A 72,089-nucleotide genomic window follows, 5' to 3' on the forward strand; every position below is an offset into this window, starting at 1 on the left:
GATGTTATTGATTACCATCTAACATTCTGACTCTATTAAACTCTGTCTTATCTCCATACAGGTATCTTGGCTCATTTATCTTATTTCCTCCCTGAGACTTCTCTAAAAAAGCACAATTTTCCTAGAATGTCTTCCTCTGCTCAACAGATTCAACAGTCTCTAATTAAAGACTCTACCTGGTCTGTAAGATCTTCCCAGTTTCACTAAAGTTCAATATGCTATTTTCTTTTATCTCTTCCAGTTCTTGATGTGACTTTTGAATGGCCTAATCCTAATGTTTATCTTAGCTAAATACTTACATTCATCCAATCCTCTTTGTAAACAAACATTAAATGTACAATGCTGTAATAAGAATATATTATAAATAATTCACTATCAATTTGCATCTTAAATCAGGTTGTTTATCTTCTATCTCCATGCTCTATAAATTTGCCCGGTAGTTTTTTTTTTTCTGAGACTTGTATGTTTTATGGGTGTGGAATTAAGTTCCTCATCAAATAGGTTTTAATTAAGCATCTATACATTCAGTTTAATATAAAGTTTTCAGTAAATTCATGCCATGGGCCTAATATAGGGCCCTGTGAGTACAGGAAGAGGTAAATTTCAGGTATGCTTTGCCCTGAAATGCCCATAATATGACACAGGAGTCAGAAAAGAATACAAATAACTCTAATGGAGCTGCACACAAGTAGTTGTAGATAGAATAAGTCATTATTCTAACTGTGAGTGAAGTCAGAAAAGGGTTTCTCTGTGTAAAAAGCATTCCTCTACGTTTAAGGAGGTCCCATCACTGCTCAAAATCCCCCTTTCTATAATTACCAATAAAAATCCTATAGACTATTTGAAAACTGTGTACATGTACGTAACAATATTGTTCCTAATCCATTAGCAAGAGTTAATCACTAAAATAGTATTTATCTTTTTATTTTTGTTTTCCTCCATATGTATTTATAGCTGAGGGTTTTTTTCCCCACATATATTTAAACACACAGATTAGACAGAAGAATAGAAGTACAGATATGGACATATATCTGCTTTGAAGTCGGATTTTTTCCACACTATTATATATGTGTGTGTGAGGATATTTAACATAACATTTTCTGGCTTTCTATTATTATATCACAGGACTGTGTCATAATTTATTTAGTCAATCCTTTATTTCTGAAAATTTGCATTTTTCTTATTTTTGTTGCTATAAGTAATATTACAAAACTGTTTTTGTTGCTATAAGTAATATTACAAAAATATTTTTGTCACAGGCATATATATATATATTCCTCTATTTTCATAGAATATATCCCTAAAACATGAGCTTTGCTGAATTAAAATGTATAAGCACTTAACAATTAGAGTCCTGGCAGAAAACAAATGGTATACTCCAAGGAGTAATTGAAGAAAAATTAATGAAGGGTTACTTACAAAGATTAGGCAAGGTTAAAGTCTACCAATTATAGGATGGTTTAGTACAACAGGTCTAGCAGTTATCAACTGAACTAGTTACCTATATCCGTTGTACAAATTACAATGAACTCAGTGACTTAGAACAACACAAATTCATTATCATAATTAGTTTCAGAAGGTCAGAAATTTCAGTGGCTAAAGTCAAGATGTGAGCAAGGCTGCATTCCTTCTGAAGGATCTAGGGGAGAATTCATTTCTTGATTTTTCCATGTTTTAGAGGCCTCTTGAATTCCTTGGCTTGTGGCTCATGTTCACCTTTAAAGCAAGCAACTGCATCACTCAGTCCTTTTCCTTCATCTTTCCTCTGGCTCTGACCTCAAGCCTCCTACTTACAAAGACCCTTGAGATTACATTGGACCCACCCAGATAATCCAAGATAATCTTGTCTCCAGATCCTTAACCATGCCTACAAACTCCCTTTTACCACATAAGATATCATATGTACAGTTTGCAGGGAATCGAACAAGGACATTTTTGGGGGACCTATTATTTTGCCTACCACACTACCCTAGTCATTAAAGCACAAAAGGAAGGGACAGTTACAGGACCTAGAAAGAGCTGTAGAACAGGAGCTGTGACTCTAAACTAATACAGCCACTGCCCAACAGTGGCCAGTCAAGGAGGGAGAGCAGGAATAAGTAATCAGAATTCTCTCTTCTCCTATCTAAAGTATATCTAATTGGTCAAAGCAAATGGAAACTAGTGGACCGGGAAATGCAGATAGGGTGGGACAGAGGTCAGCCTCTTGGGGCACACCATGTGGTGAAGAACTTTGAAGAATGGATCCAGAGAAATGACTGGAAATGATCCAGAAAAAATTAGCCTAAGTGGTACAAAAGAAAGCTTCTTTACTTGTACCCTACTTATCATAACTTTCTGAAATAAAGAAGAAATTTAGGGTTTTCAAATAGATTTCTATGCCATGGAAAAAGTAGTCTTTAAAAGTTATTACACTGGAATATTACAGATCCATATATTTTATATTGGGTAATCTGTCCACCCTGAACAATTTTTCAATAGGCTTTAAAACTATAAAGCAAATGCCTTTATACAACACTTTCTGGGAGTTAATGTGGGTTAATAGACATGCCCTTCTGGTGAGTCCTGTGGCAAGGGTGCCAATTCAGTCAGTGATTTGCAGGCCACAGCACCCTGGAGCTATTTTCACAAAGGGTGGAACTTCTGAGCCAATATTTCTCATCTGTTATTGCAGAACTTAAAAAGGGACAGGGCTTCTGAGTCATTGAGAGCCCAAGGGTACAATTCTATACTGGGTTCAAGGCTGAAAATAGCAAAACCACAGATCTATTTCTGTAAACACAATGACTGTAAGGACAATTAAAACTTAATTTGGACAACTTAAACTAAAGTGACTAAAGCAAACCATTTGGAAAACAGACTAGCTTAGTACTGACACTCTGAACATAGCCTCTTATAGTGTACAAGACTATGACTTTCTCATTGACAGCCTTCTCATCCTCTTAAAGTCATGGGAGAAACTGAGTTCTTATTAGGGCTAGATTGTGAACCCTGTTGAACAAAAAAGAAGGACAATTTTACATGGCACTTAAATTTAGCTATTCTCTTCTAAACCTCCATTGATTCTGTATCTCCCCTTTCATTCTTTCAATCTCTTCTTTTTTCTTCAAAAAGACTTGAGTCATTGTGAGGCAATGAAGATGTGATTCAATTCAATAAGTATGTTGAGTGCCTACCATATGCCAAGAACTGCCCTATGCATTGGAGATATCTTGGCAAAAATGATTGGCTCAGGCCCTATCCCTACAGAATTTACAATATAATGCAAAAAGAGGTGAGAAATGTGAAATTCAGTGGGTGGTTAGTATTACTAATGCAGAGGTAAACATCTGATCACAAAAGCCTCACCCCTACCCAAATTCTATATATATATATGTATGGGGTAGGCTTAAGCTGATATTCTTCAATTAATATTAATAGATTTATTTCTTAGATATAGAAAATAAACCTATAAAGTAGTGGATCATGGGGTTTCCTTAGGATAATACTTTTTTCGTTTTTAAAAATTGCTAGTATCTGCTAGAGGATTGAATCAGGTTTTTTTTTCATTATAAATGTCTTTTCAGGTATGTATATGAAATTACACAGGCAACATGTATTTCTTTTGAAAACACATTGGTTTTCAGGCATAGTGATCTTTTACCAAGGGACTAAACGATAGAGAATCTTAAAGTGCTCTCAATGGTGTTTTACATTAAATAGTTGACTTCCCTAGTTTGGCATTGTGGAATTAGTACCAATTATTAAAGTAATAAATTCCTGCTGCTACCATGAAAGTTGGGGCTTTCAAACTTGTATTGGTCTATGATAAGCAATAATTGTACATTTTAAGCTAATATACATGCACCATGCATATCCATGCATTTGCAATATATATACTTGATGCAACATTTCTTGTAAAGCTATAGCTTCTCAAAGTGAGGGCCAAAGTTTACACTTCTAAATCTTTATTGCCTAACACAGTGCCTGACCCATAACAGCCACTTGAGAGATGAAGTTTTTAAAATACAGTTTGTCAAACGGATGCTACTGGACTATTATTTGTGAAGTTTTTATTTAAAATACCCATTCTATTTATTTTATTTTTAAGGAAGAATATATATAAATATATATACATATATGTGTGTATATATATATGTGTATGTATGTGTGTGTGTAATCACCACAACATTCTAAAGCATCCTTTCACAAATCTTCCCCCAGAAGAGTACCATTATTCTACTTTATGAACATAATCAAAAGTAATCCTCAGATGTTAATGTGAGAGTATCATCAAAGACAGTATCTACTGAAAATCCCCATGAAATTTAAGACAACTTACTGAGATTTGTTATTTAGCAATTAACTATCAATGGCAACCAATCGACTCAATTAGTTTTGGGGAGAAACAAGAAACACATTTCCTTAAATGAGATTTTGCCAGGTAAATTCTAACAAGGATCAAGACTAAAATTACTTTCTTTCTTGATAAATAATATGGTTTGGATGTTTGTTCTCTACAAATCTCATGTGCAAATGTGAACCCAAATGTTGGAGATGGGGCCTGGTGGGACATTATTGGATCATAAGGCAAATGTCTTATGAATGCTTTAGCACCATCCTCCTAATGATAAGTGAGTTCTTGCTCAGCTACTTCACAAAATATCTGGTTGTTGTAAAGATTCTGGGAGTTCCTCCTTCTGTATCTTGCTCCTTTTCTCACCATGTGGCGTGCTGCTCCTGCTTCACCTTCTTCTATGAGTGAAAGCTCCCTGAGGCCTCACCAGAAGCCAAGCAGACATCAGCACCATGCTTCCTGTATAGCCTGCAGAACCATGAGCCAATTAAACTTTTTTTCTTCATATATTACCCAGCCTCAGGTATTCCTTTATAGCAACACAAAATGGACTAATACAACAAGTTAGCAATTATTTATAATTGTCTTAATTTCTTTAAGCCCTCACTGAAACCAATTTGGAAAGTTTATTGTAATTTTTTGCGTAATGTCTTAATACTTAATCCAAGGTAGAAAAATAAAAGGATGATAATTTTCTGGTTACTCTGTTTAATGTCTATATCCTTCAAAAACTGATTTTGATGGTTTTATACACATTATATAAAATGTAAGAAATAGGTCATCTTTACATGTTTAGAGTGGGTGAGAGTAAGAGCAAGACCCAGGCCAAGAGCAAGATGAGATATTGAGGAAAAAATAACACAGTGGGGAAAGGATATAGGAACTTACACTTCTCTGACCATTAATTCATTACTATTACAAATAATTTAACTAGAATTCCAAATGTAATAATTTCTTCATACTGGGATATGATATTCTTATTTGCAAAAGTTACATTAGTCTTCATATTATCACTAGTAACACTTTGAACACATATTTATATTTGTATATTGAGGAGAAAATACTATTTATAATTTTCCAAATGATCTGTTTATGACAAAGTTTAATCACAACATGCTGCTCATCACTGGTACTCAATAAATGTCTGCTTTAATTACAACAATGGTAAAATTATATGCTAAGAAAGATGTGGCAGGGGGACCAAGATGACTGATTAGAAGCAGCTACAGTGCATGGCACTCATGGAGGGGAATGAAAGGGCCAAGAAAATATAGCACCTTCAACTGAAATATCCAGGTACTCTTATTGGGACTGATAGGGTAAACAACTCGACCCATGGAGAATGATGAAAAGCAGGGCAGGATAATGGCCTACCTGGGAGCAACATGGAGTCAAGTGAACCCGTATCTCCTGCCAAGGGAAGCGGTGAGTGAATGTGCAACCCTGGAAAACCACACTTGTGTCATGGATCTTTGCAACCCTCAGATCAGGAGATCACCTCATGTGCCATTCCACAAGGGCCTTGGGTCCGACACACAAAGCTGGGAGGAGTCTCAGCAGAGCAGCTGCTCAGGCACGCACATACTCTGGCCCTAGGGTTCCAACAAAGGTGACTGCAACTCAAGCAAGGCAGGAGGTGTGTGAAGCGGAGTCATTTGTTTGGGGTAATACTCGAGGTTCCTTCCCTCACACCAAGGAAATGAAGGATGTGGAAAAACACAAGGAGTGAGTATAAGAGCAGAAGTTTCAAGGTGAAAGAAAGAGAAAAGCTCTCGCTCCTGCAGAGAGGAGTTTTCGAGTGGGTCTTCTGGTTCTGTGGTGAAATACACAGGGTTTTATAGTTGAGCTTGAGGAGGCAGTATCTGATTTACATAGGGCACAAGAAATTGGTCAGACCAGGTGTACCATTTGCATCGGAAGTGAAGAAGCTCTCCATCTCACCCCAATCTTTTATTATGCAGAGGTGGTCTCTACCTGGCTGGTGCCATGTTGCCTGCTTTTTTACTGCACACATAGCAACAAAGAAAAGGGAAGAGAAAACCTCCATATTGAATATACCTGGCTTCCGGGTATTCCTTTTCTATTGGCACAGCTGCTAGCATTTACCTGTGCAAGATTTTGGCTTGCTTATCCATGCTTGCAGCCTGATTTTTCAGGTGGCTTCTTGTTAGAAAAGAAATGATTTCAGGGCTGCTTTTTATTAAAAAGAAACCTTGCTGAGGACTCTCTTACCCTTGCTGTCTGCCTAAATCATTTCTAGGTCTTGTATCATCTGTACATACTCCTAGGAAGGGGGCTGAATCCAGGGCCTGGGCAGGATTGGCCTGCAGGCCCCATTTCCATGGCATCACACAAGATAAGACCCATTATCTTGAAATTCCAGCCAGCCACTGGCAACAGGGTAGAACCTGCCTGAGACCTGAGATGGGAGAGAGCCCCCAAGGGGAGGGGTGGGCCACCGTCTTTGCTGTTTGCACGACTCAGCCATTCCAGTCTGCAGGCTTTGGAGAGTCCAAAAGATCCTGACAAGAAAGGAACTCCCCAGGGTAGCACAGCCTCTTTACCAAAATGTTGACAGACTGCTCCTTTAAGCAGGACCCTGATCCATTCCTCACTGTGATGCGCCTCCTAGACAGGGCCTCCAGCCAACGCTGCCTGCCTGTATTCTACAGACAGAGCTCTGAACTCTCCCTGGGATGGAGAGCCAGGGGAGGGGCAGACCACCAGCTTTGTTGTTTGGATGACTCAATCGTTCCAGTCTCTGGGCTTTGGTGAGTCCAAACAGTTTAGACAAGGAAGGGACCCCCTCCCACCACCTCTGCACAGCACAGCTGCTTTACCAAAACATGGCTAGACTGCTACTTTAAGTGGGATCCCTATTCATCCCTCCTCTTGGTGGGACCTCCCTGATGGGGCCTCCAGCCACCCCCTCCTCCCCTCCTGTCTTCTATGGACAGAGCTCTGATCTCTTCTTGGGATAGAGTACCTTGGGGAAGGGGCAGGCTGTGACTTTGCTGTTTGGACGACTCCACCATTCCAGCCTGCAGGCTTTGGAGAGTCCAAACTGACTTGGTCAGAGGCAGTTCCCCAGCATGGCATGGCTGTTTCGCTGAGGCATGGCCAGACTACTTTTTTAAATGAGACCCTGATCCATTCCTCCTCACTGGGCAGGTCCTCCTAGCTAGGGCCTCTGGCAACCCCTGCCTGTGTTCTATGGCAAACAGAGTTCTAATTTCTCTCTGGGACAGAGGTCCTAAAGTGGGCCAACACTTTTGCTGTTTGGGCATATCAGTCAGTCCAACCTTTGGGCCTTGGAGAGCCCAGTCTGATCAGGGGCTGAAGAGATTCCCTACACAGCACAGCTGCTCTACCAAAATGTAGCCAGACTACTTCTTTAAGAAGATCCCTGATCCCGTTCCTCCTGACTGGGGAGACCTCCAACCTGGGGTCTCCAGCCACCTCCTATAGGTGTGTTCAAGCCAACAAAAGGTCAGTCCCTTCCTGGGGTGAAGTTCCAAGATGAAGGGGCAGACTACCATCTTTGCTGTTTCACAGCCTTCACTGGTGATACCTCCAGATACTGGAAGAACCAAGACAACTCAGGTCTGGAGCAAACCCCCAGCAAACCATAGCAGCCTTACAGAAGAGTGGCCAGACTCTTAAAAGAAAAACAATCAAAACAACAACGATGACAACAACAACAACAAAAAAACACGCACACACAAAAACCCCATCTAAAGGTCAGCAACCTCAAAGATAGAAGGTAGATGAGCCCACAAAGATGAGAAAGAATTATTACAAAAATTCTATAAACTCAAAGAGCCAGAGTGCCCCCTTTCCTTCAAATGAACAGAACACATCTCCAGCAAAGGTTCGTAACTGAGCTGTGGCTGAGATGGCTGAAATGACAGGAGTGGGCTTTAGAATGTGTCTAAAAGCAAACATCATTGAGCTCAAGGAGCACTTTGTAACCAAATGCAAGGAAGCTAAGAATCATGATAAAACAATGCAGGAGCTGACAGCCAAAATATCCAGTGTAGAGAGGAACATAACTGATTTGACGGAGCTAAAAACACACTACAAGAACTTCACAATGCATTCATAAATATTAATAGCAGAATGGACAAAGTGGAGGGAAGAATTTCTGAGCTTGAAGACTGTCTTTCTGAAATAAGACAGGCGGGGAAGAATGGAAAAAAAAAGAATGAAAAGGAATGAACCAAACCACCAAAAAATATGGGATTATGTAAAGAGACTGAATCTATGACTGGGGTACCTGAAAGAGACAGGGAGAATGGAACCAATTTGGAAAACATTTCAGGATATCAGCCAGGAGAACTTCCCCAGCCTAGCTAGAGAAGCCAATATTCAAACTCAAGAAATGCAGAAAACCCCAGTAAGATACTGCATAAGAAGATCATCTTCAAGGCACATAATCATCAGATTCTCTAAGTTTGAAATGAAAGAAAAAATATTAATGGGAGCCAGAGAGAAAGGCCAGGTCACCTACAAAGGGAAGCCCATCAGACAAACAGTGAACCTCTCAGCAGAAACCCTACCAGCCAGAAAAGATTGCTTGCCAATATTCAATATTCTCAAATAAAACAAATTCCAACCCAGAATTTCATATCCAGCCAAATTAACCTTCATAAGCAAAAGAGAAATAAGTTCCTTTTCAGACAAGCATATGCTAAGGGAATTTGTTACCACCATCAGTCTTGCCTTACAAGAGCTTCTGAAAGAAGCACTGTTTATCTTCTGGAAAGCAAAAATCATTACCAGCCACTACAAAATCCCACAGAAGTACACAGACCAGTGACACTATGAAGCAAGCACATGAACATGGCTGCAAAATAACCAATTAGCATTATGATGACAGGATCAAATCCACACATAACAATAGTAACCTTAATTGTAAATGGGCTAAATGCCCCAATTAACAGGCATAAAGTGGCAAGCTGGATAAAGAACCAAGACCCATTGGTATGCTGTCTTCAAGAGACCCATCTCACATGTGAAGACATACATAGGCTCAAAATAAAGGGATGGAGAAAATTTGCCAAACAAATGGAAAGCAGGCAAAAGCAGGGGTTGCAATCCGAGTTTCTGACAAAATGAGCTTTAAACCAACAAAGATCAATAAAGACAAAGAAGGGTATTACATAATGGTAAAGTGTTCAATTCAAGAAGAGGGCATAATTATCCTAAATATATATGCACCCAATACAGGACCATCCACATTCAGAAAGCAAGTTCTTAAAGACCTTCAAAGAGACTTAGACTCCCACACAGTAATAGAGGGAGACTTTAACACCCCACTGACAATATTAGACAGATCATCAAGACAGAAAATTAACAAAAATATTCAGAATCTGAACTCAGCTCTGAATCAAACAGAGCAGATAGATATCTATAGAACTCTCTCTCCTAAAAACAACAGAATATACATTCTTCTCATCATCACATCACTTACTCTAAAATTTATCACATAATTGAAAGTAAAACACTCTGCAGCAAATGCAAAATAACTGAAATCATAACAAACAGTCTCTCAGACCACAGAAAAATCAAATTAAATTCAAGATTAAGAAATTCACTCAAAACCATACAACTACATAGAAATTGAACAACCTGCTCCTGAATGACTTTTAGGTAAATGATAAAATTAAGGAAAATATCAAGAAGTTCTTTGAAACTAATGAGAACAAAAAGATAATGTACCAGAAACTCTGGGATGCAGCTAAAGCAGTGTTAAGAGAGAAATTTAGGCCAGGAGCAGTGGCTCATGCCTGTAATCCCAGCACTTTGGGAGGCTGAGGTGGGCATCTTATGAGGTCAAGAGATTGAGACCATCCTTGCCAACATGGTGAAACCCGTCTCTACTAAAAATACAAAAATTAGCTGGGTGTGCTGGCACATGCCTGTAGTCCCAGCTACTCAGGAGGCTGAGACAGGAGAACCGCTTGAACCCAGGAGGTGGAGGTTGCAGTGAGTGGAGATCACGCCGCTGCACTGCAACCTGGCAACAAAGTGGGACTCTGTCTCAAAAAAAAAAAAGAGGGACACATTTATAATACTAAATTCCCATATTGAAAAGCTAAAAAATTCTCAAGTTAACAACCTAATATCACAACTAAAAGAACTAGAGAAACAAGAGCAAACAATGCCCAAAGTTAGCAGAAGACCAGAAATAACCAAGATCATGGTTGAACTGAAGGAGATACAGACACAAAACAACCCTTCAAAAGATCAATAACTCATGGAGCTGATTTTTTGAAAAAAATTAATAAAATAGATAGACTGCTAACTAGGCTAATAAAGAAGAGAGAAGATTCAAATAAACATAATCAGAAATTATAAGGGCAATATTACTACTGACCTCACAGAAATAGAAACAATCATCAAAGAATATCATAAACACATCTATGCACATAAACTAGAAAAAAATCTAGAATAAATAGAAAAATTCCTGGACACAAACACCCTACTAAGACTGAACCAGAAAAATATTGAATCCCTGAATAGACCAACAACAAGTTTGGAATTTGAGGCAGGAATAAACAGCCTTCAAACTGAAAAAAAAAAAAAAAAAGCACAGGACCAGATAAATTCACTGGTGAATTCTACCAGAGTTACAAAGAAGAGCTGGTACTACTCCTACTGAAACTATTCCAAACAATGGAAAAGGAGGGACTCCTCCCTACCTCATTCTGTGAGGGAAGCATCATCCTGACACCAAAACCTGGCAGAGATACAACAATAAAAGAAATCTTCAGGTCAATATTCTTGATGAACATCAATGCAAAAACCCTCAACAAAATATTGGCAAATCAAATCCAGCAAAACATCAAAAAGCTCATCCACCACAATCAAGTAGGCATCATCCCCAGAATGAAAGGTTTGTTCAATATATGCAAATCAATAAATGTGATTCATTACATAAAGAAAACAAATGACAAAAAGCACATTATTATCTCAGTAGATTCAAAAAAGGCCTTTGATAAAATTCAACATCACTTTATGTTAAAAGCTCTCAATAAACTAGATATTGAAGGAACGTAACTCAAAATAAGAACCATATATGACAAACCCACAGCCAGGATCATACTGAATGGGCAAAAGTTGGAAGCATTTCCCTTGAAAAGCAGCACAAGACAAGGATGCCCTCTCTCATCACTCTTATTCAGTATAGTATTGGAAGTTCTGGCAAAGGCAATCAGGCAAGATAAAAAAAATGAAGCGTATTCAAATAGGAAGAGAGGAAGTCAAACTATCTTTGAAGATGACATAATCCTGTATCTAGAAAACCCTATTAACTCAACCTAAAAGCTTCTTAAGCTGATAAGCAACTCCAACAAAGTCTCAGGATACAAAATCCATATGCAAAAATCACTAGCATATCCACCAAAAGGCAAGCTAAGAACCAAATCAGGAATGAACTCCCATTTACAGTTGTCACAAAAAGTATAAAACACCTAGAAAGACAGCTAAGAAAGGAAGTTAAAGACCTTTTCAAGAACTACAAACCATGGCTCAAAGAAATTTAGAGATGACACAAACAAATGGGAAAACATTCCATGCTCACAGATAGGAAGAATCAATATCATGAAAAATGGCCATACTACCCAAATCAACTTAAAGATTCAATGCTATTCCCATTAAACTATCATTGACATTCTTCACAGAATTAGAAAAAAGTTAAAATTCATATGGAATCAAAAAAGAGCCCAAATAGCCAATACAATCCTAAGCAAAAAGAACAAAGCTGGAGACATCGTGCTACCTGACTTTAAACTGTACTATAGGGCTACAGTAACCCAATCACCACCGTACTGGTACAAGAATCAATAAACAGCCAGCTAGCCAAGACAATCCTAAGCAAAAAGAATAAAGCTAGAGGCATCACGCTACCTGACTTCAAACTGTACTACAAGGCTATAGTAACCAAAACACCACTGTACTGGTACAAAAACAGACACATAGACCAATGGAACAGAATAAAGAGCCCAGAAATAAAGCTGCACAACTACAACCATCTGATTTTCAATAAAGGTAACAAAAACAAGCAATAGGGAAAGGATTTCCTATTTGATAAATGGTTCTGGGAGAACCAGCTAGCCATATGCCAAAAAATTAAAACTGGACCCCTTCCTTACGTGATATACAAAAATCAACTCAAGATGGATTAAAGACATAAATGTAAAACCCCAAACTATAAAAACCATAGGAGAAAACTTAGGCAATACCATTCAGGACACAGGCAAGGGCAAAGATTTCATGATGAAGATGCCAAAAGCAATTGCAACAAAAGCAAAAATTGACAAATCAGATCTAATTAAACTAAAGAGCTTTTCACAGCAAAAGAAACTATCAACAGAGTACACAGACAACCTACAGAATGGAAGAAAATTTTTGCAAACTATGCATCTGACAAAGGTCTAACATCCAGCATCTATAAGGAACTTAAGCAAATTTACAAAAAAAAACAACATTATTAAAAAGTGAGCAAAGTACATGAACAGTCACTTCTCAAAAGAAGACATACATGAGGTCAACAAACATGTAAAAAAGCTCAACATCACTGATCATAAGAGAAACGCAAAACCACGATTAGATACCATCTCACACCAGTTAGAATGGCTATTATTAAAAAGTGAAAAAATAACAGATGCTGGTGAGGTTGTGCAGAAAAAGGAACACTTTTACACTGTTGGTTGAAGTGTAAATTAGTTCAACCATTGTGTAAGACAGTGTGGTGATTCCTCAAAGACCTAGAGGCAAACTTATGTGACCCAGCAATCTCATTACTGGATATATACCCAAAGGAATAGAAATCATTCTATGACAAAAATGCACATGTTCACACGTATGTTCATTGCAGCACTTTTCACAATAGCCAAAACATGGAATCAACCTAAATGCTGATCAATGATGGGCTGGATAAAGAAAATATGGTACATACACACCATGGAATACTACGTAGCCATAAAAAGGAACGAGATCGTGTTCTTTGCAGGGGCATGGATGGAGCTGGAGGCCATTATCCTTACTTAGCAAACTAGCTCAGAAACAGAAAACCAAACACCATATGTTCTTGCTCATAAGTGGGAGCTGAACAATGAGAACACATGGACTCAGGGAATGTAACAACACATACTGAGGCCTATCAAAGGGTGGGGTTGGGAGGAGGGAGAGGATAAAGAAGAACAGCTAGTGGATTCTGGGCTTAATACCTGCGTGTTGGGATGACCTGTGCAGCAAACAACCATAGCACATGTTTACCTATGTAACAAACCTGCACATCCTGCACATGTACTCCTAAACTTAAAAGTTGAAAATAAAAAAGAAAAGATGTTTCTCTATATGTTTATACACATTTTTCCAATAAATTTTATTTCGTGGACATTGATATTTTAGATATTTGCCATATTTCAAGATTATTCAATTTTTCTCCTAACACATTTTTTTCTTTCAAAGCTATGTTGTTATATAACTTATAAAAACTTAAAAAATGTAAGAAGTACTTGAAGGAGAAAAGAGTTCTTACTCAAGATATATCAAAAAAATGCTAAACATAATGTTAACAAGTGATAAATTGGCTTATTTATTTTCTTCAAAAGACATTAAAGAAAGCAACACACAGAAGATCTAGGAGTTATTTTTGATACATATGTAGGAAAAGGTCTCACTAAAATTGTATGATGAACTCCTACAAATCAATAATAATAAGAAAACCCAATAAAAAATTGGCAAATATTAAGTGAGTTCTTTACATATGAGATACCAACTAATCTATTTAACTATCATGAATGCATATTAAAACTGTAATGCCAAATCAATGTACGACTTCTGAAACTAGTTTGAAAAAGAAAAAATTTCAAGTGTTGCAAACATGTGAAGTAATACAAACCCTCAAACTCTACTTGTGGAAATGTAAATTGCACAATATTTTTGAAGAGTGTTGGAAAAATTGACTAAACTATTCACATCCAATGACCTAGAAATTCCCCTAATGAAAGCATAAACATATTCACCAAAAATATGGTTACAAAAATATTCATCAGAGCACAATTTTTACCAGCTTGTACATTCAAGACATAGAATACTATTTTTTTAATAACTCAAATAGCAAAAACAATAAAGTGCCTATCAAATACAGAATGGATAAAAAAGCTGTGGTATATTCTCATAATAACATTCTGTACTATAGAATGTACAGCAAGCAGCTAAAATATGTATGAATCTCACATCTGTAATGTAGAGCAAAATGAACATCATATTTGCACTACACTAAATATTTGTGTGCCCCCAAAATTCAAAAGTCGAAACCCTAATCTCAATGTGATAATATTAGGAGATGGGGCCTCTGGGAAGTAAGTAATGAGGGTGAAGCTTTCATGAATGGGATTAGTGCTTTTGTAAGGCTAGAAAGCCACGTAGTTCTCCTTCTTTCACATAGGATACAATGAGAAATTGGCAATCTGCAATCCAGAGAGGGTGCTCATCAGAACCTGACTATCCTAGTGCTGAGATCTCAGAATTCCATTCTTCAGAACTATGAGAAATGTATTCCTATCATTATCACCCAGTCTATATTTTGTTATGACAACCTGATCTAAGACACTAAGATTCCATTCATATAAAACTGAGAAAGAGCCAGGTGTGGTGGCTCACCCCTGTAATCTCAGCGCTTTGGGAGGCCGAAATAGGAAGATCACTTGAGGCAAGGAGTTTAAGACCGCCTGGGCAAAATTGTGAGACCCTGTCTCTAGTTGAAAAAAAAAAAAACTAGCAAAGTCTTGGAGGTGTGTGCCTATAGTCCCAACTACTCAGGAGGCAAAGGGAAGAGAACCATTTGAGCCCAGGAGGCTCCAGTGAGCTATGACCATGCCACTGCTCCAGATCAGGTGACGGAGAAAGACCTGTAGATATGAGGAGAATTCTTGTGTGTGTGTGTGTTGTGGAGGAGAGCAGGGAGGGAAGGGCTGAGCATGAGAAGGACTTTGGGATACTGATAACACCATTAAACTCTTTCTTGATCTGGGTTCTACATAGGTGGATAGGTTGCACCTGTTTTGTGAAAAATGTATGATAAGTACCCTTTTCAATACATATACATATTTCAATAGAAACTTCAAAAATACATAAAGGTGGCTGGGCACGGTGGCTCACTGCTGTAATCCCAGCATTTTGGGAGGGCGAGGAGGGCGGATCACCTGACGTAAGGAGTTTGAGACCAGCCTAGCCAACATGGTGAAATCCCGTCTCTAGTAAAAAAAAAAAAAAAATACAAAAATTCGCCAGGTGTGGTGGCGGACACCTGTAATCCCAGCTACTCGGGAGGCTGAGGCAGGAGAATCATTTGAACCTGGGAGGCAGAGGTTGCAGTGAGCTGAGATCGCACCACTGCACTGCAGCCTGGGCAACAGAATGAGATTCTGTCTGAAAAAAAAAAATGCATAAAGGTGTATGTTTGCATATATACATATTATATATTTCTTTATATCTATTAACAAACAATATACATCTGCAATAAATCAAAGTACATATCTTGGTTGTGAAGCCATGAGGCATAATATAAGGGATCTTAAAGAAAATCAGATTAGTTTTATTTTAAATACTGGTTTTTCAACAAAAAGCACTGCGACCTCAGGAAAAAGTATAGCATATCCAGAGTTTTCTCATGAGGGGCTTGGACTATATTAACTCTAAGTTTAACTTTTGTACCTTATATTCCATAAGCTGTATGTGAAATTTCATATCGATCTCCCAGCTATTGATACTGCCTTTGAAAGAGAGTAAAGATAATGAACGCAGTTTCTAGAGTATCAGTAGATCATTGTTATGTTCATTTAGATTTATGCTCGTTCACTTTATAAAATGCATGTTATAAGTTGACCACAGGGTTTAACTATATAACTAGAAGTCAAATAAATTGCATTATTATTTCAGTAGTTGGAAAAGTTGTATGAACAGAATAATTCAAATGTTGTGAAAATTATGCCTATATGTGTATCCATGGAGGATCATTAACTTACCAAATGAGAAAATCTTTCATGCTATTTACACTCATCTGTGTAATATTCACTGGCCAGTCAAGAATTAGGCACATATAAACTGGTTATATTTGTGACAGATGACCTGAAAACGCTGTTTTATGAATGGTAAGCCTGTATTTCGACCAGAGTCACATAGCTTGCTAAACTGTGCCTAGATCTTAGCTATTTTGAAGGTCAGCTCCGAAAGAGAGTTCTGCAAGGAAAAAACATCAAGCCTTTACCATCCATCTGAGAATGAACTACAAAAAATCTCTCATGTTCAAAACAAATCATTATTTGCAACTTCTCTGGGAACCTAACTGTGGGTTCCCTGAAGTAAATTTTGAGTACATCACATAGCATATTTTCAATCAGAAAATCAAATTTTGTGGATAGATTAGATAGAGAGATGATAGATAGCCAGACAGACGGAAAAATAAACGCTAATAATATTTATGCTGTTTGGAACATTAGAGACCATTAGTGATTTTTATTTTTAAAAATATCCCTCTGAGTTTTCTAAAATCTTTAATTGTGCACACAAATTAATTTTATAAGCAGAAAATTGATATATTCTTAAATTATAAAATGTCTATGATAAAAATCTGGATTTTTAAAAATATATGTGGTCAGTGTGGAAAAGATTGTTCTCAGTAAATCAAAAATTATACAAAAAACAAACCTGCATGTTGTGCACATGTACCCTAGAACTTAAAGTATAATAAAAATATATATATAAAGAAAAAAAATTATACAAAAAAAAGTCACTACCAGCAAAGTAGACCGCAGTGCTACGTATACAATTCAACAAAAAATAAAAATAAAATTTTTTTAAAATGTCAAATGTTCTAAAAACCAGAAGTTGAGTGCATTTACTTTCCGTTGTTGTTTAAACACATTCCCTTTGTCCTTTCCTCCAAACCCTTCCTGTTTCAGATGGCATTTCAGGGAGCTATTTGAAGGCTCAGCCCCTCCCACACCCACACCTCCGCTTTTAGTTCCTTTTTTTTTTTTTTTTTCTGAAAAATGCAGAAAGTGCTCATGAGAAGCAAGAGAGAAATAGCACTAGAGACTGGAGTTGTCTCTACATTTCCATTATTGGAGGAGGTCAGGTGGCATTGGTCAATATGTTCCACCATCCCACAGTGATATTTTAAACGTTGCAGAAGTGCCAGGGCTCCAAAACTGGGTCATGGTGGCCCTCCTCCAATTAGTCACAGCTATTCTGCTGTGAGGCTGATGAAAGAAAGTTGCAACATTCCTGTCTCCTAATGTGGATTGATTAAGAATGATTAAATAGTGTGCTTGCTGTCCACAGCACCCATGCATGACACAATAGAGGACACTGTGGAAAGGGGATATATATACCTATACATATGATTAAAAACATATATATATTATATATATATAAAAGAATCTCTCACATTTTATAAAAACCCTGAAGATTATCTACTTCACTCAGTGAGGCTGTTATTCTACTATTCATTTGTTCATTCAAAAATAGCTAGGAAATACTAAGTGATAAAAATGATGCTTTTCGGTAGAATAGAACAAGAACGAGTCAGAAACCTCTTCCTTTTAAAAACAACTTATCTAATGAATGGTTTAGAACATCTGTTATAAAGCAGACATTATGATGTATAAAGACTAGAACAGGAAAGAAGCCTGCGTAACAGCCAATGTTGTTGAGGCCCAAATCTACCATCTGTATCTGATGTACAACAGCCCAACCTTTAACTGTCAGCTCTTGCACTTTTTTTTTTCACCTGGGGGCTTTTGGGTCATTGGAGTTTATCTTGTTGTCCACATAACAGGCTAAAATTGTCAGGGAATTCATAACAATCCCCCATTCCTCCAATTACCTGTCTTCCCTTTAGCTGCCTTTAACCATAACTGATGGAAGTTGGTACTAGGGTGATTACTCTGGTTTGTCTGGGACTGAGGGGTTATCCAGGATGTAGCACTTTCAGTGATAAAACTGTAACTTTCAGCGCAATCAGGCTAGTTGCTCATACTAGTTAGTGTGTGAATACGGTAACGCTTTCCTAGGCTGGAGTAACTCTGAGGCACATATTTTACACTCTCCTGGAGACCACTCACCCAGAGTGGTAATGTCCTTGATGATCTGTTTATTGATTACTTTCCCTTCCCTGTCTCTCTTCCTTACTCTGTCATCAGTAAGGAAGATCACCTTCAAAATTATTGCACTTGGATCTTTCTTTCAGACCCTGCTTCTAGGGAAAATTAAGCTAAGAGAAAGTCATGGTGCCTACCCTTGAAGGGACATAAAATTCAGTGACAGTTGTGCAAAAAAAAGTGGGTAATTAAGATGCAAAAGAAAAGATGCAGTGTGATAAATTCTATGATCAGGGTAATGATTATATCCTCTGGGAGATCATAGGGAGAACTTGGGGAGGGAGAGAAGGCTTACAAGAGGAAGTTAACATCTAAGCTGAATCAAGAAGGATGATGTGCAGTTAGCCTACTGAATGAGAGAGAAGGTCACATTGTTAGGCAGTAGAAAAGAACCTTTTTGTAAATCTTAAAGGAGAATTAAAGTGCAGCATGCTTGGAGATCTACAAATAGTGTCCAATGGTTGGAACTTAGAATGAAATGAGTAGTTTGGTAGAAGCCGCCACAGATTTAGACAAATGCTGGGTCATGAATGACCTTGCATGCCTTACTAAGGAGTTTGGATCTTATCCTGAAGGCAGTGGAATGACATTGACAGGCTTTAAGTAAGCAAGAAAGGGACATGACCAGATTTAACTTGAGAAAATCACTCAGGCTGCATTGCGAAAAATGGTTTGGAAGGGTCATGAACTGGAACAGGCACACCAGTTAGGAAGTTGCTGCAGTGATTATGGGGCGGGTTAATGTGTTTTGAACAGTAGGGATAGAGAGATAGGGCTGTATATTTCAGGTATTAAGAAAGGATAAGCTACAAAACTTACGATTTATTACATATGATCTGCAAGAGAAAATGTCCAATTTCTTGAGTGTATAAATTGATGAATAATTGCAAATTATTGCAATAATAAATCAAGTGGAAAATTTCAATTTAGGTTCTGTTGGATTTGAGTTTTTGTGGAGAAGCCCTTTCATATTAATCACTAGAAGCAGAATGAAAAGTGGCTAATAGTGCAGGGTTGGGAGTAAGACACATCTCAATTCTAATTGTATGTATTGAGTAATTTATTAAATATCTCTAATCTTCAGTTTACTTATCTTTAAAGGGAATTGATATTTGAAACTACCTTTTAAGGTTGATAATTCATCAAATGGATTTATCAGAGAGACTCATCCACAGTGAGTTCTCAATTATTATGATTCTTACATTTAATAGTAGTACAGTGTTACCATCAGGCTATAATTCCATAGATACTTTGATATGTGGACTGGAGATAAGAAGTAAAACTTACACTGGAAAAATAGCTTAAATTATTAAAATATAAAAGAGTACATGAAGATCGGGGAATGGATAAGTTCACTGAGTAAAAGTGTTTAGAATAAAAAGAGGTTGTAACCATGAGGAAAACAAAAGAAAATTCTAGTTAAGGAGGCTGAGAAGGACACAGTAAGAAGGATGTGGTGTGACATGCTCCCTCACCCACCAAAATAGAGTACAATGTAAGGAAAGGTTGATGAACACATCAAATTCTGAGCAAAGATTAACTAAAACTAGGGCTGAGACATTTCCATTCAATGAAGTAACAAAGAAGTCAATGGTGATTTTATCTACAATTATTTCAGCCTAGCAGAGGTGACAGAAGCTAGGTTGTAGTTGTGTGAAACACAAACAGAGGGTGAAAAAATGGACACACCCAGTTTTTTGCAGACAACTTCTTTAGGACACTTGGTTTTAAAGGGAAGGAGACAGATAAGAGAATAGCTTCAGGGGGTCCAAAAGAGGTGAAGGAAAATTTTTATATTTTAAAGATGGGAGAAACTTTTATTGGTTTTAATACTGTTGAGAGGGGTCAATAGAGAAGAAAAGGCTGAGAAAAATAAAATAAATTGTATTAAATGACCCAGGCCCTTAAGGACACTGAATGTGATGGGATCCAGTACATAGGTGAAGGGAAGACACCTTTAATATCGTGCCCTTGCCAAAATATCTTGCTAATGTGTACGCAATTTCTAGAATAGAATCTTCTCTGGCCATGACTGATAGTTTGCATTGTAGTCAACTTTGTCAGGGCTAATTGATTGGATTTGCATGGCATTATTTATTAGAGCATGAAGCAAAGTTAATCAGCATTTAAGGGACAGATTTCCTGTTCTGTTAAGCTGAGCATCTGGGAGATTTTATCCCTCAGAAGTTAAATTGTTTCCACTTTGCATTACTTTGCATTAGTTTTCCAGGGCCATCATTTAAGCCACTATACATCTTATGTGCCAATTTTAGCAAGTTAAATATGATTCCTTGAAATGTACTTGAATTAATAAAGTGACCTGAGAGATTGGCATTGCATGGTAAAGGACAGGGAGTCAAGGATTGTTATATATATATATATAATGTCAATTAAGGAAATAAAGCCTAATTCAAGGAAATTGTATATTGTGTTTCGTATATATATTATATATGATATATAATATATTGCATATTACTACATATTATATAACATATAATATATTGTATAATATATTTATATATAACATGTAATAATTATTAATAATAATTAATGTATAATATATATGACACATTGTTATATATATTAATTATTCATGATACTAATATATTATAACATATACTATATGTTATAATATATAATAGTTAATAATAATTATTGTATATGATTATCATACTATATTATATATTATTATAATATATTATAATTATTAATAATAATATATAATTATATGTAGATATACACACACACACAATATAAAATTTCCTGAAGTTAGGTTTTAGTTTCTTAATTGACATTTTAGACAGCTTTCAATCTATAAATTTACTAAGTCAAATCAATACCAAAACTATTAATATTATTGTCATTGATTTGCCTCTCAGCTTGAAAAATTTATAACAAGGGAAAAATTTATAACAGGGAAAGGTCCATTCCTTGCTCTACAGGTAGTTTTGAGATGTCTAAGTTGTTCTCAGCTCCTATGAGATCTCTACTAGTCATTAGATATGTATTATATGATTTAGTTTGCAAACAACATAATTATACACAAAGGATCACTGGTGCAGAAGTTAATGGACACTCTAGAATACTCATGGATAGATTTCAGGGATTCTGCAATCCTCTGAATTTATGCGCATTATATTTTCAACTCAAATCAAAGGAGAGCCCAGTCTGTACAGTTTGAAAGAAATGCTGAGTGGTCGTGTTCATCAGTTTTCCTATCCACTGACATTTCTCTACAAAGTAGTCGCATCAGTTTAGAATCCCACCAGAAAAAATATAAGGGAATAATGTTTCTCATACTCCTGCTGATGAATGTTATTTAAAACTTTTTAATGTTCTTTCTGATTCATAGGATTTGAATTGTGCTCTTTGTTTTAAGCTGCATTTTTACAAATTTATGAGATTCCAAATCCTTTCTTATGTTTGTGATCATTCAGATTTCTTCTTTGAATTGATTGTCCATACCATTGGTTGTTTTTTATTTCTTTCTTCTTGTTTTTTTTGGTCCTATTCATTGATAGGTGTTTGTTTTATGTTTTGCATATTTTACTTGTATTGGAGAAGTATAGACGTTTTAAATATCGCCTCTTAGTCTACCCAGCTGTTTTTTAAACTTTATGATTTCTATGGCATACAGAATTTTTTAATTCATTGTAGTTGAACTGACATGCTTTTCCTTCAGAAAGTCTTCCCCACGCGCAAAACTCTATTTATATATTTTATTGTAACACTTCTGTAGTTTTCATTGTTTTAATATTAAGGTAATTATTAATTTGTATATATATTTTTTGCATTCATACAAGTTATTTATTTTTTTATTTCAATAGGTTTGTGGAACAGGTGGTGCTTGGTTACATGAGTAAGTTCTTTGATGGTGATTTCTGAGATTTTGATGCATCCATCACCCAAGGAGCATACGCTGTACCCAATGTGTGGACTTTATTCCCATACCACACCCCATCCTTTCCCCTGAGTTCCCAAACTCTAATGTATCATTCTTATGCCGTTGTGTCCTAATAGTTTAGCTCCCACATATGAGTGAGAACATATGATGTTTCGGTTTCCATTCCTGAGTTACTTCATTTACAATAGTAGTCTCCAATTCCAACCAGGTCACTGAAAATGCCATTATTTCATCCTTTTTATGGCTGAGTATATATATATACCATAGAATACCATTGAAAATTTTATATTTTTTTATATATATATATATATATATATATAATATTTTCTTTATCCATTTGTTGATTGAGGGGCATTGGGGCTGGTTCCATATTCTTGCAATTGCAGTTTGTGCTGTTATAAATATGTGCGTGCAAGTATCTTTTTATGTAATGACTTCTTTTCCTGTGGGTAGATACCTAGTAGTGGGATTGCTGGATCAAATGGTAGATCTACTTTTAGTTCCTTAAGGAATCTCCTCACTGTTTTCCATAGTGCCTGTACTAGTTTACATTCCCATGAACAGTGTAAAAGGTGTACCCATATCATGGTATCCACACAAGCATGAATTATTTTTTGATTTTCTGATTATGACCATCTTTGCAGGAGTAAGGTGGTATCGCATTGTTGTTTTGATTTATACTTCACTGATCATTAGTGATGTTGAGCATTTTTCCATATGCTTGCTGGCCATTTGTATATCTTCTTTTGAGAATAGTCTAAGTCATCAAAAGTGTTAGCCCCCTTTTTGATGGGATTGTTTTGTTGTTGTTGTTGATTTGTTTGGGTTTCTTGTAGATTCTGAATATTAGCCTGTTGTCAGATGTAGACTGTGATTTTCTCCCACTGTGTGGGTTGTCTGTTAACTCTGCTGAGTATTTATTTTGCTGTGCAGAAGCTTTTAGGTCTAATTAAGTCCTATCTATTTATCTTTGTTTTAGTTGCATTTACTTTTGGGTTCTTGGTCATAAAGTTTCACCTAAACCAATGTCTCGAAGGTTTTTCCAATGTTATCTTCTAGAATTTTAAAGTATCAGGTCTTAGATTTAAATCTTTGATCCACCTTGAGTTCATTTTTGTATAAGGCAAGAACTGAGGATCTAGTTTCATTCTTCTACATATGGCTTGCTAATTATTTCAGCACCATTTGTTGAATAGTGTGTCCTTTCCCCACTTTATGTTTTTATTTGCTTTGTTGAAAATCAGTTGACTGTAAGTATATGGTTTTATTTCTGAGTTCTGTATTCTGTTCCATTGGTCTATGTGCCTATTTTTATACCAGTACCATGCTGTTTTGGTGACTACGGCCTTGTAGTACAAAGTTGGGTAATGTGATGCCTCCAGATTTGTTCTTTTTGCTTAGCCTTGCTTTGGCTATGTGGGTTCTTTTTGGTTCCATGTGAATTTTAGGATTCTTTTTTTCTAATTCCGTGAAGAATGATGGTGGTATTTTGATGAAAATTGCATTGAATTTGTAAATTGCTTTTGGCAGTATGGTCATTTTCATAACATTGATTCTTCCCATCCATGAGCACAGGAAGTGTTTCCATCTGTTTATGTCATTTATTATTTCTTTCAGCAGTGTTTTGTAGTTTTCCTTGTAGAGGTTTTTCATGTCCTTGGTTAAGCATATTCCTAAGTTTTTATTTTATTTATTTTATGTTTATGTTTTTTATTTATCGGCAGCTATTGTGAAGAGGGTTGAGTTCCTGAGTTGATTCTCAGCTTGGTCATTGTTGGTGTGTAGCAGAGCTACCGATTTATGTACACATTTTTATATTTTTAAAAGTAGGACCTAATTTCACTTATTCCATATGTACAATTATTTAATCCAGCAAAAATTATTCATTAATCATTTTCCCCTTTAAAGTGTATGCAACCTCCCTCATTTAATGATTTTGCATACATCTAAAAGTATCTTTCCAAAATTTCTGTTCTAATTCATTGATTTATTGGTCTACTTCAGTATAACACAATGTCCACATAAGCTCTCGAAGGAAAGGTAAAAAAAAATGCATTGCTACAATTTTGTTAATAATGTAAAGTTCGGAACAGACATTAAGAAGGGATTGATTATTATAAGTATGGCTAATCTATACAATGTGCTATATCCAACAGCTAAAGTAATGGTGTTCATTTAAGCATGGAGAGAGGCTGAAATATACATATGCTCAAATACATATATTTAAAGTATGGCTATAATATTTATATATAAAGTATAAGCTTAAATACAATGTATATGCTAAAATATATACACACATACACATTTAAAATATATATTTGAATATATATTAAAGTAATTATGTGAATGTAAACATATGTATATGTATGTGTGTGTATATATATATATATATATCTCTCAAATTTACTGATTTGTCATTCTGTATCTTCGCATTAAACCTGGTGTATTTCCCGCACATTCTCACTCATAGGTGGGAATTGAACAATGAGAACACTTGGACACAGGGTGGGGAACATCACACACTGGGGCCTGTTGTGGGTTGGGAGGAGCAGGGAGGGATAGCATTAGGAAATATACCTAATGTAAATGACGAGTTAACGGGTGCAGCACACCAACATGGAACATGTATACATATGTAACAAACCTGCACGTTGTGCACATGTACCCTAGAACTTAAAGTATAATAAAGAAAAAAACCTGGTGTATTTCCATTCTCCAATATAATAGATTTTTCTTTTGGTAAAAAACTATCCAAGAGTTGGTAGCTATAATTTCCATTTTGTGAATAAGCAAAGCAAGAATTAGATGAGAAAGATAAGATGCCTGAGATCATGCAGGGACTAACACAATTTACATATAGATTTCCAAGCAGCCAATAAAATAACTCATTGTGTGACATGGCTTTAAGCAGGAAGCTTAATTCCTATATACAGTAACATTTGTCTCTCACTCTTGGGTCATTGTTAAAACCTTAACCGCTAGATTAAAATGGTGGATTTTTTTGCACTCCCCTCCTGCTGCTTGGTTGTTATTTAATCTTTGTTTGTAGCACCTGTGGATTTCCTTTCTTTTGTAAGCCTAAGTTTGTCCACAGTATAATTTTAATTTGTGTTATTCAGAATTTCAAGATGTTCAGCTAGAACTGTGCCAGAATCGGAAGTTAAATGAGCTTGTACAATTGATGAATGGTATGTTCTCATGTACAAGATACACGAAAATGTAGGCTCATTTTCAGTTTTAAATAAGCATTTAAATATAATGTAGCCTTTTACTTTCTTTTTTTTCAAACTGGTGCTATTAAAACAAAGACAAATTATGTTGCCATGATTGATGTAATGCTATTACAGTATCCTTTGTTCTCAACTTTTCTTTATGAGGGTGAATCTCATCAAAATCTTTAGAAATATCAGAATTTTCTTCTAATTTATTTATTTATTTATTCATTTATTTATTTATTGCTGGTTTAAAGCTAATCTTTCAAGCCAGGAGATGTGCAGCATGCCTTTAATCTAAGATACTCAGGAGGCTGAGGCAGGAGGATCACTTGAGCCCAGGAGTTTGATTCCTTTTTGAACAACATAGTGAGATTCCCATCTCTTAAAAATATATCCAAATAAAATGAAGTTAGTGGTTAAAAATCCTCATTTCAAACACAGGCCTATGCTTTCAATAAAGAATATAACTATAAATTACTGGGCTTTAATTTTAATTTGAAAAATGATACTAAAATCACAAAAGACAGAATTTTTAGTAATAACTCTACTTAATTCCATGTTAAAAACCATTTCTGTCATTTTCTTCATTAATATATAATTGATATAATTTGACTGTGTCCACACCCAGATTACATCTTTAATTTTAGCTTCCATAATCCCCATATGTCATAGGAGGGACCCAGTGGGAGGTAATTAAATCATGGGGCTGGTTTTTCCCTTGCTGTTGTCATGAAAGTGAACAAGTCTCATGTGATCTGATGATTTCATAAAGGGCAATTCCCCTGCACACACTCCCTTGCATGCTGCCATGTCAGATGTGCCTTTGCTCCTTCTTTGCCTTCTGCCATGATTGTGAGACATCCCCAGCCATGTGGATCTGTGAGTCCATTAGATCTCTTTTCTTTATAAATTATCCAGTCTCAGGTATTTCCTCATAGTGGTATGAAAATGGACCAATACAGTCATATGTTAGGTACATTTTTAATTTTGCTGTATTTGTTTTATCACATATCTATTAACCTATCCATCATTCTTTTAATTCATTTTCATTTTTAAGAGTAAAATGTCTATAGACTGAAATGCACAAATCCCAAATGTACCATTATCTGACTGTTGACAAATGCATACACCTGTGTAATGCAAACTAATTTCAAGATACAACGTTACCATTATCCCCAGAGAATTTTCTTCTACCCCTTCCCAGGAGATTCCTACTGTCAACTCCCAAAAGGCAATCATTGTTGTTTTTTATTTTTTTTCACTATAGGTGGGTTTTACCTGTTCTAGATATTATACAAATGGAAACAAACCATATGTATTCTTTGGTTTATGGCTTCTTTCACACAGGATGATGTTTTTGAGACTTTTTCCACATTACTGCACATTATGAGTAGTTGTTCTTTTATATCTCTGAGTCATATACTATCATATAAATATATCAGAGTTTTATTTTAACCCTGCTTCTTTCATGGAAAATGAATTTTTATCTATTTTAAGACTATTATAAATAAAGCCACTGGGAATATTATTTTTCCAATTTTTTAAGAGATGAGGGCTCGCTATGTTTACCAGGCTGAACTCAAACTTCTGGTTTCAAGGGATCTTCTTGCCTCATCCTCATGAGTAGCTAAGACTACAGGTGCACAACACCAGCTTCAAATCCCTTTAAGCATATGGTTTCATGTATCTTGGGTAAAAAACTAATAATGGAATTGCTGCATCATAGGGTAGATATAGGTTTAATTTATAAGAAACCACCAGAACTTTTTCTAAATACAGTGCAATATTTTACAGTTCCATCAAAAATATATGATAGTTCCAGTTGCTTTATATCCATTAAATATTAGTTGTCACTTTTCAAGATTTTAGTCCTTCTCATGGGTGTTTGGCTTATTTACTTATTTACTTATTTTTCTAAAACGACTTAAGTGAAATTGAAACAGGGAAATATGGCCAGATTATTTTTTTCTAGACGTTTTTTACTTTTAGTTTAACTCCTTTGTGGTCAGATTACATATTCTGTAAGATTTTATTCTTTAGAGTTGTACAGAAATTTATTTTATAACCCAAGGTGTGATCTATATTGGTCAATATTCCATGTGCAGTTATAAAAATGCACATTCTACTGTTGAGTATAGTGTTCTGTACATGTCACTTAGAGCAAATTGGTTAATAGTATTGTTCACTTCTGTAGCCTACTGAATTCAGGGTGTTTTTTTTTTTGGTACTATCTACTGATAATAGAAAAAATGTTAAAATATCCAGCTGATTTTAATTTCTCTACTTTTTCCTTCAGATTTATTGGCTTTAAAATTTTTTTTTTAATTTCCATAGTTTATTGGGGAACAGGTGGTGTTTGGTTACATGAATAAGTTCTTTAGGGGTGATTTGTGAGATTTTGGTGTACCCATCACCTGAGCAGTATATACTGTACTCTATTTGTAATGTTTTATCCCTCACCCCCTTCCTGCCCTTTCCTCGTGAGTCCCCAAAGTCCATTGTGTAATTTGTATACCTTTGCAGCCTCATAACTTAGCTCCCATTTATGAGTGAAAACATACTATGCTTGGTTTTTCATTCCTGAGATACTTCACTTAGTAGAATAGTCTCCAATCTCATCCATGTCGCTTTGATTATCATCAATTCATTCACTTTTATGGCTGGGTAGTATTCCATCATATATATATGTGTGTGTGTATATATATATGTGTGTGTGTGTATATATATACACATATATATACACACATATATATACACACACATATATAGACACACACACACACACATATATATATACACACACACACACATACAAATATATATACCACAGTTTCTTTATCCACTAGTTGATTGATGGGCATTTTGGCTGGTTCCATATTTTTGCAATTGCAAATTGTGCTGCTCTAAACATGCCTGTGCAAGTATCTTTTTCGTAGAATGACTTCTTTTCCTCTGGGTAGATACCCAGTAGTGGGATTGCTAGATCAAGTGATAGTTCTACTTTAGTGTTTTAAGGAATCTCCACACTGTTTTCCATAGTGGTTGTACTAGCTTACCTTCCCACCAGCAGTGTAGAAGTGTTCCCTGTTCACTGCGTCCACACCAACATCTACTATTTTTTGATTTTTTGCTTATGGCCGTTCTTGCAGCAGTAAGGTATTATCACATTGTGGTTTTGATTTGAATTTCGCTGATCATTAGGAACGATGAGCCTTTTATGTATATGGTTGGTGGCCATTTGTATATCTTCCTTTGAGAATTGTCTATAAATGTCCTTAGCCCACTTTTTGATAGGACAGTTTGCTTTATTCTTGTTGATTTGTTTGAGTTCATTTTAGATTCTGGATATCAGTCCTTCGTCAGATGTATAGATTGTGAGGTTTTTCTCCCACTCTGTGGGTTGTCTGTTTACTATGCTGATTGTTACTTTTAACATACAAACCCTCTTTAGTTTAATTAAGTCCCAGCAATTTATCTTTGTTTTTCTTGCATTTGTTTTGGGTTCTTCTTGCCTAAGCCAATGTCTTGAAGGGTTTTTCCAATGTCGTCTTCTATAATGTTAAAGTTTCAGGTCTTAGATTTAAGTCCTTAATCCATCTTGAGTTGATTTTTGTATAAGGCAAGAGCCGAGGATCCAGTTTCATTCTCCTACATGTGGCTTGCCAATTATCCCAGCACTATTTGTTGCACAGGGTGTCCTTTCCCCACTTTATCTTTTGTTTGCTTTGTCAAAGATCAGTTATCTGTAAGTATTTGACTTTATTTCTGAGTTCTCTATTCTGTTCCATTGGTCTATGTGCCTATTTTTATACCAATACCATGCTGTTTTGGTGACTATGGCCTTATAGTGTATTTTGAAATCAGGTAATGTGATGCCTCCAGATTTGTTTTTTGTTTTTGTTTTTGTTTGTTTGTTTGTTTATTTTTTACTTAGTCTTGCTTTGGCTATGTGGGCTCTTTTTTGGTTCCGTATAAATTTGATGATTGTTTTTTCTAATTCTGTGAAGAGTGATGGTAGTATTTTTTATGAAAATTGCATTGAATTTTTAGATTGCAGTGTGGTCATTTTCAAAACATTGATTCTACCCATCTATGGGCATGGGATGTGTTTCCATCTGTTTGTGTCTTTTATTATTACTTTCAGTAGTGTTTTGTAGTTTTCCTTGTAGAGGTCTTTTACATCCTTGGTTAGGTATATTCCTAAGTTTTTTTTTTTTTCAGCTATTGTAAAAAGGGTTGGGTTCTTGATTTGATTCTCAGCTTGGTCGCTGTTGGTGTAAGGAAGTGCTACATTGTGTACATCAATTTTTTATCCAGAGACCTTGCTGAATTCTTTTATCAGTTATATGAGCTTTCTGGAGGAGTCTTTAGGGTTTTCTAGGTAAACAATTATATTATCAGCAAACAGTGACAATTTGACTTACCGTTTACTGATTTGGTTGCCCTTTCTTTCCCTTCTCTGATTGTTCTGGCTAGGACTTCCAGTACTATGTTGAATAGGAGTGGTGAGAGTGGGACTTCTTTTCTTGTTCCAGTTCTCAGAGAGAATGCTTTCAACTTTTCCCCTTTTCAGTATCATGTTTGCTGTGAGTTTCTTATAGATGGCTTTTATTTTCTTGAGGTATATCCCTTTATGCCAATTTTTCTGATCATTTTAATCATAAAGAATGCTGGATTTCATCAAATGCTTTCTCTGCATCTATTGAGATGATCATGCGATTTTTGTTTTTAATTCTGTGTATGTGGTGTATCACATTCATTGACACGTATATTAAACCACCCCTGCATCCTTGGTATGAAACCCACTTGATCATGGTGGATTATCTTTTTGATATGTTGTTGGATTCAGTTAGCTAGTATTTTGTTTAGGATTTTAGCATCTATGTTCATCAGGGATATTGGCCTGTAGTTTTCTTTTTTGGTTTTGTCCTTTCCTGGTTTTGGTATTAGGATGATACTGGCTTCATAGAACGACTTAGGGAGGGTTCCTGCTTTCTCTATAGTGTGGAATAATGTCAATAGGATTGGTACCAATTCTTCTTTGAATGTCTGCTAAAAATCTGCTGTGAATCCGTCTGGTCCTGGACTTTTTTGTTGTTGGTAATTTTTTAATTACCATTTTAATCTCGTTGGTTATTATTAGACTGTTCAAGGTATCTAATTCTTCCTGACTTAAGCTAGCAGGGTTGTATTTCTCCGGGAATTTATCCATTTCTTCTAGATTTTCTGGTTCATGCACGTAAAGGTGTTCATAGCAGCCCTGAATTATCTTTTGTATTTCTATGGTGTCAGTTGTAATATCTCTCAGTTCATTTCTTATTGAGCTTATTTGGAATTTTTCTCTTCTTTTCTTGCTAATAGTCCATCAATTTTATTTATATTTTCAAAGAATCAGCTTTTTGTTTCATTTCTTTTTTGTGAGTTTCTTTTGTTTTAATTTCATTTAGTTCTGTTCTGATCTTGGTTATTTCCTTTCTTCTGCTGGGTTTGGTTTTGGTTTGTTCTTGTCGCTCTAGTTCCCTCAGGTGGGTCCTTAGATTGTCTGTGCTGTGTCAGACTTTTTGATGTAGGTGTTTAGGGCTATTAATATTCCTCTTATCACCAACTTTGCTCTGTCCCAGAGGTTTTGATAGGCTGTGGCACTGTTGTTGTTCAGTTCAAAAATTTTTGTAATTTGCATCTTGATTTCATTTTTAACCCAATGCTCCTTCAGGAGCAGGTTATTTGATTTTCATCTATTTGCATGGCTTTGAAGATTCCTTTTGGAGTTGATTTCCAGTTTTATTCCACTGTGGTCTGAGAGAGTGCTTAATATAATTTCAATTTTCTTAAATTTATGAGGGTCATTTTGCAGCCTAACATATAATCTATCTTGAAGAAAGTTCCATGTGCTGTTGAATAGAATGTATATTCTGCAGTTGTTTGATGGAATGTTCTGTGTGTATCTGTTAAGTCCATTTGTTCCGGGGTATAGTTTAAATCCACTGTTTTTTTGGCTAACTTTCTGTCTTGATAAGCTGTCTAGTGCTGTCAGTGGAGTACTGAAGTCCCCCACTATTATTGTGTCATGCTCTATCTCATTTTTTAGGTATATTAGTGATTGTTTTATAAATTTGGGAACTCCAGTGTTAGGAGCATATGTTTAGGATTGTGATCGTTTCCTGTTGGACAAAGGCCTTTTATTATTATATAATGTCCCTCTTTGTCTTTTTTTTTAATTGCTGTTGCTTTAAAGTTCATTTTGTCTAATATAAGAATAGCTACTCCTGCTCGTTTTTGGTGTCCATTTACATTAAATTTCTTTTTCCACCCCTTTACCTTAAGTTTTTGTGAGTCCCTATGTGTTAGGTGAGTCTCTTGAAGGCAGCAGATAGTTGGTTGGTAAATTCATATTCATTCAGCAATTCTGTATCTTTTAAGTGGAGCATTTAGGCCATTTACATTCATTGTTAATGTTGAGATGTGAGGTACCATTCCATTAATCATGCTATTTGTTGCCTGTATACCTTGGCTTTTTGTTCTTTGTTTTAGTTTTTTTTTAATTGTATTTTTGTTTTATAGGTCCTATGAAATTCATGCTTTAAAGAGGTTCTGTTTTGATGTGTTTCCAGGATTTGTTTCAATATTTAGAGCTCCTGTTAGCAGTTCTTGTAGTGGTGACTTCGTAATGGTGAATTCTTTCAGCATTTGTTTGTCTGAAGAAAACTATCTTTCGTTCATGTATGAAGCTTAGTTTCACTGGATGCAAAATTCTTGGCTAATAATTGTTTTCCTTGAGGTGGCTGAAGATAGGGCCCCAATCCCTTCTAGCCTGAAGGGTTTCTGCTGAGAAATCTTCTGTTAATCTGATAGGTTTTCCTTTACAGGTTACCTGGTGCTTTTTTCACAGCTCTTAAGATTCTTTCCTTCCTCTTAACTGTAGATAACCTGATGACAATGTGCCTAGGTGATAGTTTTTTGCGATGAATTTCCCAGGTGTTCTTTGTGCTTCTTCTATTTGGAGGTCTGGGTCTCTAGCAAGGCCAGAGAAGTTTTCCTCAATTATTCCCACAAATATGTTTTCCAGACTTTTATATTTCTTTTCTTCCTTAGGTACACCAATTATTCTTAGGTTTTGTCATTTAACATAATCCTGACATCTTGGAGGCTTTGTTCATATTTCTTTATTCTTTTTTCTTTGTCTTTGTTACATTGGGTTAATTCGAAGACCTTGTCTTCAAGCTCTGAATTTCTTTCTTCTACTTGTTTAATTCTATTGCTGAGACTTTCCAGAGCAATTTGCATTTCTATTAGTGTGTCCAATGTTTCCTGAAGTTTTGATTGTTTTTTATTTATGCTATCTATTTCTTTGAATATTTGTCCCCTCACTTCTTGTATCATATTTTGGATTTCCTTACACTGGGCTTTGCCTTTCTCTGGTGCCTCCCTGATTAGCTTAATAACTAACTTCTTGAATTTTTTTTCAAGTAAATCAGGGGTTTCTTCTTGGTTTGGGTCTATTGCTTGTGAGCTAGTGTGATTTATTCGGGACGTTAAAGAACCCTGTTTTGTCATATTACCAGAGCTGGTTTTCTCGTTCCTTCTCATTTGGGTAAGTTCTGTCAGAGGGAAGGTCTAGGGCTGAAGGCTGTTGTTCAGATTCTTCTGTCCCACAGGGTGTTGCCTTAATGTAGTACTCTACCCCTTTTCCTATGGATGTGGCTTCCTGAGAGCCGAGCTCTAATGATTGTTATCTCTCTTCTGGATCTAGCCATTCAGCAAGTCTACCAGGCTCTGGGGTTGTACTGGGGGTTGTCTGCCCAGAGTCCTGTAATGTGAACTCTCTCTGGTTCTCTCAGCCATGGATATCAGCACCTTTTCTGGTGAAGGTGGCAGGTGGGTGAAATGGACTCTGTGAGGGCTCTTAGATTTGGTGGTTTAATGCGCTATTTCTGTGCTGGTTGGCCTCCTACCAGGAGGTGGTGCTTTCCAGAGAGCATCAGTAGTATGTGGAGGAACAGGTGGTGGGCAGAGCCCTAGAACTCCGAAGAGTATATGCCCTTTGTCTTCAGTTACCAGGGTGGGTAGGAAAGAACCATTGGGTGGTGGCAGGGCTAGGCATGTCTGAGCTGACTCCTTGGATGGGTTTTGCTGCAGCTGCTGTGGGGGATAGGGATGAGATTCTCAGGTCAATGGAATTGAGTACCTAGGAGGATTATGACTGTTTCTGCTGTGTCATTTAGGTTTTCAGGGAAGTGGGGGAAAGTCAGTAGTCACAGGCCTCATCCAGTTCCCACTCAATCCAAGGCGCCAGCCTTACTCCCACCATGTCCCCTGCAACAGCACCGAGTCTGTTTCCAGGCAGTGGGCAAGCAGGGCTAAGAACTTACCCCAGACTACCTGCCTACCAGTAGCAAAAGCATATATGGCTTTCCTTCTTTCCCCACCTGTGAGGTCTGCACACCGGATTCATGTCTTTCCCTGAGTTCTGACCAGGAGACTTCTCAATCAGTTCAAATCGCTATGAAGTTCAGCTGGAGATTTCCCTCTCCCTGTGGCCGTTTCCCAGCACCACTGGCCACCCTCCTAAAGAACTCCTGTATGGCCGGGCAAAAACAGCTTGATAGGGGACCCTACAAGATCCTAGGGCTTTTCCCGCTGCTTCCTCTACCCCTGCATTTTGCTTTGCTCTTTAAATTGACTCAGCTCTAGGTAAGTTCAAAATCTTCTCCCATAATCTAGGCCTTCAGTTTCCTCAGTGAGAGTGGCGGACGTTCAGTGGTGGATGTTTCCCACTTCCACAGTTTGGACACTCACAGTATTTGGGGTGTCTCCTGGGTCCTGCAGGATCAATCTGCTTTCTTAAAGGGGTCTGTGGGTCCTCTCAGGTTTCTTGATTTATTCCTATAGTTGTTCTGGAATAATAATTCATGGAGAGAGCCTCCACACACTGCTCTGTCTGTCTAAGATTTGCAATCTAGTCCTGCCATGGTTACTTTAAAATTTTGTATACCACCTGCATGAAAACATCTACTTTAGAGGACTACGCTTTGTTTTTAGAAGTATAGTACCAAAGGTTATGTTTTTAGAAGACAATTGCATTCATTTCATCACAAGTAATGCCACACTAGAGAGTAAAATTCCTCAAATTGGTTGATTAAATGTAATTCTGTTGAGAAAAGTAATTTCAGATAGGAGTTGGAGAAAACATAGTATCTACATTTTGATTGATTGGATCACAGTCAATGTTCTTGCCTTTTAGTTTAACCATGTATTCAATCATTTTGTTTATCTTTGTTACAAATAAACCAGAGTATATTGATTGAATTAGATAAATAAGCCTAAGAACATTGCATTTCTTATAATAGTTTCCCTGCTTATTTGGCGATTTTCCCAGCTTTTTAGAGCTACTAAGCATGACATTACTTAGCATCATAAATTATGCAGTAACAGTGTGATCCATTGGGTGAAATTTTAAAGATTTCCAAACGGTTCATTGTAGAATTGCAGTACATACTGCCCACTTTTCAAGTAGATTGTTGTAAATTTCCTCACTTATTTAACTATAACATATTTTGCACCATTAATACAATATTTCCAAAAAGATAATTGTGAAAAGTCGTTGTATAATTAGTTGCTTATAATAATTTTCCCCAGGGTGTTAAGAAAGAGGTTTGAGCTTTCCAGCTGTGTGGAATCAGGTTTTGCTGTTTTTCCTTTGGTTCATTCTAGTGCTTTTCTTAGGAAGAGAGTTTTGTGTAGACTCATAACAAAATTAATGGAAAAACACGATATTACATATATATTTTACATGTAATGGAAAGTAAAAATCAACCACTGGAGTTGGAAAATTAATTTTATGTTAAAGACTTCATCAAAGGCCAATATGCAGACATAATTTGGAAACTTGCCTATTATTCTTACTATTCTTCTGTTCTATGGTCTTAAATGAAATAAAAATAGTCTCCAATTGTTGACTCCTACTATGTGCTGTTCATTTCCTCCAGCCAATCTTTTTCTAAATATTCAATGTCCTTTTTAAATTTACTTATAATTTATTTTTAGGGGAGTACCATCTAGAAGCCCAGGGATCTTGAATATGCCTATGTCCCTTTGCAGTAAGAAATGTAACTTTCAGCAAATGCATTAGCTTCTTCTAAATTACTGTTTACCTTCTTAACAAACTTTCAAAGATGAAGTTATTACCCCTATTTTATAAAAGAAAACATAGATGATGTTTTGTTTACCCCATAGAGATGGGATGAATCCCTCACCTAAAATTTGATTTGGATGTTGAGACTGATAATTCTACCTACACATACACCAAGAGGGCATGAAAATGGCCATTACCTACATAATAAGACATTCTAGGAGGGAGGAGGGGTTAGCTCTCCAGCTGGTCCAGAAAAGGCTTGAAAGAGTAGGGAAATGCTTGGTTTTAATGGTGGTTAGTTGCTTAGGTTGCATTGTGTTTTCCAATGCACAGTCTAGGGATTCCATGGCTTTAACATTCTGATGGTATCAAAGAAGAAAATACCCAGCCTTTCTTATGAGCTTTCTCAGGCATTGCACAGAAAGGAAGCAGAATGGTGGGGCTTAAAGGCTGTCAACAATCGACATAAAAAATGGCCTAAGACTCTTCATTCCACAAGGAATTCTATATATTTGGCAGAGCACAATCTACAGGGTTTGTTTCATGACACTCTGCTCAATAGGTAAGGGTTAATCCTAAAGTCAAAAGGCCTAAAAATAAGAATAAATAGACCACAGAAAATTGCATTCACATATGTGTTACCTCAGGCTGTGAATGTTCAGGATTCCCTTCCTATCTCTTCCTGAGTCCTTACTCCCAGGCCCCATAAATTCAGAGAAGTCACATGTTGCTGAACGTAGGACTATGAAGCAAGATATAAGATATAATTCTTAGTCAAGAAACCTTTCTTTTTTTTTTTTTTTGAGACAGAGGCTTGCTCTGTTGCCCAGGCTGGAGTGCAGTGGTGCAGTCTCAGGCCACTGCAGACTCCGACCCCAGGTTCAAATGATTCTTGTGCATCAGCCTCTCAAGTATCTGGGATTACAGGCTCATGCCACCACACCAAGCTAATTGTTGTATTTTTAGTAGAGACGAAGTTTCACCATGTTAGCCAGACTAGTCTCGAACTCCTGACCTCAATGATCCACCAACCTCGGCCTCCCAAAGTGCTGAGATTACAGGCATGAGTCACCACGCCCAGCCAAGAAACTGATTTTATCGATGCTTTTGTTTTTCACTTCAGTATGACTCAGGAAATCATCAAAGTCTTCATAGAACTTCAGCTTCCTTGGGTCCATTCTAACATGGCAGACTATGTATTATTACTCTGTGTCATTATTTTTGCAAACTCGCATATGAAATCTTGACCGACTGCCACTGTCTAAGTTTGCAGTTGTAAACCCCTAATATGGAAGGGATTGTGCCCATCAGTCTAGCTCTCATTTATACTCATGAACACACAGAGGAAAAGCAATCATTACTTATGGGTCAATATAATATTATTCTTACATAACCCAGTTCTGAAGGGAACTGTACACATTATCTAACTCCCTCATTTCACAAACAAGAAAGATGCGTCTTATCCAAACCAGCAAGTTCCAGAAATCAAAAAAGAGGTACAATGCTATAACTGCATTGTTTATATGAACTCCAAGAATATTAGTGCCAGCCAAATCTGGTGGTGATCTTTTTTAGAGAACCAAGTAGGTCCACTGAGAATGTTTCTATACCATGAACAATTAAGAAGCAATTTCCCACTTGTTAAAAGTTACATTTCCTCAAAAGATTAAAGCTTAGAATTTAAAAATAGAATTTTTGGGTCGTGCTTGGCGCATCTGAAAGAGTAAATACTGATGTTGCTGCTGCCAATACCATCAATGCTAATTACTGCTATTATTCTAATACTATCAGGCATGCTGCATTTTAAATTTGAAATAAAATTAAGTGTGATGGTTATTTGTGAAGGCTATAGAGTAAGTAAACATTGGGTTTCAGCCTTTCTATGTACTAGTTTTGTGATTATATCACCAACTATAAGAGTTATAAATTGAGGTCTGTGATAAAAGTCATGAGACACAAATATTTAGTTAAATAAACACTGATTTACCTGATTATATTATTTTATTAAGACACATTCTGCTGCAAATATGAAAAACTCTATTGTTTAAACACAGGTTTAAACAATAAGGAAATTGATTACTGCAAACATCAGGATAGCTTAAGGTAGAACAGATTTCTAGCCTGGTTCATTCAACTACTTGGTTTTGCCTTCAAGAACAAAGACCTCTATCATATCTCTCTGCCATTCTTAATCTTGGTTTTATTCTTGAACTGTTTGTCATAGGAAGCAGATCTGTATTTCACATCCTGATACATCAACATTAAAAGCAAGGTTTCTCAACCTGAGAATTATCAATATTCTGCATAATTCTTTGTCGTGGGACCTGTCCTGTACATGGTAGTATATGTAGCAGCATCCCTGATGTCTATTCAGTAGAATACATTAGCCCCTTTCCAAATTATCTCCTGATTATGAAATCCAAAATGTCTCTAGACAGTGATAAACGGCCTTTGGTGGGAAGACGGGTCAAAATTGCCATCAGTTAAGAACCACCTTTATTCCCAGAGAAAGAGGAAAAGGAAGAGAAGACAGCAACTTTATTCCCAGAAGTTCTGCATGAGTCTTTCCTCATGCTTAAGGATTGGATCACATATACATGACGGAACCCATCAGTCACATAGACATTGGGAATGGGAACCTGAACACAATTGTGGTCCTTTTAGGAAGGGCACTGGGGTAAGGAACCAACAGTATCATCTCTAATATCTAATTATCATTTGTTGCCACAGCAAACTCCCAAATCTCAGAGACTTAGCATCATAAAAGTGCTATTTATTCTTCGCTTAAATTCTCACATGGGCAGTGGGATTTTTCTCCATCTTGTAATTTCAGGAGCTTAGAAACAGGAGAAGAAAAAGATAGAGAAAACACACTACTTGTTTTTAACTTTTTCATTTTGAACCAATTTCAGACTTACAACAAGTTATAAAAATAGTACAGAGGGTTCCCTATAAAAATAGCACAGAGGGTTCTGTACAGCTTCCCTTAATGGTAACATCTCCTATAGTACAATTATTAAAACCAATAAATTACACTGGTAAAAAATGAGTAACTAAACTACAGGTCTTATTAGAATTTTGTCTATTTGTTCACTAATGTCTTTTTTCTCTGACTGCCTTAGCCTGGAAGTGAAACAAACCACTTCGCAGAGTCATCGACCAGAACACATTACACAATGCTAATCAATGGCAAAGGAGAATATGAACAGAGAGCAGGACATGGATATTTTGTGAGAACAAATGACCTCTTCCTCATATTTTTTTAGACAGGTATATGACTGAATAACTTAATCTCTCCAGAGATTCCAGAGATATATGTAAAAGCCAGAGGACCCTAATTTCAACAACCTGTGCAAAGTGGGTGTTGCCATACTTGAGGCACTGCCCATTTGTAGCTTTCCTTATCTGTTGAAGTGTGTTGCTGGTTGGAACTTGTGAGAAGGCTTCTGGTTAAAGTCCAGTTGTATCATTTGTCCTGGTCAGTCTTCCAGGCCATAAGGAGACACACATCTGTGCCTCTCCACCTCCAAAAATAGCTGTAGAGTTACCTAATTATCTACATTGAAAATTCATAGTTGGCCATCTTTCTGAGATGAACTTTCTTTACAATAACTTTAAATGAGAAGCTTGACTGCTCTGAGGTTCATTCTCCTCTGCTGCAAAATGGAGATAATAATGCCTCACATAGTGGATGAAAGTATTATATGAAATAATGTACACAACGCAAGTAGAATGTTTGAGCCGTAATACATGTTCAAGAAATAAAAAAATAGTTATGGTAGTATTATGGCAACGTTTTTGTGCATCACCAATTAAAACAGATTATTCAATAATGTTCTGTAACTTTTAGTCTTTTTAAGATACACTTGATATGTTTAAAAGGTTCAGTTTGCAGATCATTATTAATATAATTTTAAATTTACATGTTAGTATGTTTGTGTAAACTACAAGAAAACCGACTGAGTTAATATAATCTATTTATTTGGGAAAATAAGATTTAAAGAGAAAATTTAAAAGTCCAGGATTCAATTCTCTGTGGGCTCTTCGTCTTTTTATGATATTTTTCATTGACTTTTCTCCCTCCTAATAATAAATTGTGTTAGTTTCTGTAATATGTTTTCTCACACTGTCTCCAGAGAACTAAAAAACTGTGATATTTCTAATATAGGCTTTTTTGCTTCCCAGAAGTTGGGCTAAAAGGTGGGAATCTATCAGAGTTGCCAAAAGAGAAATGCTTGGTGATAAATTATCTATCTGAGCATGTACAATGGACACACAAAATATTCTGAAACTGTCAAATCAAATGTGAGCATGATTAGAATAAAGCTGCTCAATGTCAGGGCCTTGTTCAAATGAAAGTGACAAGTTCTGACAGAATTTCTGCCTGGTGTGGATGAATGACTGAGATGATTTCTGAAATTGCTTTTTTGTCAAGGCAACATTAAAGAGTCAAAGTTTTTCTGCTGTATACCATCTGCAGATGACACCTTGGTAATGAAAACCACCACAGTTTCCAGAAGCCACACATTTTGCAGACTCCACTGGTGTGGTCTCTCTCCCACCATCTTTAACTTATGACTGGACTTGGTCTTTGACCGTCTGTGGGTAAAACAATCAGGTGGTTTTCAATACTACAAGAGAAAGCTGAGCTCAAAGGCAACTACACCCTGATCTTCAGAGTGGTCATTCTCTTCATCAATCCATTTTCCTAGATGGCAGTTTGCCTTCTCAGAGGACGGTGAGGTGCCTTCTTAGACAAGAGTGATGTGCCTTCTTAGAGAAGAGGAAGCCATACTAGGATTATAGCGGATTTCAATTCCAAACCTATTGAGAACCAACTGCATGACTTAAATAAGCCTTTTTCTTTCTCTTTGAATTATTTTACTCCATATAAAATAGAAAGAATGCTTTCAGCATGTATTAGATCCACGCTACATGTTGGTTACTGTGGTAAACATTTAAACTTATAAGATGTAGTCACTGTCTCTAAAGGTTTAATAGTTCATCTGTTTACTGAGCAATTGAAAATATAAAGCATTATATGAATACAAAGATTCACCAGAATATTTTATCTAAAATAAATAGGTGTATGTGTATAATTAATAACTCTCACCTATTTATCCATCTGTCTGTATCTTCCTCTTCTTGTTAATGTGTGTATCATATACTACACAGAAATACACAGTGAGAGAGGAAGATACAGAAAGAGAGACTAATAAGAATAAAGCTTATAATTATTACCATTTTCAGTGTGATTACATGTGACATTTTATTTTGAATTTATGTTTTTAAGATGAATATACATTGCTTTTGTAACAAAATAAGCAAGTAAAAGTTATTTCATCTCTATTCAGTAAAAAGACATTTTACATGGATCCAATCTTGCATTTTCCATTATTATCTGACTTTCATTTTCTGTAGCTAACACAAATATGGCCTCTCTCCTCTCTTGCAGACTATTTTCTTAGAAGGTAGGGTTAGAGAAAATGGGGGTGGCATGTGATACAGATTCTATGTCAAATAATTTTAGAATTTCTAAGAATTCAGTGAGTAAGTAGAAAATCAGACATCATGGCCTACATAGAATGGCTGAGAGAAGCTGTTTTGTTCACAGCCTGATCCTGAGTGCCCAGCACCATGCCCCCCACATAATAGGATATAAAGAGAAAATTAAAACCTTGGCTGAAGCAATGCAACCATGAACTCCCAAGCCCAAGTTTTGGCTGTGACACGTGACTTAGAAGAATCTTTTTTTTTTTTTTTTTTTTTTTCAGGTCTCAGTTAGTAAAAAAGCTAGCTTTAAAGATTCAAATAGCCAAATAGCCACACTTTGGATAGACACAAAACTTTAAACTGGGTACAAACAAGTGCCCATCTCCATTGTCTTCATGTAATACCCCTCTGATCTTCTAGGGCTCAGTTGAAGACAACGGACTTTAACATAAATAATCATTCGTTGTGACAAGACATGTTGTGCTAGCTTTCTGTTTCCATATAACACATTTCCACAAAACTTAATAGCTTAAAGCAACAAACTTAAAAACCTCAAACAGTTTTGGAGAGTCAGAAGTCCAGCAGCTTACAGGGATGGTTCTGGTTCATGGTTGCTGTTAAAACTGGGCAGGGGCTGCAGTCATCTCAAGGTTAGACCAGTTGTTGGCCAGAAGCTTCAGTTCCACGCCACATGTGCCTTTCCACAGGCCTGCTTCCCACATGGCAGCTACTTCACCCAGAGACAGTATTGAAAGAGAGAGAGAGCACACTGACGTCTCAACATTTGTATGCCCTGTCTCAGTCACATATCATTAATCCCATTTTGTTAGAAGTAAAACAGTAAGTCTAGCCCTGTTCAAGAAAGGAGTTTCAAAGAATTTGCTGACATTAAAAACAATTGTTTTATTTCTTTTTATTTTTGGTAGAGACTGGGTCTCACTATGTTGCCCAGTCTGCTCTCAGATTCCTAGGCTTAAGTGATTCCCTGGCATCAGCCTATAAAATGCTGGGATTGTAGGCACGAGCCACGGTGCCCTAGTTGACATATTTGTAAAATCTTCACAGATGGCTCAATATGGGGGGAAAGTTGGGATTATAGTTCTGGCTTCCAGGAGTAATGAACTGTCCCTTACCTATTCCATCACTGGGCCAGAATCTGTTGTATTTGTACTCAGTTAATGCTGTGAAGCTGCTATGTAAGCCTCAGTGGATGTGCTGGTGAGTACTGAGATCGATTTAGAGTCCACAGAGATCAGTTTCATTTTCTTGGATGGTTTCACTAACACTCATGCAATTCCAAAAACATGATGAAATTGTTTTTCAGTCCTTTATTGGTCTATCCTTGCCTGTCCAGACTGGTTTTCTCCTTAAATTCCACAGGGAAACAAAAACCAGAAGACATCTTTTCAGGTTAAATATTTGTTAAAGTTTTACCTCCCCTTCTCACAGACAGAGGGAAAACTATATTTATCAAACATGAAAAGAAATGCCTTTTTGAAGCACTATGCTATGCTCACTCTCCTTTCTCTTCCCTGACCCCAAACATTCACAGAAGCTATTATTTTAATAAGGTTGCTTTATAAAAATGACACATAAATTAATCAAGCAAAAACTGTGTTTCCTGGAAGCTAAAAAAACTAGTAATAATTATACTATTACATTCTCATCTTATGATTGCACACGACTGCACAGTTTATAAATAACTCTTCATATGCTATTTTATTTAATCTTCATGAAAAATCTTTGGGCTAGGTAAAATAGGTATTAATTCCTCCATTGTACATGTAAATAGAGACATACAGATGTTTGGTATCTTGGATAAAGTCATATAACTTCCACCTTTAATATGGTTTAGAATAAATTAATGGAGAGATGGGGGAGAGGAAGGGAAAGAGAGAGAGAGAGAGAAGGAAAATATAGAAGACTGAGATTAATAACAAGTATCATCACACAGCAGGCCTCTGACAGAACCCACATCAGAAAATAGGATTTTGAGGTGGCACAGCTGACTCTCCAAGTTAATAAAAACAAGAAGGAGAAAACTGTGAAGACTTTTTAGGTGTGATGAGTCACAGTACTATGGAAAATTTTGAGCCTTAAAACCTGCATTTCACCCTGGAATTTCTCCTCCATTTGTTGGGAAACCAGTCCTTCTTGACTACAGTCAAAAGCATAGCCAAGGACAAACAAATTAGTTAGAAACATGTTCTCCAAGTCAGTCTATGAATTATCCCAGTGATTCTCAAACTTGAGAAAGTATTGAAATTATCTGAAGATTCCTTAAAACACAGAATCCTGACCCCCTTCCCCAAAAACTGTTGGATTCAACAGCTCTTCAGTGGGGCCCAATAATTTGCATTTTTAAACAAATTTCCGGATGGTGCTGGCGTTGCTTCTCTGGAGATCCGACTTTGAGAACCCCTAGATTGTTCTGCTTGTTTCTATACTTCTTGAGTCCTACTCTGGCCTTGGCTTTCCCAACTTGATATTCAGCTTGTGTGCACTCACAGTGGCCAGCCTCAACGCTGGCCCTTTCGAGGGTAGTTTTTCATTTTATTATCTAAACTGGGACACTTTTGAAAGTGAAGGCAGTGCTAGTAATAACTACTACACGGGGATTGTCTTAATAAACAAGAATATATATCCAAGCCCTGAAAGCACTAATTTGATTCGACTCAATCCTCTACATACATTTTATTCCAAATGATTATTTACATAATTAATAATTGAGTTAGGCTTTATATAAATATAAATATATATATACACACACATATGCTTATATATACACACATATATGCATACACACACACACACACACACACACACATGCTTTTTTTTCATCCCAGTTCCTGGAACATAATGGTAAATTCTCTGAGGAGCATCTTCGAGAAGAAACGATGGACATATTCCCTTGGCTGGTGGCTGAAGAGCGCTAACAATTCTTTTGTCTCTCTTAGGAGATGGCCTCAGCTGAAGCCAACTTCCTCTCCCAAAATCATGCCTTCTTCCAAGGACAACCTACATCAGTGACTGATCACAAGATATATAGGCTCATTCCTTTGCTCTAACTTGTGAAGACTCCAAAGGGCCATCCCAGCTCTAGAGAGGCTTCTTGGGGTCAGCTGAGGCATCTACTGAGACTGCATCACAGCTCAACTTCTTCTTCTGATCAAAACTCCTTTTTTTTTTCATAAGTATTGATCCTAGTTGATGTCTTGCCTACTAATCTTTATCTCAGAGTTGTTGCTTCCTGGGAACTCAACTTGTGACACACACAATAAATATTCAATAAGATGAGTTGCTGTTAGTGACTACATTTTCTTCAAGTAAAGTTTCATCCAGTGGCTCCCTTAGACATTGTTATAGTCATACTACTGTTTGATCTATAGCTACTAAAATTACTATGGTAAATCCAGTAACTAAACAGCTTTCATAGAATGTATTACCAACCTTCTACTTGGTAAATACTGGTAACGTATTTACCAACCTTCTACTTGGTAAATACTGGTAATGTATTTACCAACCTTCTACTTGGTAAATAGTGATAAATGCTTCATCTTGAAACATAATTAAGGCCTGCTTTCATTAGGAGGCTTTGTCCACGTGATGCCAATCACTGGAATGATATAGTGGGTATGCAACTGTGCAGTTCTTTAGACTGTATTTATGTAATACTCACTGTGAGTCTTACAGATGAGTGCACTTGATCCTTGGACAACTCCAGAGTTAAGGGTGACAACCCCCCTCCTTCCACACAGTGAAAAATCCACATGTAACTTTAGATGCCCCCAAAACTTAACTACTAACAGCCTACTATTGACTAGAAGCCTTACCAATAGCATAAACTGTTGATTAACATACTTGTATGTTATAGTATTATGTAGTTTATTTTACAATATAGTAAACAGAGAAAATAATTTGTTATTAAGAAAACGATAAGGAAGAGAAAATACATTTATAGTACTGTACTGTGTTTATTGATACCATAAGTTTATGTCATCTGTTTACAAGACAAATCATCTGTCTGAGATGGTGGGCAACCACAGCTGCAGACCTCAATCTGTGGTGCATAGCAAGCAATTCAGCTTGTTCGTGTAATGTCATGACTTTTCTCTGCTTCTTGGGAGCACTTCCATCATCACTAGTGGCATTTTGTATGAGTCCCATGGTGTTATTCAAGGCTTATGATAGTGTACTAAACACAATAAAAAAAATGCAAGAACCATGAGAGATCACCTTTTACTGAAATGCTCAATTTACTAGAGAGAAGGGTTGCTCACACAGAGATGATTAGCATCATATGGCATTTTAAGTGTATACTCACAACTCTGAGCTCACTGCAATAGCAACAGGAGGAGAAATTGTTCTAGTAGTACAGTAAGTACTACAGTTAATTTTATACAGTGATGATTTAATACTGCACTTTTATGTTTGTTTACATTTTTTCTTGATGGAGAATGGTGCCATGAATGGTTTGTATGTGTATAAGTTTTGATAAATTTTAACTTTATATAATAGATTTGTGTATATTTAATGATAGTAAATGACAAAATAGACTAGTGTCTTATACATGTGTCTTATATATTCATGACATATCTAACTTTTTCTGATTTTTTTCAATATTTCTAGGCTACACAGTTTGTCTGCAAGTTTATTTAAATTGTCGCAATCTCCAAAAATTTTTCTAGGTTTATTGAAAAAAATCCATGTATAAGTGGACCAGCATGGCTTAAACTCATGTTGTTCAACGGTCAACTGTGGTATGATTTTTCCCCATTCTACATTTTGGACTGTTATATATATTCACTGTGAATTGCAGTGTGTGTATGTGTGCATGCATACATGTATACATGATGATGTCAGATGTTGAGCAACTCTCAGTGTAGTGAAGCCATACACTCAAGCTTTCATATTTAGCTTCATTTCTTTGCATGTGGGCTAATGAGATGGGTTGGAAGTTATTCAAATTTCCTTGAGAACTGCCTGTAAAAATATGTGATATTCTTTCTAAGAGGAAGACATGTTAGATTTACTGTTGGTTAATAGAAACCCCCATCTGTGAAGTGGAGACATTTATACTGCTTGACAGTGTTAAGGTCAAGCTTACAAAGAGGCTATAAATTTCTTAATCATTGGCAGAAGCTAAGCTTCCTTTTTTATGTAATTTCTAGGCTTCCACTTTTTTTTAACCTCATTGACAGTTTCAAATGGCTTGGGACTCTAAATAAAGGTCTGGCCCCATAACTGTCTCCTCCTTTCACATGCTTCCTCACAGATTTTTTTAAGAGGTGAACAATTCGTTATCTCTATCTGGGTTTAAGAAAACCAATTCTCAAATCTGGCCCTTTTTGTATGAATGCATTCTAAGAGCTCTAGGTATGGCCCTGAGTACTTTTCAATGACGTAATTAAAACTCACCTGGGAGAGTTTACAGGGAGAGTAATGAATGGAATTGGAGAACAAGAACTCAAGAGAAAAAGGAGACAGCACTTTTAGGTCAAGGTTTGTTAACACTGGCCCTGATATTTGGGGCTGGATAATTCTTTGCTGTGAGGGGCCATCCTGTGCATTTTACACATCTTTAATAAGACTCCCCAACCCTCTGAATCGTGACAGCCAAAGATTTTTCAGCTATTCCAGAAAGTTCCCCATGGAAAGGGGCAAAATTGCTCCAAGTTGGCAACCACTGATTTAGATGTTAAGTAGCAAATGATGCAAAGACTCCACCAATAATCTAAATGATCTTCTCTTTACTCCAAGTAGCACCACTGAGGGCAGAAATCTGATGACCTGGCCTCCATTACATCATTTAACATCTATTTATGGAATAAATACTGACTGTATTTTCCAGCATTTTGCTAGGTCTACAAAACTTGGTTCCTATCTTCAAAGAGCCTACACTCAACTGAGGAAGACACACAATTATATATCTGAATACAAATAATGGAAGCCCTATGAAGGAAAATGAAAGCTGGTGTGAGATGGTAACAGACAGGGTCTGTCCTAGAGTTGTAGTCACAGAAGGACTCCTTGAGGTGCAAATGTTGTAAACAGTATCTGAAGATCTAATAAGGGCTGACCAGAGATCTAGCTCTGCTTTCCTGGCTGAGTCTACTACTTGTTTTAAATTGCACTGTTCACAAGGCATTTGGACCCTTTATTCTTCAGTTCTTTCTTTCTTAGTTATTTCTGAGGGTCTTATGCTTGCTAGTGTGAGAGAGAAGAGATGGGTCTGGGAGGCTGCAGGGCTCCCTAATCAAAAAATTTACCCCCGTCCATGACTATGGTGCAGTGGCAATTCTTCTCACAGTTGCCCTGGCTAGTCAAGACTATCTTCGGGTTTTTGTTTGTTTATTTTGCTTTGTTTTTTATTTTTATTTTTCAACACATGCCATCACCCCCTCCCCCGGCTTTTTTAGAATAATAAAAAAAAATATTATTGAATATATAAATACTATTTCTAAAAGCAAATCAAAGCAATTATTTTATTGAATCTGCCTTTTCAAATCATATTCTTCTTTCCCTTATGAATAAAATTTGGAGAAAGGGAGTTGCATTCTGCTCCAGAGTTTCCAGGCTGGGGATCATGAACTCGATGGCCTTCTCATTCCACTTGTATTACTCTGTTCTCACTCTGCTAATAAATTCATACCTAAGACTGGGTAATTTATAAAAGAAAGAGGTTTAATTGACTCACAGTTCCACATGGTTAGGGAGGCATAACAATCACAGCTGAAGGAGAATGAGGAGCATCTTACATGGTGGCAGGCAAGAGGGCATGGGTAGGGGAACTGCCCTTTATAAAATCATCAGCTCTCGTGCGACTTATTCACTATCATGAGAACAGCACAGCAAAGACCCACCCCCATGATTCAATTGCTTCCCACCACGTCTCTCCCATCACACATGAGAATTATGGGAGCTAAAATTCAAGATGAGATTTGGGTGGGGACACAGCAAAACCATATCATTGTTACTACACATTTTGTTGTGTAACAGAAACCTGGTATGGGATGGGGAGGGAACCACCCTTCTCTAGACAGGGCAAAAACATTTCCTTTACTATTTTGTAAATAGTTCTAAAATTTACCACTTAGTTAATTACATTAATTTAGCCTTAAAGGCCCTAATGAGATGCAAAGTTGACAGATGGCATAACATATTAAACCTGTTCATGTCCATTACCATGAAAACTGGCATGAATTAAGTGGCCACATTAGGCAGCAAGAGCAGGACCCTAAAAATGCAAACTGAAACCACAGTGAGGTATCATCACATACAAGTTAGGGTGGCTATTACCAAAAAGTCAAAAGATAACCAATGTTGTTAGGGATGTGGAGGAAAGGGAACCCTTGTGCATTGTACGTTGGAATGTAAATTAGTACAGTCATTATGAACAATTCCTCACAAAATTAAAAATGAACTACTAACAATCCTACTCCTGAGTATATATCCAAAAGAAATGAAATCAGTGTGTGGAAGAGATACCTGCACTCCCATGTTCATTATAGCATTTTTCACAATAACCAAGGTATGAAAACAACCTAAATGTTCATGGACTGATACATAGATAATATTTATTAGACACATGTATATATTTTGTGTGTATATGTAAATATATATATTCATGTAAATGTCGATGTGTACATGTATATACATGTACACATGTATATATGTACATAAGTACATGTATATATATGCATATGTACACACACACAAACACACACACACCCTTACCCACACAATGAAATATTATTCAACCTCAAGAAAGAAAGAAATCCTGTTACTTTCACCAAAATGGATGAAACTTGAGTTCCTTATGTTAAATGAAATAAGCCAGGCACAGAAAGTTAAATACTGCATTGTATCATTTATATGTGGTATCTAAATAAGTCAAATTCATAGAAGCAAGAGTAAAATAGTGGCTGCCAGGGGAGGGTGGGGGATTGAGGAGATCGAAGAATGGTGATCAAAGAAAAGAAACTATCAGTTACACAGGATGAATAAGTTTTAGAGATCTAATGTACAGCATGGTGACCGTAGCTGGTAAAATGTATTGTATACTTGAAATTTGCTAAGAGAGTAGATCTGAAGTGTTCGCACCACACACACACACACACATACGCACACACAAATGGCATTTATACAAAGTGATGGTTATGTTAATTAGCTTGATTGTGGCAATCATTTCACAATGTATACATATATCAAGACATCACCTTGTATACCTTAAATACATGGAATTTTTATTGTCTTCAGTTATATCTCAATAAAGCTGAACAAAAAGATTATGAGAAATGGGGGGATGGGAAACAGGACCCTCAGGTCATAGAACAGCGGAGACAGCTTCTCTTCAGAAGGGGTGATAGGAGTGTCAGGAAAAGACACTGGCCTACAGGTCTTTCCTGAGACAACGATGCTTCCAAATTTCTCAGCAGGGAGGGATACAGGAGAGGAGCCGCAGAAATGGAGGAGGAATGCATAGAGAGGAAAAAATGATTTCTCCCCCAAGACAAACTTCACCTCACTTCCAGTCAAGCTGTTGTCAGAAAACACATGGGAGGCAAAATCCAAGCCCTTTTGTCTTTGTCCTCCTTCAAATAAAAAGCAAAATAGGCATTAACACACAAAGGGGTCACAAAACCTCAAGTTTTTGCCCATCTTAGAGGCCCTGCCTCTAAGGGGGGGATGAGAGAAAAATAATAATTTGACACTCAGTATTGTTGGTTAAAGAGAATGTTCTACCCACAGACAGCCTGAGATATGGCCAGAGGCCCCTTTAAAATTAAAGTCTAAGAGACTGAAAACTTCCTGAAGCAGTTTCCAAACAAAATAGATAGGCAGATGTTTATGTCACCCTGATTTTGTTTAGGATTTGCTAGGTGACTACTAAACATTTTATTTAAAAAAATTACTTTTGCCATGTAAGAAAACTTAGTGATTTTTCTAAAACTGAAAAGTTCACTGCAGTCTCATTGAACTATTCCCTAAACAACAGTCCAGGACAGCAAGCTAAGCTGCCGAGTGATGACAGTCGTGATAGCCCACAGCTCTGAGCAGGGAGGTAAGGGGAGCGGTGTCAAGTTAAATCTGTCAGAAGAAGTTGAGAAACCTGAAAAAGGTATGAAATAGTCAGGATGCAGGAGAAGGGCATCCAAATTCTCCATTAAAAAATAACTTCCCTTTAAGAAGCCGAAAGAGATATGAGGAACAGCAGCTGCCTTGGGGCACCACTTCTACGTTGATCTACTTGAAATCTGTTTAAGCGAAAATATAATGAGCGCTTACACTTGTGTGCTAGAATTAAAAAGGCATCACCTGAAAATAATGTTATTGAGCATTTTTTATATTGCAAGGCACTGAAATAAGCACTTTATGTTAACTAACATTAATCTCCAAAACAAATCTATCAGGTTGGTATCATTATTCATATTTGTAGGAAACTGAGGTGCTTAGAGTAACATATGAGCAGATGCATATGAGGATGCAGGTTGGCCTAAATCCAGACAAGTGCACTTTGAACAATGACACTTAGGTTAAATCAGTAAAGGAGCAAAGACACCATTGATTCTCATTATTTGTGGTAGTTATGCTATATAAAGTCATTCTAAAAAACGTAATTAGCAAAGACTGAACCATTGCTTCTGGGGGAAATGGAGGGTGAAACTTCCACAAACCTCTGGCCACAACATTTTCTTTTTTCTTTTTCTTTTTTTTGGGGGGTGGGGGGTGGGGGGCTGTGTTTCACTCTTGTTGCCCAGGCTGGAGTGCAATGGCACAATCTCAGCTCACTGCAACCTCCACCTCCTTGATTCAAGTGATTCTCCTGCCTCAGCCTCCCCAGTGGCTGGGATTACAGGCACATGCCACCAGGCGTGGCTAATTTTTGTATTTTTAGTAGAGATGGGGTTTCACCATGTCGGCCAGGATGGTCTCGAACTCCTGACCTCAGATGATTCACCTGCCTTGGCCTCCAAAAATTGCTGGGATTACAGGCGTGAGCCACCATGCCTGGCCGACATTTTCAACTGATAAATATATAACCTTGTTTTACATGTTTCTATTTACAGAAAACTCATGTAATATACCAGTGATGCATTAACACTGAGCTTATGGCCAATAGCACTATAGCTTGCATCTATACACACATTTTCTCCCTTATCATACACATATTTTCTCCCTAAGACACATCACAGCCTTCTTACTCTTAGGAACCCTACACAGCACTTTAGCACTCTGGTTGGGGGCCATTTTAAATGACAAAATCATCAACAGAAAGTCAAAAATGGGAAAAATGTGGCACTAAATTGACCACTAAAAGAAAACTTGTTTACAGAATGATAGCTGAAACAAAATGGACGAGTTCAATCTCACTTGGGAATGTGAACTTCTGGTAACAAATTTTTCACTGCACTTTTCACATCTCCAGTGACTGTAAAAGTGCCGTATCAATTTGGGGATTACATATCAATTTTGGAGAATAGATGAATTCATAAATACAGAATTCAAGAATAATATTGATGAACTACGTGCATTCTGCCCATCCCCATAGCCTGGTACAAATAATGTTCTGGAGAGCAGAAAAGGGGAGAAGGATGACAAGAAAACCAGAAAGAGGGGCTCAATAGAAAGGAAGATCTACGTTGCTGACATCCTTGGTTTTAGTAGCTCAGTTTTTGTAGCATTTCTTCTCTTGAGGGCCCTGTGTTTTAGTCTTGTTTAAGTAACTGACAGGCTTATTTCCTGAAGCAGAAACCCTGAATTCCTTGGTCCCCTCTCATGCTTTCCAGATCTTTCAGAAATGAGGACTTGACTTGTCCCATCTCTAATTCCTTGACAAATCCAGGAGTGCTGATTCTCAACACAGCCATTATTGGCTTGATACTGTTTTCAGTCTTTCTCATATCTCGTTACCTTTATTCAGAAATGATCTGATCACCTAGTGCTGCATTTTAGAAATTCTTCTACACAAATGAACAAAATGCATTACTTAAACTGATTTATCTACTGAGGTTAAAGAAACCCAGGGGTAGGTCTGGCATTTAAGCAATCCTGGAATAAAGATAACACCCCCAAATGATGGCTCAGGACCTTACCTCTCTCTCAAACTCAGCTCTCTTTTGCTGTGCTAACCCACGCTCAGAGAGTCTCTCCCTGTGGTCACCCAATGGCAAACAGAGACGCCAAAGGCAAAATCTTTCCAACTTCAGCTCGAGAACAAAGACGTAGACCCCTTTTCTGGTGTTCTTAACAAAGACCTTAGGACTTAATGTGCCGTTATTTAAACTGTACTGATTTAAATATGCATGTGTCCATTCTGATTCACATAAACTGAGACTGTTTGCATGAGGGAGGAGCATCTCCCAGTAAAAACTGAGGGGTTTTTTAGAAGCTGGACTCCTCTGTGTAGGCAAACACAAATGAATGCTACACAGGTGAAGTGAGGTTCATTTGCCCCGCAAGCTGGCCTCAGAGGAGTTACTCTTTTCCAGAGGATCTGTCTTTAAGTCCCGAGCAGCCCCTAACGGTCAGTAGTGGCCAGATGAGGGCAGTAGAGAGAGAAGACTCAGTGAAAACCTCAGACCACAGGAAGCTATGATGGAGCGCTCACTGCTCTGGGTACATGTCAGAAAATTCGAAGCTGATTTGAAGCTTCCTGCCTGTACCCACTAAGGCATTATGACTGTCACGCACAACTGGCTTTCTGCTCCCTGAGGATTCTCTCTGGCTGCCAGAGCCTGCTCTCTCCAGACCTCTGGCAGGTTTGAAGGGCCAGAGAGTTAACACTCCTTGGGAGCAGCTCCCTGCCCCACACCCCCCCACCAGTGAACACTCCTATGGGATGACCCTGAGGCACATGTGCCACACTGACTCACAGCTTCATCCTAGTGGGGATGAAAATCCAGTGAATTGGAGAAACAATGCACTTTCCTTCTCTGTCTCACTCCCCTGCTCCTCTGCCAGTGCCTCTGGGATCACCTTCCAAATAAACCACTTTCCTTGAACCTTGTCTCCGTGTCTGCAAATGCCCATAGGGACCATGATGGCATAGGATCCAGGATTTTAAATATTTTTGCAAGAATACATATTTTCTGTTGTTGTGTTCTCCCTACTATAGACTAAAAATCAAGGAGGGGATGGATAATCTCCTTGCTGGGAAATCCACTGTTAACATATTTTCTAGAAATAAATGAAAAGAATATGTATTTATGAAGAAACATGTAAATAGCATGATAGTATAAAATATAAAAACTAAATTTGTATTTTCTCACCTTCTTCCAATAGCAAATTCTGATTAATTCTCTTGTAATTCCTCCCACAGAAAAGAGAATATACAGAGAAAGCAAAAGATAAAAGAGAGGAGAGTGTCAGAGAGAGGTACAGAAGGAGAGAGCATTTGCAAAGCTTTTGATATAGAGCCGTTACTAAATAAATCAGTGTCCTTAACACTTTCTTCAAACAATAATTCTGTCTTTGAATATACTTTAAGTAACAGAACCTGCACTATAAGTAAACATATATACAGGCATGTTTAAATGATGATGTTGGTCTGGCTATTGGATATGCCATAGATGAACTCAGTTAACTCACCAATAAAAATTCAAATGAAGTCCTCTTTGCTAATGAATAAAAATGAGCAGCACTAAAATCTAATTACATCCCTACAAGAATATTTTATGTCTGAAGTAGCTAATATTTTTACAAAGCGAGCTAATTAAAATATTAAATAAAATATTAACATAAGTAGACAGTTTTGAATATTTCTGATTAAGTTACATTTGTTCTTTGTACATTTTTCTAATACAAATGGTGGAAATTATAGAATATAAAACTCCAATTAATCTTTCCTTCTTTGAATGGAAACATGATTCAGAAGTTAACAGCATTGATAGAATCTAAGCATTTTCCTAATGAAAAACAAATCTTAACAAAACATCAGTACAGTATGTTCAGTATGAAAGAGAATATAGGCTGGGCACTGTGACTCATGTTTGTAATCCCAGCACTTTAGGAGGCTGAGTAGAGAGGATTGCTTAAGGTCAAAAGTTCAAGACTAGAGTAAGCAACATGGTGAGACCCTGTCTCTACAAAAAAATTTAAAATTACCCTGGGGTGGTGGTGCACGCCTGTTGTCCTAGCTGCTTGGGAGGCTGAGGCAGAAGGATTGCTCGAGCCCAGGACTTCAAGTCTACAGTAAGCTATGATCACTCTGCTGCATTCCAGCCTGGGCGGTGAGGGAGACCCTGTCTCCAAAATAAATAAATAAATAAAATAGAATATCGTTTTGCTTTGGTTATCCTTTTATTTACCAAAAAAAAACAAAAACAAAAAACTGAAGTTTTGTTCCATGTGAATTTGAAAACTGTTCTGGACTGAAGATGGTGGCTCATGCCTTTAACTCCAACCCTTTGGGAGGCCAAGTCAGTAGAATCATTTGAGGACAGGAGTTTGAGACCGTCGTAATTAACATGGGGAGATCTTGCCAATACAAAAAATTAATTAATTAATTAATTAATTAAATTAGCTGGGTGAGGTGACGCTCACCTGTAGTCTTAGCTATTTGAAAGGCTGAGAAGGGCATTTGAGCCCTTGAGTTCAAGGCTATGGTTAGCTATTATGGCACCAGTGCACTCCAGCCTGAGCAACAGAGCAAAACCCTGCCTCTAAAAAGTAAAAGCAAAGCAAAGAGAATTGTTTTGAACGGTCTGATTTTCTGATTTGTCATTAATTAAACAATTTAAGAAGTAGCACCTTAGCCAGGCATAGTATCTCACACCTGTAATCCCAGCACTTTGGGAGGCCGAGGTGGATGGATCACTTGAGGTCAGGAGTTTGAAACCAGCCTGGCCAATATAGTGAAACCCCATCTCTAGTAAAAATACAAAATTAGCAGAGCATGGAGGCACATGACTGTAATCTCAGCTACTTGGGAAGCTGAGACAGAAGAATCGCTTCAACCCGGGAGGCGGAGGTTGCAGCGAGCCAAGACTGCATCACTGCACTCCAACCTGGGCAACAGAGTGAGACTTCGTTTCAAATTTAAAAAAAAAAAAGAAGCAGCACCTCAAAAAAAAAAAAACTTTTAAGGAGAGCGATAAATACGCTTATGCTTACGAGCATGTGCACATATGTGCACACACCCATAAACCCAATAAATATGACTGAAGATGGTAAAGAAATTAGGTTAGGAAAAAATAGTTTCTATCTAATACTATAAACAAATGGCTTATATTATTAGTATACAAATGGCTGTTCTAAGACAAAAAATATTAAAATTCAGGTAGAATAAATATGAGTAACAACCAAACATAGTTAAAAGGAAAGTAATTTTAAAATTTTTGAAAAAATGTTCAATCTGACTTAAAATATTTTTAAAAATACCATTTAAAGCCACAAACTGCCATTTCAACTGCCTGATTGGTAAAGATTAAAAAGTCGTTTAGTAAACCTACAGCTTCCTCGGGGTATTGGGGAAGCAGGAACACTCACCTTTGATTGGTGTGGAGGATACATGATTTCAATGTCCTTAAGATAAATTCTTCAGTAATTTTAAAAACTAGAATGTTTATAAAGTTTCTAAAGATTTACTCAAAATATATACTCACTGATATGAATTGAAGAATGTCATCAAAGCATCTTAGCGATAGCAAAACACTGAAAAGAAGAAAAATACACATCAATCATTCCTGGTTAAGTAAGTTATGCAGAGTAATACAATGGAAAACTATGATATATAAAGAACTAGGTAATTTTATTTTGTTGATATGGAACTTTGAATATCTTTTTTTAAAAAAGTAAGAAGAACAATTTGTAGTCTGTTAACATTTATGTTAAATGTTAAGTGCTCCATGTCCCTCTGTTATTCTATATGCATAGACAACTTCAAATTGTATTCAAAGATCAGGACAGTTGGTGGTCTTTGAGTAGAGGGACTGGGTGGCCAGGGGTCAGAGATGGGAGAAATGGGCGTGTTTTTTCCTGCATTTATTAGTCACTTCAATAATAGCTTTGGAAAAATACCTGGACAGACTTTCCCATTCTGAGGTTATTAAGGAAAAAGAAGCCTAGGGTCAATGGCTCAACATCCATAATTCCAACATTTTGGGAGGGCAAAGCAGTAGGATCACTTGAAGCCAGGAGTTTCAGACCAGCCTGGGCAACAAAGCAAGAACTTGTGTCTACAACTTAAAAAAACAAAACTCTTAGCCAAGTGTGGTGGTGGGCACCTGTGGTCCCAGCTACTCAGGATGATGTGGGAGGATTGCTTAAACCCAGGAGATTGAGACTAAAGTGAGCTGTGATCACGCCAGCTGACTGCAACCTGGGTGACAGAGAGAAACTCTGTATCTTTAAAAGAAGAAAAGAAAAGAAAAAGGAAGGGAGAGAAGGAAGGAAGGAAGGAAGGAAGGAAGGGAGGGAGGGAGGGAAAGGAAATATAGTAAAATATTCCCTGGTGGCTTTTTATGGCAAGGAGGGAGGGAGGAAGGGAAAGGAAATATAGTAAAATATTCCCTGGTGGTTTTTTTATGGCATTCATTGTCCACATTTAAATCTTTGAGTTGATTGTTATTTTCATGTCTTCTACAGGTTCTTGAGTGGCCTACAGATTAAGGAGAAGAAACAGCACATAAACAGAAACACACAATATTTTCAAAAGAGGTGGCCACTTGGTTCATAAGGAGACAAAAAGCTTCTCACTGGTTATTCCCTTGATGTTCAGTCCTGAATGATGACCTCATCTCCTGGATATGGAAACTGAGTTATTTTGTATTTTATGCTTGCTGTTTTTGTCATTCATTCAGACAAATGTATGGAAATGATAGAAGCATCCAGTTCCCTATGGGGGAAAGTTCAAGTCAGTACCCCGGTGCTTCTGGTCAGCATCTCAGCAACTAGTTTTCCATTATTCTGAAAATTCATTTCTCCTCAGCTATTTGTCTCAATAGAATATGTTGAATCAATCTCTTTCCTAATTATGTAAATGGCTTCCTGTATCAAAGATAAAATTGTCTGGTTATTGGGATGAATTTGGGGACTCTATTCTGTTTCTATTTATTTTTTGGTTTAGTGCTGTATTGGTACCACGTTGCTTTAACCATGGTGGCTGGATATTATGTTTTCTTTTCTGATAATGCTGGTTTTTCCTCCTTATTTTCTTTTTATCATAACTCTTCATCATCTGCCTGCATATATATTTTTTCATATACTAGGGACTTTTATCATTGCATTACAGATAAGGAAACCAAATATTAAAGAACTAAAATGTTCAAGTCGCAAGGCTTGTAAATATCAAAACAAAGATTTGGACTTAGTTGTGTTGGGCTCCAAATCTACACTTAGAATCTTTGGATTTGAACTCTATAGGCTAGAAACATGATTCTTTTTATGTTTCTATTTATTTTGTATTCTTGTAAGTTGTATGTATTGATTTTTGCTCTTTTTTAGTATTTTTGAATAACCTAGTTGAAATGTTAAAACCTCAGTTTTCATAAGTATATACAATTTTTTCCAGGGACAGGATCTGATACAACTGATTTAAAGTTGGAATAGCACAATTCTAGGAATTGTGGTCACTGGTGACTTCGTGATAAACTAATAGAATCTCAAAATAGAGGTAAAATCAAATATACAAATTTTTAAAATTATAAGTTGTTTCAAACTTACAGAAAGTTACAAGAATAGTTAGGATTGTCCTCTATACCTTTACCCAGATTTACCTAATTATAATATTTTTGTTCTCTGCTCTCTTTATATAATACACATGTTATAGGTTTTCCTGAACATTTGAGAGTAAGTTGAGTACATCATTGCCCTTCACCATTAAATATTTTAGAGGATGTTTTCTAAAATATAGACTTGTACCCACAGTACAATTACCAAGTTTTTTATATTGAGTATTTATACAGAATTTTATCAAATCTGCCAGTCACATTTCAATTCATCCTGGAGTATCCTTTATAGTACTGAATTTCTTCTACTACATATTTTATTGGCTATGAATTATAATCTATAGTCATAGATTCTAGTCTATGGTCACATAATATATTTAGTTATCATATGCCTCTAGACTCTTTTAATTTGTAAAGGTTCCCCAGGCTTTCTTTGCCTTTTATGATATTGACATTTTTGAAGAATAAAGTTGATGGACTATTTTTATAGCCCCTTATATCACCTTGATAGTGTGTGTTTGAAGCATACCTTTGTTCAAGCTGTAAAGAGTATTTTTACATATAGAAGTGCTGAGGCCTTTAGAGCCAGCCAGGGCCAGAATCATAAATGACATTAAAGATATGGCAATACCAGACATGCCAGGATGTTCAGAGAAAATTTTCTACACAGAAGGACTCTCTGCATTGAAGGTAGAGTAAATAAGGGAAGGGGGCATGACTTAAATTCCAAGTTTTTAGGGGTTACCTGACAAAGGAGAAGTTGTTGTTACAGAAGAAGCTAGGAAAAGAAAAAAGCTGCCAAATCTGCTAAATCTCTGTAATATGAATGAGAAAGGTTTGATTTTCTGGACCAAGACTGTTCTTTTAGAATCAGAAGAGAATTGAAGAAATCAAAGCAAGTAAATCATGTAGTGCTTGACTTCAGCAATTTCTAATCTCAGCGATGAAGCTGTCCATATTATAACTGTCATAGGCATACATCACACAGGGAGAAATACTCCTGCGAATATGCTTACACACCTACCTGCCTACATCTATATCAATATACACCATAAAGTAAATCTCCTCATTAATTATATTTTAAAATATTAGATATTTTTAAAACCACCGATAGTGGTTTGGGTTAAACCAAAAATTTAGAGAATAGAAGGGAAAAATAGGGAAACCATTCACAGAGGAATAAACTTTGATGTAATTCAACACTACCATAGATCCTGCTCTGTGTAACTTCACGTGCTCCCATTAGACACTGAATTTTGCTAAGGAGAGGTTCTCACCCACTCTCTACATCAAGATGGGTTTAGGTATGCAGCTTGGCATAGGGATGTGATGCCCATTCTATATGTGAGAATTGAATTGCTCAGTATGAGAACAGGGGAAAAATTAAATGTTAGGAGACCTGACAGTGAAGGACCAGCAGGTTGGGAAGTTTACGTTCAAGAAGAGACACGATAGACCTCAGGGGATAGTAGCCTACAAGAGACAAAGACAACTAATGATTAAGGGAGATGATCAAATTATTTGTCATAGGGTATGCTAACATTTTTCTCAATAATTTTGCACTCTTGCAAGATATTTAATAGAGGCTATATTGCTCACTCATGCTTTTTGGTTTAAGTAGATTGTTCTAGGTAAACTTAAAAAGTTGCTTAGTTCTATGTCAGGGTTGATCAAAGGCAGGACCAGTTTATATTGTGAAGCTGGAGTTAAGAATAGGGAAGATCCTAAAAGTATAATGATCAGAGAATAAGCAAACATTTCTGGGAAAACTCCAGGCTTTCAAGGTTGTGAAATTGGTCATTTCGAAGCTGAGAACTCAAAGGAGTAAAATTAGACCAAGTTAATATCTGGTTTTATTTGACAAAAATATAAAAAATGTACTGAAGTATAGATGACATTTCTAAATGGTTAGGGTTGGAAATTAGCAAGGCCAAGAGAAGGATGGAGAAATATGATAGCCAAGGATAAGTGGCTGGATCTGCTTTGTTGAATGGTGTGGATGGGATTGGGGATGCACCTTCTTTTTGTCCCCTCTTCACCCTCTTTACACTCAAGACCCTCATAGCTCTGTAGGCCATAGAGCACATGCTCAGGGCCCAGTGGCCTGAGACAGTAGTGTGCTGTATAAAATAGAGAAAAACTTTCATTTCTTGAACAGCTGTAGTACCCATGGATGAGTTCAAACTCAACCTCCTAAGACATTTTCAGTTTCTTTTTTCTTCTTGTGGAGTGTGAGACTCTTGTCTGTTTTATGTACTCCCTCCAGATGAATCAATTTTTAGAAAAAGGGGACAGAAATAAGATTTTTTTAAAAATTCTGGATTTGCCCACCAGTGAAGGTTGGCTGTATTTTACTGTTCTTGTTTTTATTTTCATGTTTTTCTTCCAGTTCTACTAAATCAACAGACATGTGAGATGGAACATTTCAGTATAAATAGGAAATATTTTCTACTAGGAGAACAGGCTGGACAAGGCAGTGATTAAAGTGATTACCGAATCTTCTATCTAAAGCTCACAGGCAATTCTATCTTGGTGTTGTAAAAAATTCCAAGATGAGGTTGAAACACTGTGATACAGTGTCTGTGGAGTGGATTGTTAAGAGAGTGCAGCATACTTGTGGGGGAGCAGAATCATGCAATTGTTCAGCACTCTGTTTTCTACGTGAGGCACCTCTGGACCTGGCCTCTGTCTTTGTGATGACGTGGAGATAAAGGCTGAGTGTCTGAAAGCCTCTGATCAGATGCTAAATACTGAACTCTGACCTCAGGGAGCAGAATCCTACCTGACAGAGCACACACACACCTATATAGGTCATTGATTCTGCAGCTGTCCTCAGCAGAAGGCTCCTGACTGGAATCTCAATAGAGAACCATGTGCATAAAGCACTTCTTTATTTGAGTTTTACAAAGAAGGTGCAATATAAAGTGTGTTTACTACCCTTACAAATAAATAACAGAAAAGAAGCACAGAGTCCATGAACCCAATGTAGAAAGTCATATAATTCATAGGTAATAAAGCTCTGTAGCTTGCCTAGGGAGAGAAGAATGACAGTTTGGTTCCACTTTTGTTGCCTTCTTGTTTCACACAGAAGCAAGATAGAAAGTCCTCAGCTGATCCCACATTCTCTAAGGATATTAATTTTTCATAGTCTCAACCACCCCAAGAATCCAGCTGATTCACTTGCCTTCACTTGCCTGTGTTCCTCCACCACCAACCCTCTCTCTTTCACTAACACTGTGTTTCTATGGCTGCTGTAACAAATTACCACAAACTTAATGGCTTAAAATGACACAGATTTGGTATCTTACAGAAAGATGAAATGGTTCTCAGTAGGCTACAATTTATGTATCAGCAGGGCTACCTCATTTTTGGAGGTCCTAAGGGACAGTTTGCTTTCTTGCCCTTCCCAGCTTCTAGAAGCTTCCTGCATCCTTGGCTTGTGGTCCCTTTCCATCTTCAAAGCCAACAACGGACATTTGAGTCTTTCTAAAATCACGTATTTCTAATCCTGACTCTTCTGCCTCCATCTTCCCCACTTAAGAGCCCTGTGACTATATTGGTCCCAACTAAATAATGGAGGTTGATCTCTATATTTTAAGGTCAGTTGATTAGCAAACCTAATTCCATCTCATACCTTTAGTTCTTTTTCCATGGAAGATAACATATTCACAGGTTCCAGGAATTAAGAAGCGGACATCTTTGGGGTTCATTTCTATGCCTACCACAACTACCATATACCATATGAAGTCTGACCCAAAATTATATGATTTGTGTTCTATTGAACAATGTCTTAAAGAGCTTATCTCCAGAATGTCTAGATTTGTTGGCCTCAGCTGTTCTGATATTATCAGCCACAGACTACTCACAACTGCCCATTTCAGCATTCTTGTGGCAGATATGTGCAAAAGACTTGTCCTTTTCAACATTCCCGCACTGTGTTCTTCACAAGGCCATCTTTCTCTCCATATATCAAGACTTGACTCTGTGAAAATTCTGCAACCAGCAATATAGAAGATGGAAGCCTCTCGCTGTGTAGACACAATATCCATGATAACCTAAAGATTTGAGTCCTGAAGACGGTGAACTTCCAGATAGGGTTGGAGGAAAACAAAAGAAGGTCTAATTTCTAAAACAATTGAGACCAAGCTATAAACTGAATACTCTTAATATCTTAGCATAACTTGAGGTGCAGAAATACACCTACCCCAACACTCCTGGACTACTGAGGGGTAATCAGAGTAGCTGCATAGTTCCTACTGTCTACCAAATCTGAAAATCTCTAGAGAACATTTGCAACAGAAATGGATTCTGTTCTTCTAAAAATTCCTCTTCAGACAAAGCAAGTCGCTGATGGCCACTGTGTTGGTCTCTGGTAGCTGTTTTCCTCTCACGGCTATCTTTGTCTTAATCAGAGTAATATCCAGGCCCAACCCTGGGCCTAACATGTATCAAGAATCCCCACTGCTTCTCCAGCTGTGACCTCCTCTTCATCTCAGTTACAGCCCAGACATTTGTCTCTGTTATAGCCACAGGCCCACTTCAAACCTATCTCCCAATTCTACTAACATCCTCTCCAACACGTTAGAGTCTGTGGAGTATTGCTCACTAGAATCCAAAAAGAAGCACAGTCTCTTATGATGATTACTATTGGAAAAGAAAAATGGTGCTCATGGTGGAAGCAACTGGAAATGTTCAGGAGTTTACCCTGAGAGGTCCAGAGATCTCAGGAAGCCTTAGTCTTCCAGCTCACAGCCTTCTCCAGGATGGCCTGGCCTCTCTGTTCTATGTGATGGGGTCTAGCATTCCTTAAAATTTTTCTGTCAGCAAGAATATATGGAAACAATCCTAGCATCACATTCAAAATAGGCCTGGCCTGCACAATTGCAGAAAATCTGGCATTCATGCAGCCTTATAGCAAATGACCAGAGATCTCTAAATCAAAAAGGAAATGTGGCCTCTCATGGCCCTCTGTGTTTAAGGCCAAAGCAGTAAGATTCGAAGGACTGGGTTGATGCATCCAAGAAGCTTCTAGGGGAGAAGGCCCAGAAACATCTGACTAAAGAATGACTTAAGGGCCTGGCATATATCCTAAGAAGTCCAAAGTATAACCTCTCAAGGCTCTTGGAATATACCTAATAAAGAGTCAGGGAGCTAATGCTGAGAAGGAGGTAAAAAGTGACTCAGTGACTCACTCAGTGAATGACTTATTTTCATGATTTAAGGGAGAACCAGAGGAAATTATACAGAAAGCATCCAGAACATAACCTTGGTCAGAAAGACAGAGCATGTCAATCAGGGTATACATTCTTCATGGATGCCAGCCCTCTCTATCTTCTCCCTTCATAAGAAGTCTCATATACATGTGGAATCAAAAATGTGCTATTTTATTGGGTCAATAACATCATCTCAATACCTCTTGGAGCTTTCATTCCTTGATCTCAGGACTCGACAGGTGCTAGAAGCCTACTTGATATAATTTTGTGGGTGGCAGAGGTGAGGCCTAACTCTCAAGGTCCTTGAATCCAGAAAACTGTATCGGATGAGAAATGCCCAAACCTGGTCTATTTCTTGGGGAAGGGCATACTGGACATGCTTGGTTTAGGGGCAGACTCCATAGCCATGGTTTCTCAGCTTCTAATAGGAAAATGTCAAGCATTTCATGGAGAACAGGTGATTACAAAAAAAAAGTGCTTTTTTTTTTTTTGAGATGGAGTCTCGCTCTGTCACCCAGGCTGGAGTGCAGTGGTGCAGTCTCGGCTCACTGCAACCTCCACCTCCCGGGTTCAAGCGATTCTCCTGCCTCAGCCTCCTGAGTCGCTGGGATTATAGGCACGCCACCATGCCCAGATAATTTTTGTATTTTTAGTAGAGATGGGGTTTCACCATGTTAGTCAGGCTGCTCTCGAACTCCTGACCTCGTGATCTGCCTACCTTGGCCTCCCAACGTGCTGGGATTACGAGCATGAGCCACTGCGCCTGGCCACAAAAAAAGTTCTTATCTACCCTTGACAGTGTTTTATTTGAACTTTCCCCTATAGATGAGGAAGACAAGAAAGACTCGAGATGGCCCCACTTTGATATCAAACATGAATTTCCAGGGACCAACCCCTCATGCCCCACATCAAAGACAAAACCAGGCACAACAAGACTGAACTAGAGAGCTGGAGGACGGGGGTGCACACTGGGTCAGCAGGAACAAGCATCCTTTTGCTTTCATGTCCAAAAAAGAGACAGTGCATTAATTTTAGACCCTCCAAAAAGAAAAAGGCCTTGAGAGACAATCTATTCGGGAAGCATATATTATAGAAAGGGATCCAAGGTTGGGGAACTTTACACACCAGAGGAAAGACAAGAAACATGGCCAGGGACAGGAAGTCAAACAGATATTCATTCTGTTGAGCAAAATGTCCTCAGTTCCTGTCCTAAAAGGATTGGGCTCCTCAGAAAAGTAAAGTCAGATAAAGAACACATCATTAACTAGGGTGAATTAGCCTCAGGAAAAAAATGAAAAAGTCAGTAAGCTCCCCTGAAACAAAATACATCAATGTCACTATCTGAGCAGAGTTCAGGCCTATTCCAACCAAACCGATCTGGGGATACTGAAGATACTGAAAGTCAAGATCAATGTCAGTCCTGGACCTGATCCCACAGCGTGCACTGGGTCTAAGGCATGGACTTCATGCAGGGAAGACAGTCAACTCAAAGAGGTACTTTACAGATCACATAGCTAACTAAACATGCCTGTAATTACTGGGCTGCCTTCTTCCTTGTGCAAAGCAGAGAAATAAAGGCTAAACCTGCTCTGAAGACCTGAATTTAATGAGGGGAATCATGTAGATCAGAAAAAAATTCTGGATATTATGAAATTACTTTCAAAAAGTAGCCCTGGAGACATGTGGTTTCAGCTATACTAATTTATGAGGGTTATCTCTACCTTGATTTGAACTTGAATCTCTACCACTCTCCAGTTTCATGGCTTTGGGAAAACTACTTAATCTAAATGATCCTTCATTGCCTTTTCTATTATTTCTTATCTCACTTTTCTGTTTTAAAACACATATGCATTTATATTTATATATTGCATTAAGCCCAGTTCCTGTTCAAAAAGTGCTAGTTCCCATTTTTTTCCCATTTGTTTTCTTCTTTGCCCTCAATTGAAGAAGGTGCTAGTTCATTTATTTCAATAACAGGTGCATTGAGTTATTGACAAACACGATATATTTTCAGATTAAAAGCTGAATGAAAATGAGAAATGGTGTTTTCTCTAGAATCGTTGACTTGAAAAACAGGAAATAGAAAAAATTAATTGTTCTATTTTCACCATAGTTTCTATTAATGTGGAAAAATACAGAAAAATGAATGGTTATCTTGAATTAGTATTATAACAGTTGTGTCAAAAAGGTATATTTTTAAAACTTTGGCTTATTTTTTTTTTCTCATTCTGCCAAGCTAAGTCCATACACTAAGCATACTGCAACAGCCTAATTTAAACCTGTGCTCAAGGGAAATCAATTTAGCTAAAAATACACTTTGGAGTTTTAAAGAATTAAAGTACTTCTAGACTATTCAAATATTACTGTTTCCTTGAATACATTGTCACATTTATGTAAAATCTGAAATATAGACTCTTTTCCTCTTGGCACTAGAATCCCCTTCTCGTATCTCTTTCATAGAGCAATCTGCTTTTAGGGGACAAAGAATTTGCTAAAATGCTTGTAGTGAGAGGAAAGGCCCTGAAGGGTTTTACTCAACTAATAATGGATTGTCACTGAACTGTCTGTTTAAGGGGGTGACTGTTTAACTACAGGGCTTCAGCTTTGCTGAGCAGAGTGTGCCATGAGGGAGCAGAGTAGACTTGTTTGAAGCAATCAAAAGGTGCCTTTGCTCTACAGGAAAAGAGGTGGCAAAGAAAATTATACACCATGAGCAAATGGGATTTATTTCAGATATGCAAAGCCAATTCAGTATTTGAAAATCTAATGTAACCATCACATCAACAAGCTAAAGAAGATAAACCATATGATCATATCATTAGATACAGAAAGAGTATTTTACAAAATCTAACACCTAGTCATAATAAAAACTTTCAGCAGACTAGAAATATAGAAGACTTTCTAAACTTAAAGAACATGCACAGAAACCCTACAGCAAATATCATATTTAATGGTGAGAAATTATATCAGTAAAAAGATACGCCCAGTTTAATCACTCAGACACAACATCTTATTAGAAGGACTAGCTAATGCAATATAACAAAGAAAAGGAAATAAACATATATATGTTTAAAAGAAAGGAGTAAAATTGTCTTTTTTCACAGATAACATGATTGTTAACATATTTAGAAAATCAGAAAAAGTCAACCAAAAATCTCCTGAAACTAAGCAAATATAGCAAGATTCAGATACCAGTTTAATATAAAAAAGTTAACCAATTTCCTACATACCAGCAATTAGCAGTTGGAATTTAAAATTTGAAAATTTTAAAAATACTTTTTGCCATACAAAAAATTTTTATATGCATATTGCTGAGTAAAAGGAGTTCGTGTGAAATGGCTCTACACTATGATTTCTCTTCAATAACATTTTGGAAAAGGCAAAATTATTGAAGTGGTTTCTGGAAAATTGGGGGATGGAAGAAGAGAGGGATGAATAGGTAAACATGGGGGAGTTTTTGAGGTATTTAAACTATTTTATATGATATTGTAATTATTAATACATGAAACTATATAATTGCCCCAAATCAGAAATGTACAGTGCAAAGAGAGAGTCTTAAAGTATGTAAATTAAAATATCTACCATTTAGGAGATTGGGGTATTCCAGCATGAGATGTAGTATGTGACAAAAAAAGCTAACTCTATTACAAATATCTAAAACAACCTCATTGAAAGAATGATAAAAAGGTGCTGACCTAAGTAACTGGAAACCTATGGACCCTTTAAAACCAAAGCGAAAGAAACCGTACATAGCACTATACTTTAGTTGATAAAGTTATTTCCCATGGAGATACAAGTTAAAAATTCTGATGTTTCATATATATATAGTCATTTGTTGCTTAACAACAGAGATACATGTTGAGAACTGCTTCATTAGTCAATTTCATCATTATGTAAACATCATAGAGTGCTTAGGCCAGCCTAGATAGTATAGCCTACACACACCTAGGCTATATGTTATAGCCTATTGCCCCTAGGCTACAAACCTGGATGGCATGTTACTGTATTGAATTCTGTGGGCAACTGTAACATAATGGTAAGTACTTGTGTATTCAAACACATCTAAACATAGAAAAGGTGCAATAAAAATATGGTATTCTAATCTTATGGGATCTACATTGTATATACAGTGTATTGTTGGCTGAAACATTGTTATGCAATGTGTGACTCTATACTGGACTTGAACAATTAAGAAAACAAATGGTGGATGATGGAGTCAGTTTTCTCATCACTGGAATGGGATTTTACAAACAATGGCAGGATACCAGAATAATTCATGTGATTATAGACTGGAGTTGAAGACTGTGTGTGAACTCATATTTAGCTTAATATAAATACAGATGTTTAGATATGGAAACATTTAAAAATATGTGCATATACATATGTTCTTCTGCACACATATGTCCTTTCTCTGTCAACTGAGAGGGCATATAAGTAAAAACAGTCCTGCAGAAATGAACACATCTAGCTCCTAGACCTTGATTTCTAATACAATTATCTCATAAAAGGAGCCATTTAGAGAAATGGCTGGGGCAGAAAATATAAAAAATGAGTCCAGAACATCTTGTAGTTCCAGAAAGTAAAAAGAACTCAAAACAAATAAAAATCAAAAACCACTACCCACAGGAATGAGGGTATGTCAAGGGAAGCAGAAGGCAATCAAAAGAGCTCCTATGGCCAAGACTATACTAATTTGAATAACAAAAGTAGAATTAGATTAGAACTATAGAGTCATTGTTTATGAGTCTATGCTGATATAAATAAGTGATTGGATACATAAATCAATAAATGAAAGAAGAAACAACTCTCCAATGTAGAAGAATTTCAGGTAATTTTTCCAGATATTCCTCTCTCAAGGAGGTGGTGCCTTACTGCCCACTCATAAGGTGTGGGCTGAACAGTGTCTTCCTTTCAAAGAAGGAATGGGAAGTATGAAAAGCAGGGAAGAAAAAAGTAACTTTACAGTGGAGGTACCTGACAAGCCTTACTTGAGCCTGCTGATTGAGGTCAACATCAACAGCGATAAGTCATGTTGACAGTATGAAAGGTCGATATAAGGTGATGAAAACGGCACTTTACCACTATGGGTTTTGCGACAACAGCTCGTAACATGAGTCTAATCAAAAGAAAACATCAGACAAACACCAACTGAGGGACATTCTACAAAATACTTGACCAGTACTCCCCAAAACTGTCAAGATCATCAAAAACTAGGAGAGTCAAACTGTCACATCCAAAGGAGCCTATGAAGACATTTTGACAACTGTAATGGGGTATACTGGGTGAGATCCCGGAATAAAAAGAGGACAATAGGTAAAAACTAATTATGTATTTAAATTAATTATATAGAATAATTTTAAAATGTTGTTTCTTTAATTGTCAAATATACTATTCTAATATAAGCTTCTTTGCTTCTTTTTTTTTTTTTTTTTGGAGACAGTCTCGCTCTGTCACCGAGGCTGGAGTGCAGTGTTGCGATCTCGGCTCACTGCAACCTCTGTCTCCTGGGTTCACGCCATTCTCCTGCCTCAGCCTCCTCAGTAGCTGGGACTAGAGGCGCCCGCCACCAAGCCCGGCTATTTTTTTTTTTTTATTTTTAGTAGAGACGGGATTTCACCGTGTTAGGCAGGATGGTCTCGCTCTCCTGACCTCATGATCCGCCCGCCTTGGCCTCCCAAAGTGCTGGGATTACAGGAGTGAGCCACCGCTCCCAGCCTTGTAAGCTTCTAATAAGAGGGGAAACTGTGTTCAAGGTATATAGGAACTATGTAATATCTTCTACTATCTTTACAATTTTTCTATAAATGTAATAATACTATAGAAAATAAAGTCTGTTAAAAACAAACAAGCAAACAAAAACAATTGTGTCCTAGGCATCCTCATTCCATGCCTCCCAGTTAGCCTGTGTCCCAGGCAGGACCATGCAGTGTCCAGGATGCCAGGTTGTTCGGATGGCATGTGCCATTGCCCTGGCTGTGCCTTTTGCTCTTTGTCACTTCTAACCTCCCTGAAAGTCCTCCTCCATCTCTTTTAAAAGTGAAAATATACTTCAAAAACAATTTCGGTCATAAAAATAAAAGATGTTACATTGGCAAATTCTGTAAATAGCGGTGTCTGTTTTTACTGTGTTTTCACATGTGCTTGATGACAACATGTAATTCTCCTTTTAAATTCCACTCATACCTCACTATGAGTATGTTGAAAGTTTTAACATGGATATTATAACTATATTAGAATCATTCTTAAATGACTTTTAAAAAGTTCGTTTTTCTTTTCCGAATATATTTGTTTCTTCTAATATGAGTGTGATGTCATCCTTCTCTGCTATGCCTTCGGCCAAACTTTAGTGTATTTCAGTAGCTAAATTAGAGTATTTGGGCTAAAAGGAACCAGGGAGTTAAACTCAGCTCTTATTGAGTGACTGCTTCAGCTTCTAAAGAAGACCTTGTTCATGGATGGAGGATGACAGTGGTGTTGACACCACTACCATCCTTGGCTTATTTTATTTGCACCTGCTCAGATATCCTATTGCCATTTATTTAATTTATTTATTTATTTATTTATGAGACAGTCTCACTCTGTTTCCCAGGCTGAAATGCAGTGGTGCAATCTCGGCTTACTGTTACCTTTACCTCCTGGGTTCAGGTGATGCTCCTGCCTCAGCTATACAAGCAGTTGGGACTACAGGCACATGCTACCTCGCCTGGCTTTTATTATTTTTTTCTTGTGGGATCAGGGTCTCTCTGTGTTACCCAGGCTACTCTTGAACTCCTGGGCTCGAGCAATCCTCCTGCCTCAACCTCCCAAAGTGCTGGGATTACTGAAATGTGACCCACTACACCTGGCCAGATATTCTGTTTTTAAAACACATAGTATTTTCATAAGATTGTCATAAGGAAAAAATATGTACACTAGAAAAAAATACTATAAAATCCTTCAGGGTCTTTTGAAATCGACTTTTAATAAAAGTCTACTGCAGGCCCAATTTCAGGTCCTCGCTCAAGCACTTATGCCTGCCCCCACTGTCCGGAACTCTGTGAACTCTGCTACTGTGGGGTAGATGTGAATAAACTGCCCTAAGAGGAGATGCCATTCTCTGACAGTCTTTCAGGGAGATAAGAGACTAGTAGCTTCCTCTATCACACATGGGAAAATTGGAAGTCTGAGGTGGCTAAGCCCTGAGCTCTGAAGATGGGGGAAATCTCTATCTCTGATTCTTTTGCTGGAAATAGCTGCAATCTGCACTATGACCCTTCGTTTTTTCCCCAGTAAGGAGTTGGGGGATGGGCTCAGTGGCTCATGCCTGTAATCGCAGCATTTTGGGAGGACGAGGTGGGCGGATCACGGGGTCAAGAGATGGAGACCATCCTGGCCAACATGGTGAAACTCTGTTGGGTTTTCACCCAAAAATTAGCTGGGCGCGGTGGTGCACACCTGTAGTCCCAGCTACTTAGGAAGCTGAAGCAGGAGATTCGCTTGAATCCAGGAGGCGGAGGTTGCAGTGAGCCAAGATCATGCCACTGCACTCCAGCCTGGTGACAGAGGGAGAATCTGTCTCAAAACAAAAACAAAAAGCAAAACAAAACAAAACAGAAAAGAGTTGGGAAGTGGGCACTGCCACCCCAACCTCTTAGCTTAGTCTTAATGAAGATGCAAAGAAGTCCACCTCTTTCTCTTCTTATACTTAAGCTATAGAGTATTCTTGGGCAGGGAACTGCTGTGTGTGCACATGAGCAGGAGTTTCGTACCGCTCTACCTGAAAGGAGATATGCCACTCTCTTACTTGCCTTCCCTATCTTATCCCCAGAGAGGGCGCTAACAGCTTGTGTTTGGAGATTTTTAGCTGTTGACAGCAGGACATTTGGGATCCTCGGTGCTGAATATAGTAAATCAAATTATTGTTTGTGTATCTGCTCTCCCCGCCAAACAATAGTGCATTAGTTCATTCTCACACTACTATAAAGAAATACCGGAGACTGGGTAACTTATAAAGGAAAGGAATTTAATTGACTCACAGTCCCACATGGCTAGGGTGGCCTCAGGAACATAAAATCATAGCAGAAGGTAAAGGGGAAAAGGACCTGTTTCACATGGGGATAAGAGAGAGAAGCGCAAGCAAGTGAAATGCCAGATACTTATAAAACCATCAGATCTCGTGAGAACTCACTATCACCAGAACAGCATGGAGAAAATCGTCCCTATGATTCAATCTCCTACCACCAGGTTCCTCCCTCAACACCTGGGGTTTACAATTCAATATGAGATTTGGGTGGGGACACAAAGCCTCACCATATCAAATAGGAAGCCTAGGAAAAGGGAGGGCTGAGGAAAATGTCAGAAAATCTTGGAGGTTGAGAAGGGTACACTATTTAGCAGCCTGTGCAAGAAATATCTTCACATTGTTACAAGCAATTATCAAAAAAGGGAGGGTAAAAGTATGATTCTAATATAGGTATAATATCTATGTTAGAGTTTTCAACATACTCATAGTGAGATACGAGTAGAATTTAAAAGGAGAATTACATGTTGCCATCAAGCACAGCTGGAGGAAACACCAAGTTCACCTTGCCCAAGAGGGCAATGCCAGGTTGAGTAATATCCATGCAGACATTATCAGATACTATCAAAGATAAATCTCATGTGTTCTTCCACAGAAAGGCCACCAATGTGCTCTAAAGCCATAAGCCCTGAACAATCATTAGAAGATGAGACCTGGGTTTGCTGTGTACGTATCAGGGGAAAAGGTGCGAGCATCATGATTAGGGATGCTGGGGACTTCCCATTTCTTCATACCAACTGGTTAATCATTTGTTCTTCAACCTTTTCTTCTGTGGTCCTACCTATGTACAATAGAAAAAAGGTCTTTTGAGTTCAAGGACAATTTTTTCTGTCAGTATTTATTGACAGTGATTACTTTGCATTGCTGTCAATTATCTACAACTTTTACAGTGT

General features: G+C 37.3%; 1 long non-coding RNA gene across 1 annotated transcript; it reads left to right on the plus strand.

Annotated features, from left to right (window-relative positions):
* Positions 1-6,980: 6,980 nt before the first annotated feature.
* LOC129059605 (uncharacterized) lies at positions 6,981-44,550 on the plus strand. Its single transcript, XR_008525607.1, has 3 exons — positions 6,981-7,107; positions 38,884-39,031; positions 44,212-44,550. It is a non-coding gene; the product is annotated as an uncharacterized LOC129059605 (long non-coding RNA).
* Positions 44,551-72,089: the final 27,539 nt, after the last annotated feature.

Source organism: Pongo abelii, chromosome 4 (assembly GCF_028885655.2).
Source record: "Pongo abelii isolate AG06213 chromosome 4, NHGRI_mPonAbe1-v2.0_pri, whole genome shotgun sequence".
Lineage (NCBI taxonomy): Eukaryota > Metazoa > Chordata > Mammalia > Primates > Hominidae > Pongo > Pongo abelii.